The 72089-nt window shown below is 35.6% G+C and overlaps 4 protein-coding genes and 1 pseudogene across 10 annotated transcripts; 1 reads left to right on the top strand and 4 right to left on the bottom strand.

The window, feature by feature from the left end:
* Positions 1 to 1193: 1193 nt before the first annotated feature.
* Positions 1194 to 2894, bottom strand: LOC111996896 (putative F-box protein At1g65770). Its single transcript, XM_024028939.2, has one exon. The coding sequence runs from the start codon at positions 2441 to 2443 to the stop codon at positions 1310 to 1312; it is 1134 nt and encodes a 377-aa protein (XP_023884707.1). The 5' UTR covers positions 2444 to 2894; the 3' UTR covers positions 1194 to 1309.
* Positions 2895 to 7951: 5057 nt separating this feature from the next.
* LOC112024486 (uncharacterized) lies at positions 7952 to 13068 on the bottom strand. Its single transcript, XM_065781394.1, has 7 exons — positions 12314 to 13068; positions 11749 to 11951; positions 11457 to 11654; positions 10816 to 10887; positions 9467 to 9661; positions 9175 to 9286; positions 7952 to 9056 (listed from the first exon to the last, which is right to left on the bottom strand). Exons 1-7 carry the CDS (start codon positions 12795 to 12797, stop codon positions 8305 to 8307), a joined length of 2016 nt encoding a protein of 671 aa, XP_065637466.1. The 5' UTR covers positions 12798 to 13068; the 3' UTR covers positions 7952 to 8304.
* Positions 13069 to 17236: 4168 nt separating this feature from the next.
* Positions 17237 to 26663, bottom strand: LOC112024483 (uncharacterized; annotated as a pseudogene).
* A 13253-nt stretch (positions 26664 to 39916) lies between these two features.
* On the top strand, positions 39917 to 43425 carry LOC111994442 (uncharacterized). Of its 6 annotated transcripts, none has more exons than XR_002881082.2 (5): positions 39919 to 41294; positions 41610 to 42261; positions 42491 to 42582; positions 42873 to 43071; positions 43163 to 43425. XR_002881082.2 is itself a non-coding variant. In XM_024026324.2 (5 exons), exons 1-4 carry the CDS (start codon positions 40837 to 40839, stop codon positions 43003 to 43005), a joined length of 1335 nt encoding a protein of 444 aa, XP_023882092.1. In that variant the 5' UTR covers positions 39919 to 40836; the 3' UTR covers positions 43006 to 43047; positions 43163 to 43425. The 6 variants fall into 6 exon arrangements, 5 of the variants coding, with proteins under 5 accessions (XP_065637452.1, XP_023882093.1, XP_023882092.1 ...); XM_024026324.2 differs by having other exon boundaries at positions 42873 to 43047; XM_024026325.2 differs by having other exon boundaries at positions 39918 to 41294; positions 42491 to 42552; positions 42873 to 43425.
* A 379-nt stretch (positions 43426 to 43804) lies between these two features.
* LOC112014175 (glutathione S-transferase zeta class) lies at positions 43805 to 50681 on the bottom strand. 2 transcript variants are annotated; one of them, XM_065781382.1, is made up of 11 exons: positions 50511 to 50681; positions 50283 to 50397; positions 50140 to 50196; positions 49916 to 49992; positions 49721 to 49795; positions 48043 to 48096; positions 47846 to 47927; positions 46400 to 46461; positions 45368 to 45427; positions 44640 to 44767; positions 43805 to 44112 (listed from the first exon to the last, which is right to left on the bottom strand). In XM_065781382.1, exons 1-10 carry the CDS (start codon positions 50511 to 50513, stop codon positions 44657 to 44659), a joined length of 696 nt encoding a protein of 231 aa, XP_065637454.1. In that variant the 5' UTR covers positions 50514 to 50681; the 3' UTR covers positions 43805 to 44112; positions 44640 to 44656. The 2 variants fall into 2 exon arrangements, with proteins under 2 accessions (XP_065637454.1, XP_065637453.1); XM_065781381.1 differs by having other exon boundaries at positions 49916 to 50001; positions 50511 to 50679.
* Positions 50682 to 72089: the final 21408 nt, after the last annotated feature.

Below are 72089 nucleotides of genomic sequence, written 5' to 3'. Positions count from 1 at the left end.
GAGATTGAATTTCCCCTGTTTTAGGATGTATTTGCTGTTTGTTGGGGTGGGAATTAAAGCTGTGGGTTTCTTTTGTTGCTACTTTATTTTTCTTCTTTGATTTGGGTCTGAAATATAGCTCTTGGTTGTTTGGGTTGATCTGTACTGTTTGCCTTTTGTTTGAATAAAATTTTCTCATTCACCAAAATGAAAAAAAAGACTTAAGAGGTTCTCAGAAGCACAGGAGGATTCAAAATGTTCTTAAAGCTTAATCTTTTATCAGACTCTTGCATCTTATGTATTTCAAACAATATCATGCCTTTGCGTTTGGCCTGCTAGAGGAGCCCTACTGGCTTACCATGTTTGGAGCATGGTTCAGCATCTAAGCCTGAGCATTTGGGTGAGCAACATATGCCATTAACAATGCCAGTTATCAAGTTACAGAGCAGCTATATATTTTTTTTGTTGCCAACAAATTCAGTCATTTATTTCTCACTCAATACCCTAGACCTGATAAAATTGGGTTCCTTCAAAACATTTTGTTTGTTATTAGATTCTGCATTTTTAATTTTAGAAGACATACAAGAGCTTCGGCCTTGCTGTTCCTTAATTCATCAATTTGAACTTTGAACTTCTCCTGGAAAGACAGTTTGCCAAGAAGATGGTCAAATTGTAAAAGGATCCCCCAATTATAACCTCTGCAATTATCACCACTGAAGAAAAAAGATATGCTTATCTGCTCTTCAATTTAGTATTTATACAAAATATTTTAATTCTCCCACTGTACCATACGCATGATCCTCCTAACCATTACAATTAAGCCATTATGAGTTTTAGTGACAATGGATTTCATAAATTGGTAAGTAATAAGTTCTTTTTTCTGTTGGGAGAACCACATAAATATGACCATACTCCTATTGTAATGAACAATTTCTCCAGTTCATCATATATATCTTGAACATTTCCACCACTAATTTGCTGGATCAGTTGGACTACCAAAAACATGAACAAATAAATAAAAAGGCTAGGCCATGAGTAGATTTGTGGGAAAGATCTATTTCTGCACAAGCTTTAATATTTTACAGCCTGCGCGACATCTCCATTGAAATCAAATTTTCAATCAACATGGATTATCCAGTGGCAAGAATCAACCACTATGTCAGGCGGATACCTGATTAATATCACAATCAATAAACAAAGTGACACAGGAGACATCACAAATAAAGCTAAATTCATAAAAGACACACCAACATAGAACAGTTCAAGGGCACTACTATCTCATGCTAAATTAATTTAAAAAGACACCCACCAAGTAAAAATTCACTTAAACTCAACATTTAGATGAAGATTTTGAGCTGAGCCAAGATGGGGGAGGCCAAAATAGATGACACCGGTCTTGGAAATCTACAATCTTGCCAGTCTTCTGATTCTCAAAGTAGAAGACACCAATGTCATTTTCATCAGTGAAGTAAACGCAATTCCCTTTACATCCAGAGAATTCTGTAGCTGAAACAGAGAAGGAACTGTCTTTACCCAAAAAAAAAACTTGATCACCCAAATTCTTGACCATAACCCAACAACCCCACTCTTGGTCCAGCTTATAAACTTCGATATTAACTGTCTTAGGACAAAGACGGTATCTACGGAGACCGTGGTCAAACCTCCTCTCTCTATCAAAGGACCTATCAACAACGTAGAGCTCTCCACATGACTCCACCAAATGCTTCTGGTTTCCCAAACCACAAAGTGGAGGCGAAAATTGTATCAGCTTCATTGATGAATCAATCCATGAAACTGTTCCCAATCTATCAACAACATAGGGTTGTCCCTTGTATACAGTAATGTCATCACAGTAAAAGTTGTGATCATCTACAAAGGTCCAATTCTCGTCTCCATATTTCACATACCCCAACTTTCCTTCATGAAATAGCCCGAAAATCAATTTATCTTCAACACAACTAGTCCACGCAGAGTTAGGAAACAACACAAGTTTATTCACACCCGCAATATCCATGCCATTACTATGTTGAAGTTTATATGCTTTGCCTACCTCGACAACTCGAAAACCCAACAAGTTAATCACTTTTGGAAAAGAGTCTGGGAGAAACCTGATATGGAGGCTTGAAAGTGGATTCAAAAGACGTACTCGACCAGGTTCAAACTCTTCCACCTTGACCAACCAGCTCTTTGATGAACATGTTGAAAGGTTTGGATTATCATCGGGTGGCTCGAGACGGTAGATGGTACTTTGAGAGAGAAAGGATTGGCCTCCAGCTGAGTTGATGGGGTAAGGAAAAGGGAGAAGCAGAGGAGGAGATATCCCACGTAGTGGAGGGATAGAGGATCTCCATGAAGTACAGACGCTGCGAAATCTTACAACATTGATGCGAGCTTGGACGGTTTTTCCGATTAAAGGCAAGAGTTCCATCGGAAGAGCAGACCAGTCGACCTCTCTCTCACCCATATTTTCGTTGCTTGACTTAGAGAATGACTTTGCAGGAAAAAGAGAAAAAAAAGATCAAAAGCAACCTTATCTCTATATATAAAAAGCGCGAATGCGTTAAAGCTACAGTAACAAAAACAGTAATTTGGTTTGTTCAATCGTTGCACTGTTTGGCTGCCTCTTTCTTTTTCTTTTTTATTTAGGGCGGAATTATTTAGGGCGGAAGAGCATTCACAGCAGTGAAGGCAAAATTTTAGCTATTTAGCTACACCAAAAATCACTTTATCTATTATACCTACATACGTACTGCAGCAGTGGATCTATTTTAACTTTTAACACAATAAAATAATATAAACATTACAATAAAATAATATAACTACTCCAATAAAATAATATATCATACTCCCAAAAAAAATCAACAGCACCACCACAACCCACTCTACCATCAGCCACAGCCACAGCCACAGCCATAGCCACAGCCACCACCACCACTACCACCACCACCACCACCACCACCAGTCCACAGCAGGAAAAAAAAAAAAAAAAAAAACCCACCACGAGCGAGCACTCCGATCACCAGCACAGCACAGCACAATCATCTACCACCACCAGTCCACAGCATAAAAAAAGAAAAAAAAAACCCACCACCAGCAGCAGCAGTCCACAGCAGAAGAAAAAAAGAAACCCATCGCCGCCATCTCCTCTTTCATGGAGCCTGACGACTCCATCATTGACGGCGGCAACGAATGGTACCTAAACACCGAGCGCTGTATCGAACAGGCCTCGTCGCAAGGCTTTCTGTATCTCGGCATGGGCGTATCGGGCGGCGAAGAAGGTGCCCGATACGGTCCTTCGTTGATGCCCGGAGATCGGCGATGGGGCTTGGGGACCAGGTCGACTCGGCGATGGGGCTTGGGGTGGGCCGGTGGAACAAATCGGCGATGAGAAAGCTGGCCGGCGAGCTGAGGGATGAGGGAGATGAGTGGACGGCGAGCCAGAGAGAAAAAAAAAATTGAGGAAGAGAAAAGAAAGAACAGAAGCCGGAGAGAGAGAAAGAAAATAGAAAATGATTATTTAATGAGAGAGGAGAGAGAAGCCTAATAAAAAACTATTTTTTTTTTTTAGATGTGAGCTACAGTGCACATCTAAATATAGATGTGCACTGTAGCTGTGGAGCTAAAATTTCTTATATTTTATTTTTACTACTTTTAATCCATAAACTAATTAACGTCTGACATTTAGGTCATACTGTCAACCAACTAATAGGGAAAGCTGAGGCAGCTGATGGAAAGAATTAAAAATCATTTAAAAACATTAAAATAATAATAAAAAGTTTTATTTTGGTATTAAAAAATGCCACATTAACGTATAAATTTTAAAAACAGAATTAAAACCAAAAAATCACAAAAAATTAAGATCTAAAAGATTTTATTGCGTCTATAAACTTTCTATTTTTTATTGTGGCCATTGTTGAAACGAAAAACAGCCATAAAAAATCGAAACCGTATTTGAGGATCATAAGTTTTCTTTCTTGTTTTGGAATTTCCAAACTTTTACGTGCGTTTATTTGTGCGAGGTTCCCGGGCTTCCAGTACGTTTACTTTTCACGAGTACAGACCAGAAATTGAATAAAAGTAATGCCTATTACTGTATTACATACAAACTTGGGTTTGACAGGGTGTGTGCCCAATTTTTTATTTTTTTATTTATTTATTTTTTGAAACTGGACTCAAATTTCATTTAAATCAAAGAAGCATCAAAGTTTACAGTCATACGCAATTGATGGAACCTCTTCCATCCAAAACAAATCAGAACTAACATTTTGTGCAAATCTAGCAAGCACATGTGCCACCTTATTTCTATCTCCCTTAATGCTGCTCACAGATATCCAATCAAATGCTCCCATCAATTGCGAATGTCCCCAACAATATTCCTAAGTGCTGACTGATTGTCCTTGTGTGCCCAATTTTTTTTAGTAAAGCTACTCCACGGTCTTTTTTTTAAGAAGAGAATGTCTATAGTCTTATTATCTTGTTAGGTGATAATCTATTACTAGTTTTAATAAATGGTTATTCTAACCAACAAAACACTAGCACTTATGCAAGTGCGACATCACCTGATGGTGGTTTTTTTTTTTTTTTTGGTGTTGATTACTGAGTCAACTCACATGTTTGCATAGGTAGCAGTGTTTCATTAGTTGAGAGGGCCTCAAAGTTTGGGTTTTATTATTATTTTTATTTGTTATGTTTCCAATTTGGATTATTAAGTACTAATAAGTAGTGAGATTAAGGGTATTTTTGGTTAGAAAAGTGGGATGATAGAAAATAGAGAGGGGATAGAAAAGTGAGAGAATAGAAGGGATTTAGTTTTCTCTCATTTGTGTTTGGTTGGGAGGATGAAAAAGTGGAGAGATGGAAAACTTATTTGCTTAGTTGAGAAAAAAATGAGAGGATGGAAAATGAAGTTGGTATAAATTTACAATTATGTCCTTATTAAATAAAACAAAAAAGTAACACATTTTTTAACAAAAACAATTGTGTATGTGCAAGTAGACGAAGAAAAAAAAACTGGTAAACAAAGAAATTGGACAAAGAAAAAAAGAAGAAGGGAAAAGCAATTGACGTGGATAAAACCCATGTGCAAGTGCACATGAACACTTTTGTCTATTTTAGGGAGAAAACTTTTTGGTGGACTCAGGAAGAAAACAGATCCCACCACATTTTTTTTCCCACTCTCTCTCCCAACCAAACACTCACTAAAACATCTTTCTCTCCACTTTTCTCTCTTAAATTTTTCATCCTCCCTAAAATCCATCCAAACAAACATAGGCTAAGACATTTATTTTTTATTTTTTTTTCATGTTATTCACACTTGATTTGGTATGAATTTAGCTGTTAATCTACACTTTTAGTCTCCAACGCACTAGCTGCATCAAACAGATGTTGAAAAGAGGTCCAATTGGAAACCCTGACCTAAACAATAAATTAACACAACCCCAACTTTTTGCAGTAATTTGAAAGAATAAAACATCATTGAATGGAAAACTTCTGTGCAATGTGCAATCTCATGGATAACTAGATATTCCATGAACCTCATAACAGCAATTGAAGGGTAAAATATAGTTGGTTTTTGCAGTTCTTTGAAAGAATAAAATGTAGTTATACTAGCTGAAAATATTGGAAAACATGGAAATCATTTTTTATTATTATTTAAAATAAACATTTTACAATCTTTGTGATTACGACCTGGGTGTACGTGTGTGAGTGAAGTCTCACATTGATTAATTATGAGAAGAATGAGTAATTGAACTCATACCCATTGGACTTAGATTTTTTTGAGTTAAATGTGTCTTTATATATTATATTAACTAGTATGTAACCCGTGCTAATGCATGGAAACATTCAACAATAGTGATGATAAGGTGATATTACCAAAGCAAGTGAGATAATCATCTTGGCTTTTATGCTGGGTATTATTATCAAGACAATTGATCAAGCTAAAAATAAATAATAATTACATACCTACCTAAATGTCTAATAGTGTACTGCTGAAGTTATTGTAAGCGAATCAAACATTATATAATTTCTAAAAAGTGATTGTTATAAGCTTTGCTTCCTTCTATTCTATCATTTAGTAAGTTAAAATAACATGCCCTTTACCATCCATATAAAAGACATGCAATGTAGATATAAAAGAGTAATGCCAAGGAGGTGGCAAATTGGAATTGTTGTAGTTAAGAATATTTAAGTGAGTGAGGTAGTTATTTCGGTTTTTGTGTTAGTATTATAATAGTCACTTGGCAAAAAAAAAAATGAAATGAAAAAAACTCTTGGTGTAAAATTATATGATTGTATTTTTTATGGTTTATATATATATATATATATATATATATATATTGGACTCCTTGTCTTTTTCATTGGATGACTCACTTGGAATAAAAAATTTAAACTAAAATGAGGCATGTGGTGCAAAATTATACTCTAATTGAAATTATATTTGGATTCTAATTGTAACTGTGGGGCCTATGGGCCTGATAGCCTCGGCCCATCATGAAACGGGTCCAAGGCCCAGGCCGAGGAGCATAGGCTATTTGTTGTTAGGGTAGAGGAAAGTCTCTTTTCCTGATCCACGCCGAGGACAACCTTATCCTCGGCCTGACAAAGGTGATTTTGGGGAAAGACAAACCCCAAAATAGGCTATCGCTCTCACATTTAATGCGCTCAACTAACCCCCCCTGGCCGCATTAATGGGGAGGTAACCCCTTGGCAGGATAACGTTGATCAGAGTGAACCACTTGAGCACCGATAAGGCCTCTGATGGGACAGACGACCAGGAAAAAAGGCCAATAGGTGATCAACAGATGGAAGGAGGAGATAGGAAGATGAAAACTATAAAAGAAAAGCTAGTAAAGTAAGAAAAGAGAGGGGGGGAAAGAGAAAAGGAAAAAGGGAGAACAATAAGGCCTCCTCGGCCACAGGCCGAGGAGCATCCCCCCATTGGTAAAGAAACTCTTAGTATTTTTCTTTTTTATGAGAAAGTTCATGCTTGGTGATCGACGGCCAGCACCTAAACCTCTCAGCCCACTCTCTATAAATGTATTGTTTGGGCTTTTTGGGCTGAAAACCCATCACTCAGGGTCAATCCAAATTGGGTCCCTACAGTAACGATTTTGCAAGATGAAATTTAAGATTAAATTGAACAGTATGAGAATGAACCTTAAAAGAGCAAAATTTAGCAAATTTATTTTTTAAGATGTCTATGAATGTTTTGCTAGTGTAACTTTCACAAAATTTGTAAGAAGATTTAAACAATTCTTTGTCTCTTCTTCTTCTTTGATTGCAAATTAGGATTACAATTTCAAAAATTCCTAACGACTAATGTAAAATATCAATTAAACAAAAATTTTAACATTAGGATTCCATTCCCTAATATATCCTCAATTATCTTCCATGCAAGCTTACTCTTACTCCCTTCTCTTGAACAATATACGTCATCCCTTGTGCCAGTTTCAAAGTTCTAAAGTGCCAGTTTCAAAGTTCTAAACATCAATGACTTACGATGAGAAATATATGCCACCAAAACACAATCAATTAATACTTTTTGTGGTCACGACAGTTTGCTTATGATGAGCACTTTGAGAGACTCACCAAAGGAGCTCTTGATGATCCTTAGTCTGCATCACTCTATTTAACAATATTGCTTAACTTAGAGATCTTTTGTTTGCTGTAATTTCAGTTGACTCAAAAGAAAAGCTAATGGGTTAGCTCATGCCTTGGCAACCCTTTTTCCTTAAACCATGTGATGATGTAACACATAGTTCTTTAGTTATAGTCACCATTTGTAGAAAATGTTAGAGGAAATGAGGAATACCAAATTAGAATGTGAAATAAAAACATTTTCATCAGATTTTAAAAAAGTGCTATTTATCTTGCATATAGACTCACCTACAAATTTTAAAAGTTGCATATAACAGCATGTGTAAAAAGAAAGCAAGTTGAACTACAATAGTTCCACTAAAGCAAGGGTAGCTACAATAGAAACAAAGACAAACTTTGATCAAATTTCCATTGCTATAGTACATAAGTTATAGTTGCACTCATGCATATATTGAAAGAGTAATTAAGCCCATGCAATTAAGTGGTTCTGAAGTAAAACTACACAAGGACACTAGCTTAACATCTTACAATCTCCTTTTCCCAATTACTACTTTCTAGAGATTTTTATCGGACTCCCTACACCAAGACAGGCTCAAAGAGCCTTAAATCAACATTAACTTAGCCCATCTGTGTAATCCAAAGTAATTAAGAAATTTGAAGTAACAGGCAGCAGAAATTTATTGTATAATTGGTTTATCATGAACCTCCATTGCCCTCCCTAAATTATTAAGATTGAATGTTGAAGTAAATAGTATAAGATTCATCTTGAAAGCTCAGTAATGGTGCTAGAAGAAAATTCCTCCTTGCCCCTTTAGCCATAAAGCTGATAGGGTGATATTCACTGATTCCCTTGTTCAACACAAAGCTAGCAGCAGCCTTATCAAAATCAGTATCTGGTGACTCTGATTTGCAACTGAGCTTCGTGCTTGTACCTGAATTATAATCCACACCACTATACACAAAACAATCCTTGATGCTTTCTGACTCCAAGGACACAGTTTCAGCCCTTCCATCCAATCCTGCAACCAACCGGAAAACAGAAAATCCACCACTACCAGAAGAGTCTGCAACTGCAAGGTTTTTATCTTTTCCTTGATGCACTACAACCATCCCTGGAAAATCAAATGGTTCTAGCATGACTGATCTGCCAATAGCATCTTTCATTGTTGAAACTTCTGCAGGGGATGAGTAATTTAAGATGAGTCTGAAAGTGGCATGAACAGCAGAATTGGTGCCAGGTGCAGGAAATTTTTCCATTGTGATCGATTGGTTTGAATTGGTTAAGACAAAAGTTGTGTCCCCAGACTCTTGGGACAAGGAAACCAGAGAAGTTTTATAAGCAGCAGGGATGGGAGTTATCCAGTCAGAAAGAGAATTGGCTGACCCAGTTTTGATGTCCCAGTCACCACTGGTATGACCTGATAGTAGATAGGGACCATAAAGTATTGCCTGAAGAGAGGCAAACTCAGGCCGGTCATCTGAAGTTCATTGGAAAGACTGTCAGTAATATATCATCCATAATAATTCTTTTGCTAATCATTAAAAGTATGCTCAGGTTCAGTATATGTAGAAACTGGTCAAGTGCATTGACAATACCTTTAATAGCTTCTGTTCTCAAACTAATGGGCAGCTGAAGGGTTATTTTGTCGCCGACCCTCCAATCTCTAGTGACTGATAGGAAGTTTCCTACATCGGGATACGAAAAGTGAAGAAATTATATATATATATATATATTTAATTACTTTAAATTTTGTTAAGTAAAGAAACTCTGTAGTTTGCACCAAAGATGCCAGAGAGTAGGGCCAAATGACCTTTTGGCAGAAAGATTAAATTGCATTGACCACTTTTTCATTTGAGAAAATAAAAAAAAAAAAAAAAAAAAAAAAACAGTCAAAACAAAAAAGGGGGAAGGGAAAGGGAAAAAAGTGCATATAATGATTAAGCACAAGTATAAGCAGTGGAAATTATATGAGGCTTTATCAAGTACCTTATGAAGAGGATCACCAGTTACTTCATACCGCATTTGAGATCCAATAACAATTGGGATATGTGTGTTGGAATGAAAGCCACCTATGTCGTCAGCCTACAAGTGAAAGAATAAATTTTCATCAAATAATATCAAGTATGAAAATCAGAATCTAGAATAACATAGAAGCTTGACTAATTCAGAAGAAAAGTATTTAAACTTCTAAGCATAGCTGATGTAACTTCGAGAGAAGCATAAAATCTGTAAGGCATTCTTATGAATGTATTCACTATTCTGTGATTCCTCTGTACATTTACTACTAATGTATTTCAATTTCTAATGAAATAGAATCCACATAAACATAGAGACAGAAAATGGTAGACAATATGATACCAAAGTGATTTATTACAGGACGTATTTTGTTCCAGAAGTAAAATGAACGATAGGCTAGAAGTAAACTGAATATTATCCTAGAGATATAGTTCAACTTGTTCATCAATGGATGGCCAATAACTAAGGAAGAACTAAAATAAAAGCAAGATCAGACAGAAAACCACCAACTTCAAAAATTCACATAATAATCTTCAGTGGATCATTGGATCTACATAAAATTGAATCTCCTTTTTACTGTTGAGAATCCATTGCCAACTCCAACAAATTTGGGACTAAGGCTTGGTTGTTATGGTGGTTTGTTTTTTAAAATTTATTTTTAATATCATAAATACACTATAGACAAGGACACAAGATGAGGTCATCTCCCGTTACAACCTTTAAACAAAAAAAAATTCAGTTCACATCTTCACTTCCTTGAAAGTGTAAGACTTCAAATATTGCTCACATAAATATCACTTCCTACACCACAAAACATTGTTGGTCTTACTCTCACTTTCAAAACGTCCATAATGAAATTTCTTTTGGAAGGCTTTGAATTTTCACATCAAGATAAGGGATCCACATGTGGAATCATGTATGTTTGAAGGGAACCAAAGAGTGCATGCACGCACATAAGCATTCTGGAACACTACCAATAGAGCATATAATAAAAGAAAAGGTCATTTAATTCTGCAACCTTCTACAAAAAGGTGAAGCAACAGTACCCTTAGAAGACAATGCCACTCATTTCAACTTTGAACCTAAAGATAACTGCTTCATAATATTGTATATTTGCAGTGGAGACAGCACTCTCTAAGGTAAAAAAGCCTCAATTTATTGCTGGAACTTTATTATATGCCAAAATGCACTAGACTTAGTCAACAGAAAATAAGGATTACCTGTAGTGCAAGCACTCCTAGAAAGCAGGGTTTGTCAAATAGATGGGCCAATAATAAATGCTTTGGATCATTCTGCGCATAATAAAATGAAAGGCTTATATTAGAACCAAAAGATCTGAATGACAGGTACTATGAAAGGTACAGAATCAACATGCTACCAGGAAGGCAGGAAGGCACTAATGAAAAATCTAATCAAATAAAGAATATTTAAACTTTCCACAATTCAAATCATATTAGGCAAATGTCTGATGTAACAATGGTAACATTTTAAAATGTTTTTCTTTTCATTAGTGGCTATTAGATGATGAAATGAGCTACTGAATATTGACTAGTGGAACACAAATGAGGTAATTTTCATTCAAGGTAACAGTTCTTGCAGTGTGCTGTCATACCATAAAATATCCAAAGCACAAGTTCTGTAATAATTGCAAATTCAATAAATTACAAGGTAGATTAAGAAATTCATAAACGAAAGTCAGGGGATACGGTAGATATGATAAATACAAAACTAATAAGTTCCAAGTGGCTTAGCAATCTTTTATTTCTCCTGAAACATATCTCAACCAAGTACAAAACTAATATCAAGCAATTAAATTTGAAGTATCCATTAGAGGAGCTAATACACAGATGAATTTACCTACCGTAATGCTATATAACCTGTAAAGAACATCATTCATGCCTCCAGATTCTGTATTAAGTGATAGATAGTGCCTTTCTAAACTGAACTGTGTTACCACATTCTGAACACGGTTGTAAAAATAGTCAACCATCCATGTCACCATTTTTAAAGCTTGGGCATTTTCACCAATTGTATATTGATCAAGTAAGCCTGTCAAGATCTGTCAAAGCAGAAAAGTTGAAAGCTAATTGTAAAATATTTTTAAGACCAAATATATCGTTTCCATCATTTAAAGCAACAGAAGTAGATTCTACCTTGTGAATTGTGTAATATGGAGCCCAAACAGGTTTTATAGCTTCAACACGATCAAATTGCTCAGCCGGAAAGGCAGAAAGATATCCGTTGCCAATTTTGTTTTGGCATGCAGCTAAAGCAGACACTAATGCTGTCATTCTCTGTTTAATAGTGTCACTGTGAGTGCTAGCCCACATTCGTGCTGTTGCACTCATGTAATGCCCTTCAAGATAACAAAAACTAGTTATTCATTGTAAACATGAAAGATAAAATGTAAGATATTAAAATTTCCTCTTTCAAAGAGGTATCTATATAATATGGAGGAACAAAGGATCTACTTATCTCAGTTATTCTTTTAATCCCTACTGTCTATTGATTGTTTAAACACTTGAATAATGTGAACCAATATGCCAAATTCCACCCACTAAAGAAAATAAAAAAAGGCTAATTAACTCTAGCTCAAATGGGACTTCTTTTCCATTAAGTAAAGATGAATGTTACTATCTTGGGTTCAAAACAAAAATAGTAGTAGAAATTTGTAACAAGTATGATGCAACAGTCTTGATAACAAGTTTAAAAACCAACCTACAAAATGACCCCGAAGTTCTTCACTTGGGTCTTCCCACCCCCCATATGGCTTCCCAGGTGTTGGCAAACCGGCTGTCTTCCTGAAGTTCCAAACCAAGCTATCCACATCCAACATCAATAGGTACTCCAAGTTCGTTTGCTGTGCTTGCGCATGTATTGAATTTGGACCCAATCTCACATCATGCAATGACACTTCCTGGAGAAAGCCAGTGGACACATTAAACACAGCTTGATTTTTCATTTTATGATACAGCATATCCCAACTGTATCTATCTACGTCACTGGATGCCAAACTTGACCAAGCGGAATTGTCAGTTGGTGTCAAATGGATTTTATGCTTGCTCCCGGAATCAAAGAGCTGGCCTTGAAGTGTGCTTGATAGTTGAGTAGGAATGTTTGTGCACTCCTTAGCCAATACATGACCACAGAAGCAAAGGACAGCAAAAAGGACCAACATGTTAAAGAACAAAAGGCCCTTCATATTTATAAAAGATCCCAGAACGACAAAGCCTTAAACTTGCAAGAATTCAATAGGAACAAAAGGTCAGAACAGCAAAAACTGTTTTACTTAATAATTTCAAATGAAGAGAGTAAAAGTAGTACTTATAACGATAGGTGGAACATGGTGTCAAACACTAAATCCAAGATTCCAAATGCAAAAGTTCAAACCAAAAGACTCACAAGCAAAGCTTGAACAGTGACAAAGCACGTGCTCACCCGAGGCCTTATTTTATACTCGAAAAACACACATAATTAGAAACATACCACTCAAACAAACTAGTTTATAAAGATAGATTAGCTTTTGTTAGATAGAGTGACTAAAAATAGGCCTCATTATCCATATCAGGTGGAGTTTTATGAGCAAGAATAGCCATCTATAAATTTTCACTATAATTTTTGTATGGTCATAACATTTTTACAACATATGTCAACCCATCATAAGTCAAAATAAAATAAGACCCATCACAATGCAAAATTGTCGGGTATTGTTTTAAGATTTTATTGCATCCATAAACTTTCTATTTTTTGTTGTGGCCATTGTTGAAACGAAAAACAGCCACAAAAAATCGAAACCGTATTTGAGGATCATAAGTTTTCTTTCTTGTTTTGGAATTTCCAAACTTTTACGTGCGTTTATTTGTGCGAGGTTCCCGGGCTTCCAGTACGTTTACTTTTCACGAGTACAGACCAGAAATTGAATAAAAGTAATGCCTATTACTGTATTACATACAAACTTGGGTTTGAGAGGGTGTGTGCCCAATTTTTTTATTTTTTATTTATTTATTTTTTGAAACTGGACTCAAATTTCATTTAAATCAAAGAAGCATCAAAGTTTACAGTCATACGCAATTGACGGAACCTCTTCCATCCAAAACAAATCAGAACTAACATTTTGTGCAAATCTAGCAAGCACATGTGCCACCTTATTTCCATCTCTCTTAATGCTGCTCACAGATATCCAATCAAATGCTCCCATCAAATGCGAATGTCCCCAACAATATTCCTAAGTGCTGACTGGTTGTCCTTGTGTGCCCAATTTTTTTTAGTAAAGCTACTCCACGGTCTTTTTCTTAAGAAGAGAATGTCTATAGTCTTATTATCTTGTTAGGTGATAATCTATTACTAGTTTTAATAAATGGTTATTCTAACCAATAAAACACTAGTACTTATGCAAGTGCGACATCACCTGATAGTGTTTTTTTTTTTTTTTGTGTTGATTACTGAGTCAACTCACATGTTTGCATAGGTAGCAGTGTTTCATTAGTTGAGTGGACCTCAAAGTTTGGGTTTTATTATTATTTTTATTTGTTATGTTTCCAATTTGGATTATTAAGTACTAATAAGTAGTGAGATTAAGGGTGTTTTTGGTTAGAAGAGTGGGAGGATAGAAAATAGGGAGGGGATAGAAAAGTGAGAGAATAGAAGGGATTTAGTTTTCTCTCATTTGTGTTTGGTTGGGAGGATGAAAAAGTGGAGAGATAAAAAACTTATTTGCTTGGTTGAGAAAAAAAAAATGAGAGGATGGAAAATGAAGTTGATATAAATTTACAATTATGTCCTTATTAAATAAAACAAAAAAGTAACACATTTTTTAGCAAAAACAATTGTGCATGTGCAAGTAGACGAAGAAAAAAAAAACTGGTAAACAAAGAAATTGGACAAAGAAAAAAAAAAGAAGGGAAAAGCAATTGACGTGGATGAAACCCATGTGCAAGTGCACATGAACATTTTTGTCTATTTTAGGGAGAAAACTTTTTGGTGAACCTAGGAAGAAAACAGATCCCAACACATTTTTTTTTTCCACTCTCTCTCCCAACCAAACACTCACTAAAACATCTTTCTCTCCACTTTTCTCTCTTAAATTTTTCATCCTCCCTAAAATCCATCCAAACAAACAAGCTAAAACATTTATTTATTTATTTTTTTTCATGTTATTCACACTTGATTTGGTATGAATTTAGCTGTTAATCTACACTTTTAGTCTCCAACGCACTAGCTGCATCAAATAGATGTTGACAAGAGGTCCAATTGGAAACCCTGACCTAAACAATAAATTAACACAACCCCAACTTTTTGCAGTAATTTGAAAGAATAAAACATCATTGAATGGAAAACTTCTGTGCAATGTGCAATCTCATGGATAACTAGATATTCCATGAACCTCATAACAGCAATTGAAGGGTAAAATATAGTTGGTTTTTGCAGTTCTTTGAAAGAATAAAATGTAGTTATACTAGCTGAAAATATTGGAAAACATGGAAATCATTTATTATTATTATTTAAAATAAACATTTTACAATCTTTGTGATTACGACCTGGGTGTACGTGTGTGAGTGAAGTCTCACATTGATTAATTATGAGAAGAATGAGTAATTAAACTCATACCCATTGGACTTAGATTTTTTGAGTTAAATGTGTCTTTATATATTATATTAACTAGTATGTAACCCGTGCTAATGCATGGAAACATTCAACAATAGTGATGATAAGGTGGTATTACCAAAGCAAGTGAGATAATGATCTTGGCTTTTATGCTGGGTATTATTATCAAGACAATTGATCAAGCTAAAAATAAATAATAATTACATACCTACCTAAATGTCTAATAGTGTGCTGCTGAAGTTATTGTAAGCGAATCAAACATTATATAATTTCTAAAAAGTGATTGTTATAAGCTTTGCTTCCTTCTATTCTATCATTTAGTAAGTTAAAATAACATGCCCTTTACCATCCATATAAAAGACATGTAATGTAGATATAAAAGAGTAATGCCAAGGAGGTGGCAAATTGGAATTTGTGTAGTTAAGAATATTTAAGTGAGTGAGGCGGTTATTTCGGTTTTTGTGTTAGTATTATAATAGTCACTTGGCAAAAAAAAGAAAAAAAAAAGACTCTTGGTGTAAAATTATATGATTAGATATATGATTGTATTTTTTATGGTTTTTTTATATTGGACTCCTTGTTTTTTGCATTGGATGACTCACTTGGAATAAAAAATTTAAACTAAAATGAGGCACGTGGTGCAATTATACTCTAATTGAAATCATATTTGGATTCTAATTGTAACGATTTTGCAAGATGAAATTTAAGATTAAATTGAACAGTATGAGAATGAACCTTAAAAGAGCAAAATTAGGAAATTTATTTTTTAAGATGTCTATGAATGTTTTGCTAGTGTAACTTTCACAAAATTTGTAAGAAGATTTAAACAATTCTTTGTCTCTTCTTCTTCTTTGATTGCAAATTAGGATTACAATTTCAAAAATTCCTAACAACTAATGTAAAATATCAATTAAACAAAAATTTTAACATTAGGATTCCATTCCCTAATATATCCTCAATTATCTTCCATGCAAGCTTACTCTTACTCCCTTCTCTTGAACAATATACCTCATCCCTTGTGCCAGTTTCAAAGTTCTAAACATCAAAATTAAATATTACGTATGTGCCACCAAAATGCAATTAATTAATACTAACTTAAATATTACATATGAACTATTGGCACAATGACTTACGATGAGAAATATACGCCACCAAAACACAAGCAATTAATACTTTTTGTGGGCATGACAGTTTGCTTATGATGAGAACTTTGAGAGACTCACCAAAGGAGCTTTTGATGATCCTTAGTCTGCATCACTCTATTTAACAATATTGCTTAACTTAGAGATCTTTTGTTTGCTGTAATTTCAGTTGGCTCAAAAGAAAAGCTAATGGGTTAGCTCCTGCCTAGGCAACCCTTTTTCCTTAAACCATGTGATGATGTAACACATAGTTCTTTAGTTATAGTCACCATTTGTAGAAAATGTTAGAGGAAATGAGGAATACCAAATTAGAATGTGAAATAAAAACATTTTCATCAGATTTTAAAAAAGTGCTATTTATCTCGCATACAGACTCACCGACAAATTTTAGAAGTTGCATATAACAGCATGTGTAAAAAGAAAGCAAGTTGAACTACAATAGTTCCACTAGGGCAAGGGTAGCTACAATAGAAACAAAGACAAACTTTGATCAAATTTCCATTGCTATAGTACATAAGTTATAGTTGCACTCATGCATATATTGAAAGAGTAATTAAGCCCATGCAATTAAGTGGTTCTTAAGTAAATAAAACTTTAGTAGAGATATTTGGCACTGCAGTCAAACTTAAGTAAAAAAAATGTTCAAAAGTAGCACAACTATAAAACAATTGCCCATCTCTCTGTGATTAACAACTTAAGATGTGTATCTAAGGTGTTAACTTGAACCCTTTTATTGCTGTCCTGTTCTGGCCAGCATGTGCAACGTATCTCCATATCACATATTAAGAAGTGCACATATTTTTAATCTTCATACCAAGATTGAGGTGCTTATCATAGCAAAAAATTATTCCAAGGAAAGCAAAAAATTTGTACTTTATAACATAAACCAAAAGCATTCAAAACAATTCCAACCAGAATATATTTCCACTGTAGAAATTTTATCATCCTCGTGAATAATAAAAAAACGCAGTTAATATTGTTTTCGATAACAATTACATTGAATGCATTAATGACATGGATACTTATGAAAAGTACTTGATGTAGGAGAGGAATATACAAATGAAGAATGGAAGTAAAACTACACAAGAACACTAACTTAACATCTTACAATCTCCTTTTCCCAATTACTACTTTCTAGAGATTTTTATCAGACTCCCTACACCAAGACAGGCTCAAAGAGCCTTAAATCAACATTAACTTAGCCCATCTGTGTAATCCAAAGTAATTAAGAAATTTGAAGTAACAGGCAGCAGAAATTTATTGTATAATTGGTTTATCATGAACCTCCATTGCCCTCCCTAAATTATTAAGATTGAATGTTAAAGTAAATAGTATAAGATTCATCTTGAAAGCTCAGTAATGGTGCCAGAAGAAAATTCCTCCTTGCCCCTTTAGCCATAAAGCTGATAGGGTGATATTCACTGATTCCCTTGTTCAACACAAAGCTAGCAGCAGCCTTATCAAAATCAGTATCTGGTGACTCTGATTTGCAACTGAGCTTCGTGCTTGTACCTGAATTATAATCCACACCACTATACACAAAACAATCCTTGTTGCTTTCCGACTCCAAGGACACCGTTTCAGCCCTTCCATCCAATCCTGCAACCAACCGGAAAACAGAAGATCCACCACTACCAGAAGAGTCTGCAACTGCAAGGTTTTTATCTTTTCCTTGATGCACTACAACCATCCCTGGAAAATCAAATGGTTCTAGCATGACTGATCTGCCAATAGCATCTTTCATTGTTGAAACTTCTGCAGGGGATGAGTAATTTAAGATGAGTCTGAAAGTGGCATGAACAGCAGAATTGGTGCCAGGTGCAGGTAATTTTTCCATTGTGATCGATTGGTTTGAATTGGTTAAGACAAAATTTGTGTCCCCAGACTCTTGGGACAAGGAAACCAGAGAAGTTTTATAAGCAGCAGGGATTGGAGTTATCCAGTCAGAAAGAGAATTGGCTGACCCAGTTTTGATGTCCCAGTCACCACTGGTATGACCTGATAGTAGATAGGGACCATAAAGTATTGCCTGAAGAGAGGAAAACTCAGGCCGGTCATCTGAAGTTCATTGGAAAGACTGTCAGTAATATATCATCCATAATAATTCTTTTGCTAATCATTAAAAGTATGCTCAGGTTCAGTATATGTAGAAACTGGTCAAGTGCATTGACAATACCTTTAATAGCTTCTGTTCTCAAACTAATGGGCAGCTGAAGGGTTATTTTGTCGCCGACCCTCCAATCTCTAGTGACTGATAGGAAGTTTCCTACATCGGGATACGAAAAGTGAAGAAATTATATATATATATATATATATTTAATTACTTTAAATTACTGTTAAGTAAAGAAACTCTGTAGTTTGCACCAAAGATGCCAGAGAGTAGGGCCAAATGACCTTTTGGCAGAAAGATTAAATTGCATTGACCACTTTTTCATTTGAGAAAATAAAAAAAGTATAAAATGAAATACATGATATAGTTGAAAATAAGAATAGTTAAAAAATATGTATAAGGAAAAAAAAAAAAAAAAAAGGACAACTGTAGAAATTTGTTGTTTCCTTCTTTTGAAGAAGAGCTAATAGAGGAGAAATTCACACCTGGAGCTGGTAGGTTTAAACTCTGGTCATTTAGTGATGCTTTCGCTCCATCTGTATGTGTCCAACTAGGTATCCGCAAGTTCAAATTAGATGCTTGGGCTGCTCCCTGCATATCAGATCCAGTATAAAAGCCAGTTATAGCCTTGGATGTAATGATTCCTTTTGACTGGAGATAAGACTAGAGAAAACAAAAAGAAATATTTAATCTCACATCTATTTTATTTAAAAAAGACTACTTCATGCAACTCTTTGTTATACTCAAAACCAATTGTCACTGGTCAGGCTGAATGTTTGTCTCCAAGGCACAGATGCATAAGTGCTGGGAAACGTGGCTGGGTGTCTGTGTGTGTATACATAAAGTTTGCCAGAACTGTCTTTAGATCTAGGTTTAGGTTTTACTCCCACCAAATCGAGCCTTACCTATGGAGGGCATTTACAAAAAAAAAAAAAAAAACAGATATTGTGTGATATAAAAAGGACTCATGTTTATTCTTGGTAATTAGCAATTTGAGTATTCAATGTCTTAGTAAGTGAAGTCCAAAGAAAATATAGTCAGCAGTGACATATTATTACAATAATAAAAGAGCAAACTAACTTCTATTTGGCTTATGAGAAAATCATAACCATAACAGTACCTCCTTCAAAGTAGGTGTCAATGTCACTCGGAGGTAAGGATCCCATGAACTAACAGCATCAACTTCCTGATTGAGCAAAATTCGTCCAGATTTCCAATCAAGTGAGCTTGTTATATACTGTATGATGTAAAGACTAGGAACTTCTCCTTCCTCTTCAAAATATATGGAATCTCCTAACTTTGAGAATGATTCGATTCCTACGGAAGCAACAGGAAGAAAACACTTGTCAAGTGGATAAAGTGCTAAAGAGATACAACATCAATGGTTACCAGGGAACTTTCACCAAAGAGATAAAAGAGTAGAAAACCAGATCAACTTGCTCAGCAGGAAAACTACCATATGAAAAAGCAAAACCACGGATGAAAGAAGTTAAGATTGACACAAATTGAAGAAAAACTCCTTGGACTTCTATTCTTAAATCAATAAGTTCAAAATTGACAATCAATTCACACCTGTACCATAGCAACACCAAAAGGAATGATTTTTTGTTCCCCATCCATGGTAGCCACTGGCCTTGGAAACACCACGACCTTGTGGAAGCATGTAAATCATCACTCCAGGCTCTGTTCCTTTTTGAATGCTTAGCACACCATTTGTCAAGGCACGCTCGTAATAGTCTGCGTATGCCATTTCCTTGGTCCACGTAAACAGGTGGCGCGAGACCTACCAAATCAATAAGACATGGTAATCCATGCATATTCCCAGTTACCATGGTAATATATATCATAAAATTGAGGGCCACACGCAATCACAAATGTGAAATGAGATGCAATTATTTAGATTCATTGCTGCTCATAAATCAACTTTCAACAGAAAAACCAATGAAAATTTTCATCAAGACCCTAGAGGGGGGAAAAAGCATACCTTCAGCATGTTATAAGTTGTGCATCATTCTTCATTCTCTGTCTGTAGAGTGCTTGCCAATCGCTTTGGGTCTGACCTGCCAGGGGCAAGGGATCAAAGTGAAACACAATCAGAAAAGAGTGAAAAATGTTATAATTATGTGATTAAATGATTAAACTCATCATCTCCTAATAGTTTAAACTTTTGGGAGAGTTGGTAATTTAATATGGTATTAGAGCAGAAGGGCTTGGGTTCGATCCCTATCTCCTCCACTCTACCTCCCATTTAAAATCTCACATGTTGGGTCTCACCTATTAAAAAGAAGTTTAAGCCCATATGTGAGGGGGAGTGTTAGAATTATGTGGTTAAATAATTATCCATCATCTCCTAATAGTTTAAGTTTTTGGAAGAATTGGTGATTTACCCAAAAAGAAAAAAAAAAAAAAACCTAGCAAATATCATGTGAACAAATGGACACAAGGTTTCAACTGTTTGTATTTACTCAGTGTAGCATACAGAGATACTCAGGTAAAGGGAAAGAATTGATATATGAATTACTATTATTACCAGAACTCACTAACTGATGTGCCTCCTGTTGCATAGCTGTGAGAAGAGTTAACAATTTCCATAAAGAACGTCCCTATTGCCTGGAAAACCATATTTTTGAACAAGCATTACAAATATTTGGAGATTAGTTCATGACACATTTGTATCATATAACCGCTCAGATAAACAAAAACTAACCCTATATAGCAGTTAAAAGATGAAAATCTTCCAAAAACAGAGGTGCAACTGAATAGGGAAGGTGAAAAGCATATCATGATTAAGCATAGGAGCATAAATGAAGCCAGGCTTTACTGAGTATTACTGTTCCAATGATTTATAATTTAATAAAGAAGTTACCTTATAAAGTGGATCACCAGTGATTTCATACCGCTTTTGAGATCCTATAACAATTGGGATGTGTGTATTGGCATGAAAACCAGCTATGTCATCAGCCTACAAGAAAAAGAAAAAGAAAAATTGTGAAACAATTGTAAGTATGAAAATCAGAATTGAAAACATGGAAACTTGAAAATGAATTAATTCAAGAAAAAGAAAAACCCTGAAAACTTTATATGTAAAGTTACTGTAAAATCAATACCATATTCTGAGAAAAGAAGAATGTAACCGGTAATGCATTGGTAAATTTACCATCCTTTGGCATTTCTTATCAGATATTAAAAGTACTTTTTACATTACCAAATAGGTATAAAGACACAAAATTGGGCACCATACGTGCTACTGATCCAGAAGGAAAACCAACTGTAGGCAAGAAATCACAAAATATTTCTGATTACTGTTGTTCAGCTGCACAAGCCAGGGATGGTTGACTCTATATTGCTATGAAATAAGGTAGAAGTGGAACCAAGGAAAGCTCAGGCAGAAAACCCTCCAATTTCAGTGACACCCTTGATCCTATTAATTGGATATTTGGAGCATACATAAAATTGAATCTACTTATTTTTTTCTTGTTCCTTTTTTATAACCATTAATAAGCTATTGAAAAGAATAGGCTTTTTCCTGTAATAATTAAGAGTTAATAGACAAGTTTAACGGTTTTACGTTAAAATAGAGTACTAAGAAACCACAAGGCAAGCAACAGTAGTACCATTAGAACACAAGGTCACTGATTACTACTCTTAATCTAAATCCTATATCTAACTATTCTTGCATTATGTAAATGATATTTGTATTAGAGATAGCTTTCTCCAAGGTAAAAAAGTCTCGGCTTCCTGATCAGAAATGTTATATGCCAAAACGTAGTAAGAACAACTCCACTAATGACAAATTCAAAGTTCAGAGTGTTCCTAATAGTGTTTCAGACTTTCAGTCCTTTCGGTACAAAAGCAACAGTTTGAAAGGTAGGGAACACTACTTTGTTTCCTCCAAAGGAAAAGTGATTACTTGTCTGTCTAATGTTTACCACAGAGAGAGAGAGAGAGAGAGAGAGAAATCTTTGAAAATCCAAAAAATCAACCTAGAGTCAGTGAACAGAAAATAAGCTTACCTCTACTGCAAGTATTCCTAGAAAGCATGGTTTGTCAAAAAGGTGAGCCAACACCAAATGCTTTGGATCTCCCTGCACATATTAATATGAAAGGCTTACATCAAAACCCACAGTTCACAATGATACGAGTACCTTGCAGACCTACAGTAACAACATTGTGCCAAAAACTTTAGAAAACATAATCAACTAAAACATGTTACCACTTACCACCTTTCAAAGCATATAAGGCCTGCTTCTCATGTAATGATGCTAAATATCCAAAGGCTCAGGATTGTTTGTAATAAAATAAAATAAAACAAAGGCTCAGATTCTATAACAATTGCAATAACAATTGCAAATTCATATGGTTTCATAGATTTTTTAATTAGTACAGAATAAAGGCATAAGGTACATATGATTGAACAAGACTTCTGGAATAGCACACTTAATATAAGTTTCAATTGCTTACCAATCTGGTCACTTCTGCAGATATATATGTCAACCCAGTTCAGGAAACAATTAGTATCACTAGAGTAAATTGAAGTATCAAGGTGAGGAGCTACAGAACCATTTAGATAAGTTCACATACCGTTATGGCGTATAACTTGTAAAGGACATCATTCATGCCACCAGTTTCTTCATTAAGTGACAGATAGTGCCTTTCTAAACTGTGCTTTGATATCACATTCTGAACACGGTTGTAAAAATAATCGACCATCCATGTCACCATTTTTAAAGCTTGAGGATTACCAGCAAATGTATGTTGATCAAGCAGGCCTGCTAAGATCTGTCAAAGTATAGAAGTTCAAAGCTAATTGCATAGCTTGTTGTGGCCAAATAAATCAAATCCATCTTGTAGAACAATTGAAGTAGGATCTACCTTGTGGATAGTGTAATATGGAGCCCAAACAGGTTTTATAGCTTCAAAACGATCAAATTGCTCAGACGGGAGTAATGTCCTTCAAGAAAACAGAACCTGCTAATCAGTATAACCATAGTGACTAAATTTCAAGCCTAAAATTGACTTAAACATCATTACACTTGGTTGAAAGCAGTTTAGAAGACTGATGCTCATGAACAGGGATATAGAGGAACTAAGAACATAAAAAACAATATTGTCTAAACTGTCGAATGAAATGAACTCATATGTGATATTGTATCAGAAAAAGGAAAAAAAATGAAACTAAACAGGGTGACCTGAGTAAAGTGATTTTCAGTGATTGCACTTTTTAGACTTTTTTGGTTTCTTTCTTGAACTTCCTTGCATTTATGGTCATCTAATTATTTTATTCATACAGGAAAGAAAGAGAATCTAAGAAAGACTCAATGGCTTTGCATAGAAAACAAGAATACAACATGATTAAATAAACAGAACAGGAAGTACAGAAGTCATGATTGACAAGATTAAAAAACTAAACTAACCTACAAAATGGCCCCGAAGCTCACAATCTGGTTTCTCCCAGCCCCCATATGCATTGCCAGGTGTTGGCAATCCAGCTGTCTTCCTAAAGCTCCAAACCAAGCTATCCTCATCCAACAGCAATAGGTATTCCAAATTTGTTTGCTGTGCTCTTCCATGCATTGAATTTGAGTCCAATCTCACATCATGCAACGAAATTTCCTTAAGAAAATCTCCAGAAAACTTAAAGCCACCTTGATTTTTCATTTTCCGATACGTCATTGCCCAACTGTATTCATCTTCTTCCCTCAAAACCTTTCTTGGTAGCAAATTAGACCACGCAGAATCATCGGTTGGTATCAAATGGTAGTGTGAAAACATCTCTTCCTTCCATGTTTCATTATTGGATGAAAGGGGCTCATATCGAAGACCATGTGATGACAGTTGAGTAGGAACGTTTGTACACTCCTTACTCATTGCACAACCACATAGCAAAGAGATTAAAAGTACAACTAACATTTCAAAGAACAGAAACCCCTTCATCTTTTTAAACTCGGACTAAAAATACCTCAAACTTTAGTCCAGAAATGACCAAATAAACAATTCGAGTTCAAATATAACTAACGAGAAGTCAATCATACATTTTATCGAATACCCAGAAAGCAAAAACCTTAAATTTGGATGAATTCAACATTAACAAAGTTCAAAACAGAAAAAACCAGACAGTATGAGTTCAAAACCAACTAAAAAGAATCAAAGCATTCACTTTGGACCAAAACCCAGAATAGAAAACCTCTCAATTCAATGAACCCTGTAAGAAAAAACTACACGCTTTTACTTCAAATCCAGCTAAACAGAATGAAAGCTGTCATTTTTATCAATAATCCATAACACAAAAAAAATCCCTGTGAACCACAGAGCAATACAGTCCAAAACACACGTCAAGCTCAAATTCACTCCATAGAAAAGGAATCACAGGCAAATCTTAAATAGTGAAAAAAAAAAAAACACAAGCACATGTGAAACCGGGTATTATACGTACACGCCCACAAAGTGACCGACTAGCCATCAAGGTGAAGTCCAAAGACTTCACTTCAAACTATACCCACAAAAATACCCATCTCGTGCAAGCTAAGAATTGGTTTCTTGTCAAGTAAAAAAGTGAATATATTAACTGAAGCAATACACAAAACCAACTACCCCCAATAATTCAAGACAACTACAAAAAGTATCAGAAAGAGTTTTTCCTTTTTGTATGTACAAAGAAAAAATAGAGACAGATAAGAATCACGGATATGTGTCATTTTCTGCGGTTGTGTGGCTTTGACTGTAAGTGAGAGAGAGAGAGAGAGAGAGAGAGAGCGCGAGTTCGGGATTTTCTACTTTCGAGGGGTGAGAATTTGAAGAAATCGCTGGCAAATTCTACCTGCTTTGCGAGAAATCGAGCCGTTGGATTCTTTATCCTTTTTTTTTTTTTTTTTTTAGTACAGAAGTCATGATTGACAAGATTAAAAAACTAAACTAACCTACAAAATGGCCCCGAAGCTCACAATCTGGTTTCTCCCAGCCCCCATATGCATTGCCAGGTGTTGGCAATCCAGCTGTCTTCCTAAAGCTCCAAACCAAGCTATCCTCATCCAACAGCAATAGGTATTCCAAATTTGTTTGCTGTGCTCTTCCATGCATTGAATTTGAGTCCAATCTCACATCATGCAACGAAATTTCCTTAAGAAAATCTCCAGAAAACTTAAAGCCACCTTGATTTTTCATTTTCCGATACGTCATTGCCCAACTGTATTCATCTTCTTCCCTCAAAACCTTTCTTGGTAGCAAATTAGACCACGCAGAATCATCGGTTGGTATCAAATGGTAGTGTGAAAACATCTCTTCCTTCCATGTTTCATTATTGGATGAAAGGGGCTCATATCGAAGACCATGTGATGACAGTTGAGTAGGAACGTTTGTACACTCCTTACTCATTGCACAACCACATAGCAAAGAGATTAAAAGTACAACTAACATTTCAAAGAACAGAAACCCCTTCATCTTTTTAAACTCGGACTAAAAATACCTCAAACTTTAGTCCAGAAATGACCAAATAAACAATTCGAGTTCAAATATAACTAACGAGAAGTCAATCATACATTTTATCGAATACCCAGAAAGCAAAAACCTTAAATTTGGATGAATTCAACATTAACAAAGTTCAAAACAGAAAAAACCAGACAGTATGAGTTCAAAACCAACTAAAAAGAATCAAAGCATTCACTTTGGACCAAAACCCAGAATAGAAAACCTCTCAATTCAATGAACCCTGTAAGAAAAAACTACACGCTTTTACTTCAAATCCAGCTAAACAGAATGAAAGCTGTCATTTTTATCAATAATCCATAACACAAAAAAAATCCCTGTGAACCACAGAGCAATACAGTCCAAAACACACGTCAAGCTCAAATTCACTCCATAGAAAAGGAATCACAGGCAAATCTTAAATAGTGAAAAAAAAAAAAACACAAGCACATGTGAAACCGGGTATTATACGTACACGCCCACAAAGTGACCGACTAGCCATCAAGGTGAAGTCCAAAGACTTCACTTCAAACTATACCCACAAAAATACCCATCTCGTGCAAGCTAAGAATTGGTTTCTTGTCAAGTAAAAAAGTGAATATATTAACTGAAGCAATACACAAAACCAACTACCCCCAATAATTCAAGACAACTACAAAAAGTATCAGAAAGAGTTTTTCCTTTTTGTATGTACAAAGAAAAAATAGAGACAGATAAGAATCACGGATATGTGTCATTTTCTGCGGTTGTGTGGCTTTGACTGTAAGTGAGAGAGAGAGAGAGAGAGAGAGAGAGCGCGAGTTCGGGATTTTCTACTTTCGAGGGGTGAGAATTTGAAGAAATCGCTGGCAAATTCTACCTGCTTTGCGAGAAATCGAGCCGTTGGATTCTTTATCCTTTTTTTTTTTTTTTTTTTGGAAAAATACTAAATTACTATTTTCTTTTAATTATTAGAGAGACAGTGAATTTTACCTTATACGGCCTCGTTGAAAATACTAAGAAAAGTGTGACATTTGAGTTACAACACTCTTATTTAATTATGAAATTTAAGAAAGCTTATAACACTGTAAAATATCAACGATATTTTTAGAACGCCCTATTTTGACTTATGATGAGTAGGCATAATCTCTTCTTTCTTTCTTTCTTTCTGTTTTTCATTTTATTTTGACTTGTACTATAGTGTTAGCTAGACATCTTAGTTTGTTGTGGGATATTGTCGTACCTGTATAATAACTTTAAAAATTTTACATATTTTAAAGATGATTATATTTCTTTTAAAAAAAATTTAATTAAGTTATTTTGTCATTTTTTCTCAAAACAAAATCAATAGAGTAATATGTTCAAAAGGATAATAATTATAATGATTGCGCGGTATAATTTTTCCCCCCAAATTTTCTTTTCCAAATTAATTATGATGACATTTTTTTTTAACAAGTTAATTTTTTATTCTAAGGAGAGGGGAGGAGAGACGACACGAATATTTATTTGCTAGGTATTTTACTATCAATCCCAATCAATTATCTCACAACAAATCATATCTTAATTAACAAGATTGACTCAGTTGGCTTTAACCTACCCAAAAAAAATTTGAGATATAAAATTTGTTGGTTGTCTTCAAAGTGACTATTTTATAATAGTGGCATCATGATGGGGATTTTTGTTTCTACCTTGGAAAAAAAAAATTTCACAGTAAGGAAATTCATAACTCACAAGTGATAGTCCACATTCTCATACTTCGATTTCGTAATATAAAATGTCTATGGTGGCTATACCATAGGGATTTTCCATTAAATTTGCAATTGGAAGTGCAATGCCAATAAACCCAAATTTTAAATTTATAAAATACTGAAGTCTATATAAATATAATAATAAAATGTGATGATGCAAAGAGCCATATCCTTCGGTGCGCAAAATAATTGTCATTAAAATATAGAAAGCACTGTGGTGGAAGCAAAAATTAATTAATTAAGTAGTGGCCGAACTAGATATTATATTATATATTGATTAACATTTTCTGTCTTCGATTGTTTCAGATATTGTATGGGATGCTTATACCAAAAAGAATTCGCATAGAAGTTTGTTTTGATCAGAAAAAAACAACTCCAACCTTTGTTTTCTTCTTAATATTAAGCATTTGTTATCGTCTCTTTGGAAAAGAAGTTTTTGTTTTATCTCTTACTAAACTATATATGTGGCTTTCCATGGTGGGATTAATTTACAGGAATATAAATTATAGGAGAGCATTAGATAGAATAGAAATGATGGGTCCTATTTACTGTATGCACAAGTATGGTTGCCATTTGTCTTGGTGAATATTTCAAGGGATATATAGTAGAAGATTATAAAGATTAAAGAAAAATGATATGACTTAATTGCATGATAATTTTTTTTACACCAAGCTTTGTTACTTCGAGTTCATCATCCCTTATTGTAAGCCAAGAAAAAAAAAATAGTTATACAGTAAAATAAAAAAAATAGTTACCTCTTTGAATCTTCATCTTTAGTTATATTGTCCTCTAGGAATGTAACCCCACCAACCCAAAGGCACAATACAATATTCATGTGTCATACAAGTAAATATCAAAAGGTTTTCGGTGCCTATAGTAATTGTAGGGTCGGTTTTTGTTGCCAAAGCCTAAGGGATATGGGTTAAAGGCCCAACGAACCCGGAACAATGAATTTGTAGAGAGTGGATCGAAAGAGCTGGGCTGGATATGAAGCATAGAATAATTAGCTAGGTTACATGCAGTGATGATAACATGAACTGAAACTTAGGTAACTCTATGAATGAATGTCCGAAGAGGCGTTTTATTGAATGAACCGTGATTACAATATTCAGAGTTACAGTAAAGCTTTTCTCTTTCTTTCTCTTTCTTTTTTCCGATCCCTTATTATCAGGGACCCTTCTTCTTTATATAGCATCCCTTCCTATCATCTCCATCGTCCACTTGTTCTTCATCCACGCATCCACTCGAGTGCATGTCACGTCGTGTGTCTACTTTAATTCTTTGTGAGTGGCGATAGCTGAGGTTGCACTGTTCAGGAGTCTTCTCCACATAAATGCGGCCAGAAAAGCTGTTGCAGCGCATTAAATGCGGTAGTACCAGCTTTTCCTTCAGATATTTTTTAGTTCTGATCATTTCCGGATCCACCCAGGATCTATCATTGCCGTTGGGACCGTTGGGAAGATTAGTCGGACCCTCCACACGTTCGTTTGATCAAGGCTCATCATAGCCGAGGAGCAAGACATCCTCGGACCAATGGTGAGCTCTTCGGACGACACTCCCCTTCTGCTTCTGGGCTTCCTGCTTTAGATGGGCCGCCCCAACCACCTATTAATCCTCAGAAATGCAATAGTCTTTAACAGGCGGTTTCGGGCCCGTTAGGTAGCTTTGGGCTTTTTCCCCCCACAGTAATAATCATATGATATGTAGAAATAGTAATAAGGGAAAATGAATTCTAGATGGTTCCAGTTATATTTGGTGTAACTCTAAAGGTAACTCTAAAGAGTTGTACATTTTTTAAATCATTAGATTTAAGTAGATCCAATGGTAAAAAAAATACTCATTAATGCTAAGTAATGTTTTGATTAGGATCTCATTTATTATCATTTATTTATGACATTCTATACTTATCTCTCAACCCAAAAACAGGTATATGTTTCTCACTCCTCTCTCTTTCTCCTCCATCACTCTTCCACCTCCACTGTCATAGAGAAATAATTCAAGAAAAATTGTAATTAGACTTTAGCTTTTGTTATGAACACCATGAGTAGATATATAACCTTTAAAAGAGCTAAATGGAAACAAAGAAGTTCATGTAGCAGATCCAACCAAATGAGATTAAGGCGTAGTTGGATTTGAGTTTCTTTTGTGACGAGATTGTTTAAGTTACATAAGAAGTAGAGGGATGCTACGTCTACAACAATTTTACAACATTTTTACAACAAATCACAGGTGGTTAGTTATTATTGGTTCAAATTTGAAACTAACACTAAGATTACTTTTTTGTCCTAACAATAACAACCAGTAACAACCTACCACTTGGGATTTGTTGTAGAAATGTTGTAAAAATGTTATAGACATAACATTTCTCTAAGAAGTATATAGCTAAACATAACATTTAATTACTTTTCAAAAGAGGCACATAACTTTGTATGCAGCAAAACTGCTGATATTATATAATCATTAGCTTTCCCTAAAAGTTTACATAATTAAGGATATTCCCCTCACTTGTCTCTATCCCTATGTTAATTTATGTTAATTGCTTGCTTCTCTAACATTATGTTTCATGTTAAAGTTGTTCAATAACTGATTCTTCTTTAGGATAAAACTTAAAAATAATATATATCTTCCTGTATGCTGAGCACAAGATATCAAAATATAGTGGTAGGTGTATACTGCTTTCTTTGTTAGAATTGATTGGTAGTCTTGAAGGAATTATATTCTTTTAGGAGCACTATATGGAACACCCAACCACAAGTTTCTTTCAAGTTTGGTATTTTTGTTTGAGAGTGAATAATGCTAAGATAACAATATTTTTTCCAATTTTTTTCACGTTCATTTAAGTTTCCACTTACACTATTTTTATTACGCACCAATTAATAAAAATAATAATAAAAAATGTCACATCCATAGATTTATTGAGCTGAAAAAGAAAAATTATTTAAAAGTGTTCACACTTGGAGAGAGAGAGAGAGATTCTTATTGAACAAACATTGTATATCTTCTTTTTTTTTTTTAAGAAGAACCATTATATATCTTTTGTTTTATAAAATAATAGAGAGGCTTTGTTATCATACCTGGACTCTTCATTCCATCCAATGTGATATTTTCAACCAAACTATTTAAAACCTCCTTTTTTTTTTCTTTTTTTTTTTTTGAGAAATTTTAGTCTCTTATTTGAGATCTCTAAGTCAACATTATACACCTATTTGTTTTGCATTATTATCTATCTCATTTATAGTACACTTATTTGTTTTGCATTATTATCTATCTTATTTATAATACACCTATTTATTTTACATTATTATCTATTTTATTTATAGTTATTGACATAGGACTCTAATTTTAAAACACTATTATTATTTTTATGTGTGTTTTAATAAGTATTAGATTATTAGTGTTTATTTAAAAAAAGAAGACATGTACTCTAATTTAGCTTCTAAATATAGATTTGATTAATAATTTAATTTTATCTTTTTCTTACTTTTATTTTAACTAAATGACAAGAGTGGATACTTTCACTAATACAACTTGTGAGTTGTGATGACCTAGTCGGTTGTAGAGTTAGAGATATGGTCCAGCACAAAGTGACACAGCCTTTTGACTAAGGCAAGTAGTGACAAAATAATGTGCAGGCTTTTCTAACTAGGTACATTGCTCTTGTTGCTATGATTGACAGCAAAACGTCATACTACTTTTTTCCCAATCCGTGAACTATTGTGATGGAACAGTAGAGTTGAAATTTTCTTTCTTGGGTAATGGCCTGTGAACAGATGTATAATGTTGTAGTCACTTTCTAGAGTGTGCCTATTCAGTGAACAATTGTAGAACGAATTGCATGCATCACAAAGAACTGTCTTCTCAGCTAGGTGGTGGAAATTAAATACTGAACCCAGAAAAAATCCAAAGATCACAGAAAGAAAATCTGTATATAGATAATTCTTGAGTTCTTTACGTTTGGTTAGTTCGCTGGGAAAATAGTATGTAACTTGAAAGTAAGGGTGGGGTTGTGTATTTGTAGTAGGGGTGACAATTTGTATTCATGTGTCGGGTTCGTGTCGTGTCGACTCATGAGTATCTGATTATATGGGTCAACACTAACCCGATATGTTTATTAAACGGGTCAAGATTTCTCAACCTTAACACAATCTATTTATTAAACGGATTAGTCGTGTCGACATATTTATCAGATTTTATCAACAAAAAAAAAAAAAAATTAGTACTAACCAAATTGATATGAATTATGAAAAACCAAAAAAATAAATATTTTTAATATAAAATTCAGAACAACGAGTAACTGCATTACAAATAATAATTCAAAACTAAAACATATCTCAATATTACAAATAATCAATCATAATATGTCAAAGAAAATAAACCATAACAACTAATAAGTTTATTTACCTAGGGTTTGAATGGTATATTAGTAAAATGTCATTTAATTAAATGGGTTAGACAAGTCAAACGGGTTTCATGGGTTGGACACTAAGCCAACCGTTTAATTTCAATCGTGTCAACTCAAATATGACACTAATTCATTAAACCTCAACCCATAATCTACTAATTTCGTGTCATGTCATGTTGAGTTCGCGAGTCGTATCTAATTTTGCCACTCCTAATCCGTACTGCATAGAAAGTGGTAGCATATATTGGTGACAATGATATTGAAAAGATGGTGGTACATTAAAGATCAAATTGACTTCTCTTTAGAATGTAATGTAGAGGAATATGATTTGGCTCCATCAAAAAGAGTAATGCTAATTCCTTTACAGTTCACTGTAGTATATACCTCATTAAATAGGTGGTGGTGCAAGAACAGCTTTGTTATTTCATGGGAAGAATGAGAAAAAGTGAAAACTTTTTCATGATTTTCTTTTTCTTCCTTTTTCCAACTATTTTAAGGAACCAAAGGAATGTTAATAATTTAATTTTCCCTCATCTTCAATGCTCTTTTTGAACTTTTTATTAAGTTAAAGAACCTTTGAGCTTTATAGGCACCTCTAGCCCACGAGAAATAGGGTGGTTGAGTATAATTTTTTATCCTATAGTGTTATTATTTTAGACTAGCACGTAAACATGGTTACTGGTGCCGTTTTTACAGAAAGAAAAACAATGATACAGCCTAAATAACTAACAAATCCTATCAATTAGTAATGCATTTCCAAGTCCTAAGTCCCAACCTTTGAAGAGGACGAAATTCATGCGCATAAATGTTCCCTAAAATGATCTAATCTAATATACTAGTATAAAAACAAAAATATTCCTCTTGCCTGTCTCAATTCGAAGTGTGTATATAAAGTATAAACATAACAAACATACACACAAATCGCGGGGCTGCTTTAAAATGTTCGCCATGAAGGGAAAATAGAGCATGTGTGTGCATTTACACATTGAAGTTGCATTTTCAAATTTGAAATTCAATTGTTTTGGGAGTGTGTAAATACACACACAATGTGTGCAACAAACACTTCCCATGTTCGAATACTTTCCTTATACTCATTATATGTTTAGGGAAATCTTAATCTCAAGTTTAAAATTCAATTGTTTTTGGAATGTGTAAACACACAATGTTTGCAACAAACACTGTTCATGTTTAAATACTTTCCTTCTGCTCGTATGTTTAGGGAAATCTCACTTGCACCAAGTAAAAGAATTCAAATAAAGTGAGTAAATAAAACAAGGAAAACCCAATTACTCTATTCTGGTTCAAGCTAATTTGGTCATTGTTGAAATGGAGCATCGTCATGATTTTAATATTTGAAACAAATACATATTTTTCAGAATTTATTTTATTTTTGGGTCTTTTAATAGGTATGTGAAAATGAAATTTGGTCGACTGTAACAGCCTCAAGTATAAACAAACACAATGGACTCTCTCGCGAACTCTCTCGCTCTCTCTCGAGAGGAACAAGAAGAACTCGCGCGCAGTAACAAGAAGGTGAAGGACGTTAACCATTCAGGCTTCCACGAAGGGCAGGTCTCAATGCCATCGTCTCCCAGCCATTGCTATGGTCACTGGAACCGAGCAACATCCTTTAAGGACAGACTCATAGGGGAGATTCCTGGTGCCTTTTCCCAGGCTTTCAACCTTGTGGATCGAATGGAAGATGAATCTGATTCAGATGAAGGAGAGATGAATGCATTGCGAGAAGGGCTTGCGGCGGTGAGTTTCTCCAAGGACTTCAAACGGCAAATCCGGAGACCATGGGAAAGAGCTCTCATAGTAAAAGTTTTTGGTCGCTCTGCTGGATTTACTTTCCTTCATAATAGATTGTTGTCACTCTGGAAACCAGCGGGAAGGCTGGAATGTGTAGACTTGGGGCATGGCTTCTTCCTTACCCGGTTTTCTTTGAAAGAAGACTATGATACCATACTCAAGAAAGGGCCTTGGTTCATCGGTGAGCACTTCCTTTCCATCAGACCTTGGGAGCCGGATTTTAGACCAACGACGGCTAATGTCTCATCTGTAGCTGTATGGATTAGGCTTACTGAGTTACCGATTGAATATTACAATGAGGAGGCTCTCATGCAGATTGGGAAGACTGTTGGTACTGTTTTGCGAATTGATACACACACTGCGTCTGAAACTCGTGGTAGGTTCGCGCGATTGTGTGTTCAAATAGATGTTACTAAACCACTCGTAACTGGCATTTTGATTGGAAAGGTTGAACAGTCGGTCTCATATGAAGGGATTCATAGGCTTTGCTTTGATTGTGGAAGAGTTGGACACCGTAGGGAAAGCTGTCCGTTTACTATCCGGCGAGATTTTTCTCCAAAGCCTACGGTGACAGAGGAAGACCGAGGGGTGATACCAGGCTCATGCAGTGTGCATGTTTCTGACGTGGCTGAAGACAAGGAGGGCCCCACAAGGAGCGTGCTTCATGCAGAGCATGAGAAGGAGCATGAGAAGGAGTCTGAAGGGAATTATGGACCGTGGGTTGTGGTTACTCGCAAGAAGACAAGAAACACCAGAAGTAGTGGAACTTTGCTTCCGCAGGTAACTGTACAGCCACAACAAGCGCATGGGATGCATGGGCTTGATTCCAGGATTATTGAAGGGCCAACTAATTCGAATAATAGCTCTGAAGCCTTGAGGGAGGCCAAAAGGAAGCACTCACCATCAGGATTAATCAATGGGGCCCGAATTGGAAGTGTTATACAAGGTTTGAGAAAGGTGTCCAATTACCAAGCCCAACACGCTTTAAATGGTGGCCCAACACCCACTGGGCTTGATTTATCAGGAAATCGACAAGGGAAAGAAGGAGTTACTCCGAAAGGTGTTACTAAGGCATCTGTAAAGGGCAAAAAGGACTTTGCTCGGGCTAGGTTGCATAAAGTTTGGTCTCCAGGCGCCGTTGAAGGGGGTAGTTCACAACACCCATCTCTCTCAGTTAGTTTGTTTGATTTTGCGCCTAGTGAAGAGACTAATATGTCTAGCGCCGATGGTTCCCAACAGCAAAGAGATGCTTCGAATTTTCATTTCAATGCAAAGTCACGGTCAGGGATGGGTAATCATCCCAGAGGTGCATCTTGTGAAGATCCGAATGAACCCAATTCGGATTTTGGGGTGGGTCAAGTCGAAGTTAAAGATGGTTTGGGAGTGGATATTCCTATTGACAGAGGTGAATGCAAAGGGGTGAAGGCAAGTCTGGTTGAGAACCTCAGTGTGCAAGAAAAAGAAGTTGTGCAAAGCGGAAAGGCAGCCAATCTCAATAATGGGCAGCAGGTAGGCCGTGAAGCTCTCGTAGTCCTTCCTAATGGCAATGGAGATGTGGGTTCATTTGCGTTCTCTAGAGATGGTATTGAGAACAGGGCAGATGAGGGAATGGCAGAAGCGGACCGGATGGAATTTGAGGGTGGAGGCGATGCTAATGCGTCCTAAGTAAGGATTGTTCCAATTTTGATCATACTATTTTTATGAATGTGATAATATGGAATTGTAGGGGGGCGCTTAAGCCCAACTTCCTAAATCATGTCAGAGAGCTGGTCCGTATCCATAATCCAACAATCTTGGTTCTAATGGAGACTCGAGTTGGCGGTGAGAGAGCTAGGGGTATTACTGACAGGCTCCCTTTCGAGAATGCTATTCATACAGACACTATTGGCCTTGCTGGGGGTTTGTGGATGCTCTGGAACTCTGAAAGGGTGGATGTCACGCCTCTGTCTAGCACGGAACAGGAGATTCATGCTATTGTAAAGGTACCAAACTCTGATTATAATTGGTTGTTTTCTGCCATTTATGCTAGTCCTAGGAGTGCTGAACGGCATATTTTATGGAATAATTTAATAAAGGTGGCTGAATTGCATGAATTGCCGTGGGTTCTTGCTGGGAATTTTAATGAGCCGCTTATGGGAGAAGACAAGTCTGGGGGTCGACCTGTGAGTGTGAGTAGATCTTTATTATTTAAAGAATGTTTAGATAAGTGTAGCATGATTGATATTGGGTTCACTGGGGCCCGGTTTACCTGGACAAATAAAAGGCCTCTCCAAGCTCTAATCCAAGAACGGATAGATAGGTTTTTTGTGAATCCTAGCTGGTGTTTGTTGTTTCCTGATGCAAAAGTTGTTCACCTTACTAGATGTCATTCAGATCATTGCCCCGTCCTGCTTGAAATGCTGCCAAGAAGTTTTACAGGGAGGAAAAGGCCTTTTAGATTCCAATCGTGCTGGCTATCTGACCCTTCTTTCCCTCAGGTTGTATCTCGGGCTTGGCATCTTAATCCTGTGTTCTCTGAGGCAGTTAACACTTTCACTGAAGATGCAGCCAATTGGAACCGTTTGCACTTCGGGAATATTTTTGAAAAGAAGAAAAACATTATGGCTAGGTTAAATGGTATCCAGAGGGTAATTTCGGCTAGGCCTTCAAACTTTCTTCTCAATCTGGAGAATGATCTTCATCAGAAGCTTGATATGGTGCTTAGGCAAGAAGAGGAATTATGGGCCTTAAAATCTCGAGTGAATTGGATGGTTCAGGGGGACCGAAATACAGCCTTTTTTCATGTCTCGACGCTGGTCAGAAGGAAAAGAAACCGGATTTTGGCTATCAAAGATTTAACTGGAGAATGGATCCACGAGGAGAATGAAATCAAGGACTTCATTAGAAGAGGTTTTGAGGGAGTGTACACTTCGTCTCTTTTAAGTAGCGCTCGATGTCATCCCTTAGTTTCTCAATGGCAAGCTAAGTTGTCTGAGGAGGAAAAGATGAGTATCAGTGGGGCTGCCTCTGAGGAGGAGATAAAATCAGCCCTTTGGTCGCTCAAACCTTTCAAAGCACCTGGTCCGGATGGGCTGCATGCCGGATTCTTCCAAAGATTCTGGTTGGTTGTGGGCAAGTCGGTCTTGGAGGAAGTGGGAAAAATCTTTGCGGAGAGGAAAATGCCGGAGTACTTGAATAGGACTCACATTGCACTCATTCCTAAAGTGCAAGGTCCTGAAACGTTGGGTAATTATCGGCCTATCAGCTTGTGTAACACTGTTTATAAAGTTGTCACAAAGATAATTGTTGCAAGGCTTAGGCCCTTTTTGGATAAACTTATCTCCCCTCTCCAATCAGCCTTTGTTCCGGGAAGGAAAAGTGTTGATAATGCAATCATAGTGCAAGAAATCATCCATTCTCTTAGCAAAAAAAGAGGAAAAGTGGGGTATATGGCCTTGAAGATTGATTTGGAGAAGGCTTATGACAAGCTTGAGTGGAATTTCATAAGGGATATGATGATTAGAGCTAACTTCCCTGTGGATTTAGTGGACATCATTATGAGCTATGTTTCTACAGTGTCGACAGAAATTTTGTTCAATGGGGAAGCTTTGGATCCAATTTATCCGTCGAGAGGAATAAGGCAGGGTGACCCTTTGTCACCGTACCTATTCATTTTATGTATGGAGTTCCTTGGACAGCTTATCCAAGAAAAATGCAATGCTAAACTTTGGCAGCCGGTTAAAGTATCTCAAAGTGGCCCGGCTTTTTCCCATATGTTTTTTGCGGATGATTTAGTTCTCTTTGCTAGAGCAGATGCCTCCAATTGCTCTATGATAAGAGATGTGTTGGATGAATTTTGCAATATCTCAGGGCAAACTGTGAGTGAAGCCAAGTCAAGAGTTTTCTTTTCGCCTAATGTGGATAGGGACAGTAGGGAGTCCTTTTGTGACATCCTTGGATTCCGCTCTACTCCATCACTTGGAAAATACCTCGGTTTCCCTATTAGACACTCTGGCTCTTCTTCTCAAGACTTCAATTACATTCTTGATAGAGTGAAGAATAAACTAGCGGGGTGGAAAGCGAATTTGCTCTCACTAGCTGGTCGCACGGTGCTCATTCAAGCCTCCTCAGCTGCTATCCCAGCTTATGTCATGCAGTGTACTCAATTGCCGGTTAGAATTCTTGAGGGTATTGACCGGGTAAACCGGAATTTTTTATGGGGTTCGTCTGAAGCTTCTAAGAAAGTTCACTGGGTTGGCTGGCACAAAGTGGTTAAACCTAAGGAGGAAGGGGGCCTTGGTTTGCAGGCTGCAAAGGGTAGAAACAATGCTCTTCTTGCCAAGTTAAATTGGCGTTTTCATACGGAAACAAATGCTTTGTGGTCACAAGTATTAAGGCAGAAATATTGCAACAATAGAAGAGTAAATGCAAGTAATGTGAATAGGCTTCCTTGCTCCCCGATTTGGAGAGCCATGAAGAATGGGATGGGTACCTTTAACAAAGGAGCAATGTGGACGATTGGAAGAGATAGTTCCTTAAATTTTTGGCTTGATAGATGGATGGCTCAAGGTCCTTTGCGCCACCTAATCCAAGGCCCTTTAACCCAAGAAGCCTCTCTTTTAAAGGTGAAAGATGTTTTGACAGATGTGGGGTGGCAATGGGATCAGATTTCTTTTGATCTCCCTTCAGACTTGAAATCCTTGATTCAAGCAACTCCGGTTTCAGCAGTGAGTAGGGGAAGGGATAAGTTGGCTTGGGCAGGCAATCCGAGGGGTGCTTTTGATCTAAAAAGTGCTTACACTATTTCTATAGGTGATGATCATAGGCCGCAAATTAAGTTGGAGTGGGTTTGGAAAATTGAAGCTCTCCCTCGAATCAAGACTTTCTTATGGCAATGTGGCCATAACAGTATAGGGGTGAAAGGGTGTTTGGTGAAAAGGGGTATGGGGGAAGATGATTGTTGTCCCATTTGCCAAATGGAGCCTGAGACTATTTTGCATGCTCTTAGGGACTGTATAAGGGTTAAGGCTGTGTGGGGTCAGCTGGGGATTGGGTTTCAAAATCGAGACTTTTGGAGGTATGATACTCAGGAGTGGTTGAGAGCTAATGGGAAGGACAGTAGTATCCGAGGAGGTTTTCAGTGGAGGATTCTTTTTCCTATTGCTGTGTGGAGTATTTGGAAAAGCAGAAACCAAAGTGTGTTCAATGGTAGAAGTCTTAACCCGGGTTTAGTTACTTACATTCGTGCTCAAGCCTATGAGTTTCTGTGTTGTGCAATTTCTCCGAGACATTCTGTTTGTAGTGTGATAAAGCGGATTCGGTGGGAGAGACCTCCAATTGGGTGGAAGAAGCTTAATACTGATGGGTCTCATATGGCTAGTAATGGTCGGGCTGGATGTGGTGGTGTCGTAAGAGATGAGCATGGGAGGTGGATTTCGGGGTTCACGAAGCACATTGGGTCAGCTAGTAGCTTTGTAGCAGAAATGTGGGGCCTTAGAGATGGCTTAGCCCTTTGCAACAGCCTTAATATTCAATGTTTATTAGTTGAAGTTGATGCTAGAGTTATTGTGGATGCTGTGCTAAACTCCAACTATGTAAACATTGTAGTTTCTCCCTTGTTGGATGACTGCAGGCAATTGTTGAGCTGCTTTCAACAGGTACAGATCAGACATTGTTACCGTCAAGCCAATCATTGTGCTGACATTATGGCAAGGATGGGCTCTGACCAACTAGTAGATGATGTTTATCATAGTCCACCTGAGGGCGTTTTGGAAGCCTTTGAGGCTGATTTTATTGGTTTGTTTTTTGACAGGCGCTGCCCTGTTCTTGCTGTAGGCTCTTAGTTGTTTTGTATTGAATCGTCTTTTTCACCAAAAAAAAAAAAAGAAATTTATATATATATATATATATATGTATACATATATATAACATAAATATAAATATATAATATATATATATATAGAGGGTAAATTTTACAAACCATCCTTAAGGTATCTAATAATACCTACTAAGACCAAAACATTTTAAAACCTGCCAATTTCGTCTTAAAAGACAATTTTGTCCCTGAACTTAAAAAAAAAATGCGGTTATTTATTTATTTTTTTTCTTTTCTCTTCTTCCTCTCTTCTCTCTCTTTCCTCTCCCCCTTTCTTATCTGAGTTCTCCATCTCAGAACCTTAGGCAACAACACCTTAGATTTTTCGGAATTTTCATCATCGTTATCATCAGCCTTGTATTTCTAGATCCCTAATTTGTTCATCTCTTCAACCACACCCTCAATCTCAATTCAATTCTCGATCACTCTAGAATCCGAAAAAGACGTGCAATTTTCGAATTCTTCGTCGAACTCTCTTTTACAAGGGCAGTCCTGGCCGGCCCAGGCAGCGACGGATTGGAAAAATTCGAGTTTAGACCAACTCGGCATCTGCGAGATCTGCTTGTAATAGCAATCGAGAGCGATTTAACGGCGATCTGCGGCTCTAAAGGCAGCGACAAAAGACCAACAGAAGGACGATTGTTAGCGGCGGCGGCAGCGGCAGCGGTGGTGCGGCGAGGAGTGTGGTAAAGCGAGGGCTGAGAGAGGTCAGGGATTTGGATGAGAATCGGCTTTCCGTTGCGGGATTTGGTTTCGGAAGCGTAGAGAGAGAGAAGTGTGGGTTCCGATTTGGGAGAGAAGGGGCGAGCGCTGATGGGGTCAAGGTCAATCTTGCGGTGGGAATCGGGAAGACCTTGCGTGGTGGTGTTGTTGTTGATGCCGGTGACCAAGTCATGGGCTTCGCCGTGGCTAAGGCTCCATTAGAGAGAGAGTTCTGAGATGGAGAACTCAGAGAAGAAAGGGGGAGAGGAAAGAGACAGAAGAGAGGAAGAAGAGAAAAAAATCAGGGACAAAATTGTCTTTTAAGACGAAATTGGTAGTTTGTGAAATTTTACCCACATATATATATATATATATATATATATTTTAAAAAAAGACATTTGGTTGCTTGGTTTGGTAAAACAAAAAGATGAGTAGTGGTGGGGTGGTGGTGTTAGAATTGCCACTGGGGGCAGCGGAGGAGGAGAGTTTTGAACTGGAGAAAGCAGTGTGTAGCCATGGACTGTTCATGATGCCACCTAATCAGTGGGACCCCGTTTCCAAGACACTTCTCCGTCCACTCCGTCTTGGAGATTCAGATTCAGAATCAGTGATGGTCCGTATTTCTCAACACCAGTGGGCCCCTCACTCGCTCTATGTCCGCGTTTACTGCCATAACTCTTCCAGTCTCTCCCGACAACATCGAGAATCAGTGCTGGCTCAGGTGTCACGAATGCTGCGTTTGTCTGAAGATGAGGAGAGAGCTGTGAGAGAGTTCCGAAATATGTACAACAATGAGAAGAAGGAGAGCAGCTTTGTGGGCAGGGTGTTTAGGTCTCCTACCTTGTTTGAAGACATGGTCAAGTGCATGCTTCTCTGCAACTGCCAGTCAGTTTCTCTCTCTCTCTCTTTACTACTTCCATTTTGCTATAGATAAATGTATGCTTTCATTTCCCATACCTGCCAACTGTTTGACGTTATGCCTTCCCATTCGTGTCGATTAATGACCTCTACTATGTAAGTACTAATAAGTAGTAGGACTAACTCATATCTCACACTTTACTACTCCTACTCTGATATAACTTGGACCATAAATACGACTCTTTTGACAAAAAGGGTAAAAACTTCAAAATCACTAGTCTTTTTCCTTTTAGTAACTAGACCACTAGATTAGCTAAGCTAACACCAATAAGACTTCAATAGGTGGTCCAGGACTTTAAGCATGGCTAGAGCACTTTGTGAGCTTCAGTTGGAACTGCAGCCTCAATCATCCAGTCTGTTATTTGTGACTGATTCTGCAGCTGCTGCAAGTAACAACTTTAATACCCCAAAACCCGATAAGGACCACTTCATTCCCAACACACCCATACCACAAGAGTCCAAGGTTTCAACGAATTTTACAGATTCTTGGTCTATCAAAACAGACTGTGTTCCAGCTGATATTGTACACGATGATGATGATGATTATTCATGTCTAAACTGCAAAACTTGTCAGGCTGCGGATGAACCACACAACATTGCTTCTGACTATGATACCTTTGGAAATTTTCCTAGCCCAACAGAATTAGCAAACCTTGATGAAGGCTTTCTGGCTTCAAGATGCAATCTTGGGTATAGAGCAAGTCGCATTTTGAAACTTGCACGGGATATTGTTGAAGGCAGGATTCAACTAACACAACTTGAGGAGGCCAGTAAAGGAGCAAGCTTTGCCAAATCCAGCAACTATGATAAGTTGGCTAAACAGTTGAAAGAAATTGATGGATTTGGTAATTTTACATGTGCCAATGTGCTTATGTGCATGGGATATTACCATGTCATTCCAACAGATTCTGAAACTATTCGACATCTAAGAAAGGTACCTTTTTGGTTCTTCCTCATGCTTTTGTAATTACTACCGTTGAAAAACTAAACATATGAATATGATTGACATTTTCTTAATGCAGGTCCATGCGAGAAATTCCACCACTACTGTTGAAAAACTAAACATATGAATATAATTGACGTTTTCTTAATGCATGGAGAAATTCCACCCCTACCGTTGAAAAACTAAACATATGAATATGATTGATGTTTTCTTAATGCAGGTCCATGCAAGAAATTCCACCGTTCAAACAGTACAGAGAGATATTGAACGTGTATATGGGAAGTATGCGCCATTTCAGTTCTTGGCATACTGGTGTGTATATATATCATACAAATGAATAATTCTTAGGTATTCTCCAAGTACAGAGAATGATGCTCTCTCCTCTCACATTCATAGAGGAGTCCACTCATTAAATTAATTGTGGAGTCTATCATGAATGTAAGAAGAGGGAGCACTATTTCTCCGTACTCCTAAAGTACTTAAAAATTTTCCTATACGAGTAGTATAATTCCGTATCAAATACTATCTTCTTCATATTTTTCTTTTAACATTTTTGTAATTCTCCTCAACTAATTTTGCTACCTAATATCTCCTTTGATTAGGTCAGAACTCTGGCACTTCTACGAAAAGATGTTTGGGAAGCTCAGCGAAATGCCATGCTCTGATTATAAACTAATCACTGCCAGTAATATGGGAAGCACAAGTAGTACAAAAAAGAGGAAGAAAAAATGCTGACCAAAGTCAAGCCTAGCATTATTTTGGATGACCAAAAGATAGGCAAAAAGCCAATTAACCTGCTATGTTGGTTCGCTTATTATGTATCACTGTTTTCAAGCGCGCTGAAATTGCTTACTATTTCAACAATTTCTGATGCATGTTTAATTGTTTATAGGCACTATCTTCCCTCAAAGTTGTCAGCAGTGAAGTAGCAGCCATGGCAGCTTGCCATGCTATGCCTAAGTGCAACCACCAGCCTGTCATGTGTAGGCACCTGCATGGCATTAGAAAGCCATGCCATTGGTCATGCACAAGCAATGTACATGATCCTGTACTTTCATCGGGTTTTACCACCTTGCTTCTTAATGTTGTAACTTGCATCCAGTTTTCTATAAACTCAAGTTTCTGCTTCATAATTCTCTTTTTCATTTTGATATAGATCCTTTTTCAGAAACACACCCCCCCCCCCCCCCCCCCCCAAAAAAAAAAAAAAGGCTTATGCAAGCTTTGAGTTTTTAAACATCTCCTGGAGGGAAAGACTCGCATTATACAAATTGAATGAATGAGGCACTTCAGCTCACTACTCTCTAATCATCGTTTCTCAAATGCAAGTTGATAATTTCCTTCCCAATTGTGGATAGTTAAATAAGCCTCTCTCAAATTATTTATAGAAAATTGAAATAAAAGCTCCACAGTTTTTCTTAATTTACTGGTCTTTCTAGCCAACTGGTATGTCTCATCCTTTCGAAGGACAAGGTCTACATCTAAACTTGTTACTGCAGATTTTTATTTGGTTATTAAATGAACTGTAAAAGAGTTTCTAAGGAAGTCCTACCACATTTTTCTGCTAGAAATATGATATTTTATTGGTATACAATAGGAAGAAAGCACACAGGTAAACAAAACTATAATTTTAGTGGATACAAAAGCAAACTGAACTTCAAGGAACTTCAAACAGGAACCAAACCATTTATTGTATGTATCAGCTCACCATCTATTATTATTCACATTATTCCACTACGGTCCATGAGGTGACAACCTTCATCACAGCACCTTTATCTTTATACAAATATGCCTTGAAAAGCTCTATCTCGAAGCTTGATCATCTAGCAGTGGCACTTTATGCTGTAATTTTGAGATTGGAAGAGTAATCTTAAAACAATTTCAATAAAATTCATGTGTGTGTGTGTGTGTGTGTATAGCCCTCTGTTCTAGGATGTGTGTGGCATTGTTGTGGTTCGAGTTACAAATGGTGTCTCTTCTTGCGATATAACATCACTTCAAAACTTTCAATTAGGTTAATTAATGTTTTCTCAAGTCTAACATTAGATTACATGTCCTCCCTATGCTTATCAAACATTTTTTACCATAATTTTGACCATTTTTTAGATGAGATGGTTCTTAATTTTGATATTTAGCAAGCTCGATGGTCGTGGAGGTCACATCATCCAATGCTGAACCTAACTCATATATACTACAATAACATCAGAACCTTAATCCCAAATTTTGGGATGATATAAATCCTGAATAGATTAGTTAGGGCCGGCCACATCTGCATGTGTGTGTCTATATATATATAACAAACATTCTAGACACACCTAATCAATAAGAAATGTCTAATAATTTCTGATTTCCACGATGTTTCTACGTACCTTTTCAACCCATTGGTTTAACTAGCACTTGCCAGAGGAGCATCTAGCTGCTTTTCTGGCATAGCATCTTGGAAAGCCGGTATCTCATTGTATGCCTCATTCAATCTGGATAAGAGAGGGAATTGAGTCTTCAAAAAAAAAAAAAAAAAAAGGAGAAACCTGTCAGCAGATACAGATACAGAAATGAATTTTAAAGTAGGCCCTAAATTTCAAGATTACTAAATATAGGTGTTATCATGCATATTTCTTTGCATGTGTGTGTGTGTGTGAGAGAGAGAGTTTGTAGCTGTATAATCATTAAACAAGGTAGAAGAAGCAACAAATGGGGCAACCAATGCATAACTAATAAATCCAAAAATATCCATAGCAACAATTCTAGCTTCAGGATGCAAAAATTCATACATCTCAGACCAGAAGCAAGATTTTCACTGACAGAAGAAGACTATACAAGGTCATAAATTTTTTTTTAACTACTGTAATTCCACAAACTCTTGATGGCCGAGGTCAAAGAACAATTTGGCATTAAAGCAGTTTGAAGATAAAGTTAATATATGTAATGAGAACATTGAAAATCAACCCCTAACCTTTATCTTTTGTTAGTGGTTTTTCTGAAGGAAAAATAATTGTTACAAGACTCAAGACTACAACGTTTTTCCTATTAATATAAATTATATATGTTTTCTACAAATCAGATGTAATTGGCACATTAATTATAGAATGAGCACTACCATGTCAACATTGAACCATTTAATTGCTGCATGAATCTGAGGAGCTAGAAACAAATCTGCCTGCAAAAAATTGCAATGCATTACATTACATTAAGAGAAACACCTTAATTCATAAACTAAATCCATGCAAGCTGCTGTTATGTAGTATTTTAGGAAGTGAAATTCTAGCATGTCATGCACTGTGAAACTAATACGTGAAGAGTATAAGACTGATGCAAGAGTCTAATTTAATACATGGAAGATGCGAGTCTAATGCAATACATGGAAGATGTTGACATGGTATGGTGACATGGCACGAGGGAGTGACATGGCACATGGCCAGCTAAGCTTCAGGGCTGTATTTCATATGTCCCATGTGACATAGCATGTGATTAGAATGCAGTCCCAAATTCAATCTAGCCTAAACAGAAGCACATCACATTCCCTGCATCAAAATACTGACTTCTGCACAATTATGTATATTTTTATACTTAAGTCAAAAACTTAGTGCTTAGAGTTGAGTATGGTGCCTTCATGTCTCATAATCCATGGTTTGGGTTTGGGAGAAGAACCATCTTCAAATTGCAATCTTAAAGATTGAGAAGTGGGTTCTGCTATTTTATATTGTGTTCTGCTGTCAGTTGGTCTCAATACTTAAGGTTGTAATAGATTTACAAGCTAGCAAAAGAAAATCTTTGCTTGGTTGTAGAAGATAGACCAACTTCAAGATGGTTGATGACTTCCTCAGCAAAGAAGCCCCTACCAATATTGGAACTTTTTCTAGTAAAATGAAAATTCATAGCGATGGCCATTCTTTTAGTCTTTCTCTATGCAGTGATCAATTTTAAATTTAGTTTCAACAGATTTAGGGTGCATGATTATGTGTTTATGGTTATTCAATGTAGATAGAGAAAAAGGGAAAAGCATTTGTAACAGCTGTAAAACATTGGTAGAAACTTCCAAAACCCTGACTCTTCAAATGTTTGCACACAGTGCAGCATATTGTATATACAAGTTTGCAGGCACAGACACAAATGATGCAGGAAACCAAACCAGGTAAACTTCATCTCCAGTAGCAAATCTTCCAGCATGGTCTTTTAAAAGCCTCTCGAGTGCTGAAACAAATGGAAATAATAATCAAAATAAGCCTAAAGCCATTAAGGAGCAGAAACCATCCCATAGTGGCACAAAAAGTTCACATGTGACTGGAATTTCCAGGGAGAGGAACCCAATTGTTAAAAAGATCAAGATAATCCATGAAAATAAAATTATACAAGCCCTTGTTTTCCCCTAAACTATTTGGAAGATTTTTTTGGGAGATATGAACACTAATCTGATTGTCCAAACAAACAAACATGTATAATCCCTCCACCAGATCAAGAGTCAATTGTCCACTTAACATGTCTTCCTAACTCCAGTTGAGTGTCCATTTGTAGTAAGCTCAATTGAACTGACAAAAGAAATTAGTATCAAGTCTATTGACAATGTGCCAAAGTTATTTGCTAATCTCGTTAACCACGAACCATGGAGGGAGTTTGGAACTGATATAGATAATTAAAATCAGGATCCAATATCATTAGTTAGCTGCATCTCCTAAATAGCTCAGGAAGGACTAATTTCTCAGCTTGTAACTTCATAGTGCACGACCACCGGGTGCGTTGGTCAACTGGTAAGGGGTTGTCCTAGCTTAACCAAGGTCTCGTGTTCGAGCCTTGGGTATGCAGCTGCGTTAAAACTCGGTTGGGAGAGCTTTGCCGCCCTTGTGGTCCTACCCGGCTCGAATCCGGATTTAGTCAGAGCCCCTGTGGTTCCGGATACCGGGTGGTTTAACCAAAAAAAAAAACTTTATAGTGCACGTATGTTTGCAAATACTGTTTATCAGATAACTTCACTTACATCTTGCTAAATTTCTATATGCGTTTTCTCAATTTAAAAGAAAGTGTAACAGGATTTGCGGGATTGGTCTTGTCATCAGCTTTTAAATTAAACCAGCCTTAAACATGCGAGACTGGCATGGTAGAAAAGATATTTTTGAGTTTTCTGCTTTCATGAGCCACAAAAACTTCTTAATTTTAATTCTAGGTATTATGTCTGATAAATTACCAATTGTCCCAAAAGCTTAAACTATTAGAAAATGGTGAATTTAATCTTAATCTAACACTCTCCCGTCACACATGGGCCTAAACTGCCCTTATTAAGTAGGGCCCAACATGTGGGAATTTTATAAATGAGAGGCAAGCTGAAGACATGGTTTGAACCCAGCTCCACCTACTTTTTTACCAAAATAAATTACAAATTGTCCCAAAAGTTTAAGCTATTAGGAAATTGTGAGTTTAATCATTTAATCTAACAATGTCTAAATTTTATAGTGTGTAGCACAATCCAGAACTGATCTGGTATCTACTTATTCTTTCAAGTCTTACATCTTTATTTTTTTCCTACTTTGGGGCCCACCTGCCAGGGAAGGGGGGAGTACTGTGCAGCTTAGTCAAATCTTACCTACAAAGCCTTTTTTGGTATAATGTTGAGGCCAAGCAAGTTTCACATCAGGATCAGAACTAATTTTTTCCTCAATGCACTTCTGTATATAGGAGGAAAAGCAGCAAAACAAAATTTATATCATATAAGTTCTAAAAGTTTCATGAAAATAACAACATAGGGGTATATAACCACAACAGTCTCACTCAGATATATACCAGTGCAGCTAGATTTTGAAAAGGCTGTATGCTTGAGGAAACAATATTGGCAGCCTACATATCCAGTTATAAAAGCAACCCCATTAGTGTCTAAATCTGAAACATACTTGCAAAAACATGTGTGAATATTAGCAAAAATGGATAAGGTACAACAAAGAATTATGCCTGATTAGGTCAGGAAGCTCAAAACATTATACCATATCCTCAAGGCTGGAAAAGAAAGTAAAGCCAAAGAGGGATTTTCAAACATATTATCCAACATGTGAAAAAGACCAATACTAGTGTTATTCACCTTGTGAGACACAATTACTTGTAGGCATGCTTGCAAGGTTGTTTGGAAAATAATACTCCCCATTTGCTTTTGAAATAGAGTGTCCAATTCAAAGTGAAGATCTAGTATTTAACAAATCTAAGAGTGAACATGATGCCACCTCATTTAAAAGTAGTAATCATTCATTATTTGGTGGAATAGAATTTTAAATGATGTTGCACCATATATATACATGTTTAGATTCATGAAAACTATATCTTAAACATGAGATGGAAACTCTCATTTTCAAAGAAATTGGAGAGGATCCTGATCCTAGGCACCAATCCACAAGAAATAATTTAGTTTATTTCAAAATAGCCATAGCTGGCATAGTGGCATAGCCTTCCTTTTCAATGTATACCCCAGTTTGCTTAGCAAGTGAAGTAGGCTTTATATACATTCTTCAATGTAAATTATAGGTGGTTATTTGCATAAGTTTCACCAAGATAGAATTTGAAGCAGAAACAATTTTCAAGTTATTAATGTGGCAATAAAAGCTAGAGGTAGTTCCAAGTGCAATTATATGCCATCAGCTCCTTGCAGCCTCATGTCGTGAGTACTATTTCTCCCTTTACTCAACTCCTGATACTCTTTTTCCTTGGAAACCTGTGTGGCACTCAAAGATCCCTCCCAGGGTTGCTTTCTTCTCGTGGACTGCCACCTTAGGAAGAATTTGACTCTTGATATCTATGGAATAAGGGAGTTACAGTTGTGGATTGTTGCTATATGTGTGAAAGGAGTGGGGAATCAGTGAATCATCATCTTCTTCTTCATTGTCCCATTGACTATGGTGGTCTTCTATGGGTTATGCCACAAAGTGTTTCTGACCTATTTTCAGCTTTGCAAGGTCCTTTTTGGTAAACATCGAAAGATGGATTTGTGGAGGGCTGTGCCACATTGTGTCTTATGGTGTATTTGGAGAGAACAGAGCACAAGATGCTTTGAGGGAATAGAATGGTCTATTCTTGAGCTAAAATATTTCTTTCTCCACTCTTTATGGGATTGGAGTTGTGTTTTTTATTCTTTTCCATGTTCTAATTTTTTAGATATGCTAGATCATTGTAATTTAAGAGATTGATGTACATGGGTATTTTGATTAATAAACTTTCGTTATTTATCAACCAAAAAAAAAACTGTTTCAACCTCAGTTGGCATAGATTGAGTTGAATGTGACTAAAAAGTCTGCCTCAAAACACTGCGCAATACTACTTTGTTGATGCTTTTTATGGTGTCATCAATTAATTGTAGATTATAGTTATGATTAAGAAAAGTGTAAAATCCAAAAAGAAAGGAAAGAAATGGAAAAAAGATGGTTAAAAATGAGATGAGTGTAATTAAGTTAAAGGCAGTATGAGATGCAGTTGATACCTGGAAATTGATGGCTTTTTTGTGAAGATCCTGAGGTAACAATGGATGGTGGTGGGGGTACTTTTCTTCTAAATACTGTGTAAGTTAGTTAGTTAGTTAGTTAAAAATTGTATGAAGAATTGATGATAATAAATAATTATAATAATAGGGAAAGTAGAATGAGAAAAAGAAATAGATAGATAGATAGATACGAACCAGTAAGATGGCAAAAGAGTCGGAAAGCACCAAGTCCCCATCGACAAGCACGGGGACATAACCAATAGGATTGAGCTCTGTAAACTCTTTTTAGTTACACCATACATGCATACACAGATACATACATAATTATTATTATTATTATTACTATTATTATTAATAATAAAAACAATAGTAGAAAGTAAGGTAAAGTAAAGGTCATCCAATACTAATTCTATTCTCACCGGGGCTGAATTGCTCTCCCTTCACCAAGTTAACTGCTTTGTACTCATATTTCAGCCCTAATCAATCATCATCATCATCAAAAATTAAGATTGATTGAAGAATTAATAAATAAATAAATAAAGAGAAATAAGAAAGAAAGTACCTTTCAAGTTGAGGGCAATACGAACGCGGAACGAACAACTGCTCCTCCAGTATGAGTACAGTTTCAGCTTCAGCTTCAGTTCACTTTCTTTCTTATTATCACCGCTTTCGCTTGCCTAACCCATAAAATCATTTCAATTCAATTCAATAATATTACACACTACACTTTTTATACTATATTTTAGAAAACAAACCATATAGATAGATAGATAGATAGATACAGTAGTACCATATTTCAGTAAATTTGATCCGATTTGGTTTTGGTAAAACGAAAGACTTCGAATTCTTAACGAGGGAAAGCCGCCGGCGATTTTGTTGTCATCTGATTCTGATTAATAGATATTATCCACAAAAAATAAGGAGCAAAGATTCCTTTTCGCTTTCTTGTACTCCGTAGGAATAGCCGAATAATAATAAAAAGGGGAATAATGCTCTAACATCACATCACAAATCGCAAAATTTTATTATCTGATTATTTCATTTCATTTAGTATTTTAATTTTTTTTAAATCAATTTTATTATTTTAATTATATATATATATATATATGTATGTATTTTTTATATAAATTTAATATTATTATTATCGCTACATTAATATTAATAACTAGTTGCTATCTCGTACTATACACAAGAACCTACTTATTTGTGAGGTACACTAAAATAATATTACAAAATCTTAAGTTGATTAAGAAACTACATTGTTGTATTATTTGCTCTTGTATGACTTCAATTTGTGTTATAATTTGATGAAAAAGTCATTGCTTGAACATGCAATGGCTTACAAAAAAAATTTCAGACAATTTCAAATACAACAAAAAAATTGCTCAAAAATTCAGATATTAAAACTTCTAAAAGACCAAAAAATATTAAAGAATCAAATAATTCACTATTTAGAAATTATTAAAACAAAACAATATATATATATATATATAACTAAACAATAAAGAAAGATAAGAGAAAGATGGGTAACATTCAAAAGAATAATTCATGGTTATAACTATTAAAAGGAATCAAAAGATTTAGAGCCTACAAATTATAGATAATATGTGTGTGTGTGTGTGAGACTACACAAATTTAGATGTTAAAACTTCCAGAATGCCAAAAAAGATATATAATTAAAGAATAAGTTATTGAAACAATTCAAAAAAGTATATGACAATTCAAAAGAGAAATATAAGAAAAAGAAAAAAGTACACGAACCCATAAAATAATTAGGTTTAAATTTTAACGGGTCTAAATTTCAAACAAACCTTATCAGCATGTGGCCCATGCTATAAATGTTGAGCAGGAGCCCACGTTGAAATAATGAAAGTCATACATCCTTTTAATATATTGTATATAAGCTTTCTATCAAAGAAATTAACATACTTTTCTTTGACAGATCAATGGATTTAAATTTGAGGGACAAATAGTGCACATTTAAAACTTAAAAAATCGATTGTGCTCATAAAGTAAATTTAAGGGACTAAAGTGTAGTTTTGCCTTAAATTTAATAAGGAGGCAAAACTTGATATTTACATGCATACTTATTAATACCCAATTAAAAAAAAAAATCAAAATCAAAATCCAAGAGATGAAAAACCCATCTCCTACCACTCAAGACCCACCAACCTCCAAACCTTCCAGAGATACTACCAAAAGCTAGTGGAGACATTGTGAAGGGTTTGGAAAAGAAGTCAAAGCCACCATGAGTGTGGTGGTTGTGACCTCCCGATGGTCCGCTGTTGCTCAAAATGACAAAGGCTAGATACGAGACATGAATGTAAACTTTTTTTTTTTTTTTGAGAGAGAGTTTCAACATTTGGCATCCACTCCTAATGATAGCTCTTTATCATCAAACTAAAACACCATTCAGTTTTTAGTGTAGGCAGGGATTGAATCCTAGATCTCATATGCAACCATTAAAGACTTTACCAGTTGAGTTAACTGAACCATACAAATGTAAACTTTAATTTAAGTAAAATTGTTAAAATAGTTTCTTTGACTAGTTGTGAAAATTTAAGAAATTTTGTTGAGCTTTTCCCATAAGGTAGCTTTTTGGCTTTTGGGGTTTCTGGACCTCTAATTTTTATTAATAACCAGATGAAATAGTTGTATATTTATTTGTTTATTTTGTAAAAGAAAAATCCCCAGAAGATTGGTTTTAACTTTCCTGCTTCTACGTAGTCATTTCTTAAAAAAATTTGGAGGTTTGGATTCATGAGAGAGACTGAACAATTTCTTTTTGTTTTGTTAAGATTAAAACATAAGATTTTTTTTTGGTTTCCTATAGTGTTTTCTCAAAATTTATGACCAGAGACTAATCAATATTCACGACGGGTGGGCCCATAGCGGGGTAAATCACTAGCCTAGAGAGTTTTTTCAAAGTGCTGGTGCCTTGACTTAAACTAGAGAGCTCTTAGTCAAACCCAACAACCACTTTGAGACCGAGTACCCAATGCAATGCAATCTAAAAAAAATTGAAGGAAGGTCCTTATTCTTGACAAAGGCCAGATTGTTGTTCAAAATGACAAAGGCCAGATCTTAAAAAGTACCATGCTCGTAGCAACTTTAGCTTCTTTTCCAAGCTCCGGTAACGTCTACAGTTGGTTGGAGATAGATGGTTCTTGAGTTGTAGGAGGATGGGTGTTTGATACCAAGAGTTTTGATTATAGTGTATTCATTGTATTGATGAATAAGGGTCTGTTTGGATACCGCTTATTGCAGAAAACTAAAAACACTGTAACAAAATAATTTTTAAATGTGTAAATAGTGTCATGGGACCTATTTTTAATAAAAATTTTGCTGAAAAAAGAGGTTTATAGGTCCCATGAAAAGTGCATAGGACCCACTGACGGACGCATTCTTTAGCCAAACGCAAACGTAAATACAAAACGTTGTATCCAAACGTATTCTAAGTATTGTGTGTTGCCAATTCTATTCATTAAATTGTGATAATGCTGATGTAACATATTGTTATTGGAGGTGTAAATAAGCATAGTTCAAAAGTTAGGTGTAGTACTTGAGTTTGGGAAAAATGACTAAGTGGTATTTTTATAAATTTCTTTTACTTCATTTCCACCTCTCCCCTATTCCTTTCAAGTTGTTCACTACAAAAAGGTCAATATTCTCTCTGTCTCTCTCTCCATTGTCTCTTTTGATGCATTTTTCTTTATATTGTTTCAACCACTTTTTTTCCTGCTAATATTTCTTTTTGTTATTGTTGATTTAATTGTCACTTCACATTTGTTACTCTTTTGGTATTCCAATTCCTGATTATTATTATTTTTTTCCTTTTTATTTTTTATTTTTTTAGTGATCCATTTAGATGTTAAACTATGAAACTTTACTAAGTTTTGTTTATTTTTAAATCATTTTAGTTGAACAAAATCTTAGTTTTTGTAGAGAAAGTAATAATTGTATTAGAAATACTCTATAGTACCACTTATTTAGATAAAAGCAAAGGTTAATCAAATGGAAATAGATTGGATTAGTGTCATATTTTAGCTTTCACAATTGTATTTTCATTATTATTTTTGTTATTGTTGTTGTTATTATTAATTATTATAATGATGCACATAGAAACTTAATTATGAGATTTTGCTAATAATTTTTTATTTTATAATCTTTTTGGGTGGACAAATTTGCAGTTTCTATAGAGAAAATAATCTTAATAGATATATAACAAATTATTTTCCTAATTGATCAAATTAATTATTGTTAAGTGATGATTGATATGACATTTTGCAAAGCAATGATTGATAAGACATTTAGTTTTTTAGCAAAGTATCTTCATATAAGTATGGTTTGATTCTATGTATTTTTATGTATGTATTGAGATAAATAATGTGTTCAAGAAGAAAGACCATGATTATACTTTGTATACTTCAAAAGAGATAGATTGGTTTAGAATTAAAGATAATATTAAAGTAGGATGCTACAAGTTGAAATTTTTTAATAATGGGAAAAAGCTATTTTTGATTATGATTATACTTTGTATACTTTAAAAGAGATAGATTGGTTTCGAATTAAAGATAATATTAAAGTAGTATGCTACAAGTTGAAATTTTTTAATGGTGGGAAAAAGCTATTTTTCTCATTCTTTTCTAAACGTCATAATTGGAAAATTTTAATCCACACTATATACTATCACTACCAAATTGGCTCATAATATGAATAGTTGATGAAAATCTTAATATAATATAAAGTAAAATATATATATATATATAATTTTTTATTTATAGGAAACACAAAATTCATTACTTAAAAAAAAAAAAAAAAAAAAAAACGCTTATCCTTTGTTTGTGAGGTAAAAAATTATATAAAAAAGAAAAAGAAATTTTCTTATGAGAAAATGCTTTGTTATAGATTATTAATCCTAATATAAATTATATATTACATTTCATTTTAAAATAATCAAATATTCTCACGCGATGTGCAGGGTTGTGACTAATTTTTCATAATTATTGACATTTCATGTAATGTTGGAATTGATCATTAAAAAAAATAAAAAATAAAATAAAAAGAGGAGTGAGGGTCTATTTGGGAATATCTTATTTTGCTGAAATTAAAATTTTTTGCTGAAGATAAAGTTAAAAAGTAATTGAAATAGTACAATGAGACCTATAAAAAGTAGCAAAAATAAACTAAATAGTAAAAAAAAAAAAAAAAAAAAAAGCCAGCTTTTTAAGCCTAGGCCAACTTATTTTACTATTCAGTTTATTTTTGCTACTATTCATGGGTCTCACTGCACTTTTTAGTATTATTCATGGCCCCACTGTACTAATTCCGCTAACTTTTACCTTTATCTATAGTACATTCATTCATAATTATTGACATGTATTGTAATGTTGGAATTGATCATAATACTAATAATAAAAAAAAAGTATAAGTGTGCGTTTGGCGTAGATTATTTTTGCCAACTTATTTTACTATTCAGCTTATTTTTGCTTCTATTTATAGATACTATTCATGAGTCTTACTATACTATTTCAGCTAACTTTTACCTTTATCTACAGTACATTCAATAAAAAGTTTTTAGTTTCAGTAAAATAAGCAGATCCCGAACAGACACTTAAATGTAATATCATTGATAAATGTTGTTCAAAATCAATCATCTCTGCGAAAGATTTTATGTACCCTATTATTATAGTTGCATATGTTAATAAGTTATGCATACACATTCCATCTAAAAACACAATTTCAATTTTATATTCCCGATTGATGTCTTTGTTTGACGATAAAGAGCTATCATCATGAGTAAACGCCATAAGTTAAAACCTTCCAAAGAAAAACTCTTTATATCATAGTATAACTATCATCCCTCCTCGTTCAATTAATCAAGAGACCTTTCCGACCAACTAATCCACCCACCTACCCAAAAAGTATGTTACTACTTACGAGTAATTCTTAAGTATTCTCGAAATACGGAGAATGATGCTTTTTCCTCTCACGTTCGTTATAAAGTCTATTCATTAAATTCATGGTAAAGTTTACCTTAAATGTAAGAAGATGGAGCACAATTTTTCTATCTAAGACTACTAAAAATTTTCCTACTACTTACTATGTACTGCACTTTTATGGGTCCAGCTCCCCTTCCGTTCAATTATCTCTCGTTCTCTCTCATTTTAAAATAATTGAATGACATGTGGCACATAAATGATCTAAAGGTAGGAAAAAGGACACGTTAAACCCCATTTATTTCTCAAGTTATCTTTTCTTCTTTGCCCCTCTCTCTTCCCTCTACAACATCACCTCTGTGCCAACCCATTGCCAATGAATTGGGTATGCAAAGTAACACAACACAAAAATTCAAAAAGTTTTTAACAAATTCATCATTGTTTCAAACTACCTGAGCTCTTCAAAGGAATCAATAAAAAGATCATTTTTTTTTATATATATTACATGAATGCAAATATAATACTTTCAAAAATTGAAACTTGTGTAATAATAACAGCTAGAAACTTGTATATAAATTCAACTCACTTTGTGAACTTTTACAATCAAAATTAGGAAATGAGTAATGAAATCAATAACCCATTCCCGCTAGAAAACCCATACCCAAAAAAAAAAAAAAAAAATTCTTCCTTGCATATTGGCTTGACGATAACAATGTCTGCTTTGTACCTGTTGAAAGCAGCTCAACAATTGCCTGCAGTCATCCATCAAGGGAGAAACTACAATGTTCACATAGATGGAGTTAAGCACAGCATCCACAATGACTCTAGCATCAACTTCAACTAATAAACATGGAATATTAAGGCTGTTGCAAAGGGCTAAGCCATCTCTATGGCCCTACATTTCTGCTACAAAGCTACTAGCTGACCCAATGTGCTTCGTGAACCCCGAAATCCACCTCCCATGCTAATCTCTTATGACACCACCACATCCAGCCGACCATTACTACCCATATGAGACCCATCAGTATTAAGCTTCTTCCACCCAATTGGAGGTCTCTCCCACCGAATCCGCTTTATCACACTACAAACAGAATGTCTCAGAGAAATTGCACAACATAGAAACTCATAGGCTTGAGCACGGATGTAAGTAACTAAACCCAGGTTAAGGCTTCTACCATTGAACACACTCTGGTTTCTGCTCTTCCAAATACTCCACACAGCAATAGGAAAAAGAATCCTCTACTGAAAACCTCCACGGATACTACTGTCCTTCCCATTAGCTCTCAACCACTCCTGAGTATCATACATCCAAAAGTCTCGGTTTTGAATCCCAATCCCCAGCTGACCCCACACAGCCTTAACCCTTATATAGTCCTTAAGAGCATGCAAAATAGTCTCAGGCTCCACTTGGCAAATGGGACAACAATCATCTTCCCCTATACCCCTTTCCCCAAACACCCTTTCACCCTATACTGTTATGGCCACATTGCCATAAGAAAGTCTTGATTCTAGGGAGAGCTTCAATTTTCCAAACCCACTCCAACTTAATTTGTGGCCTATGATCATCACCTATAGAAATAGTGTAAGCACTTTTCAGATCAAAAGCACACCTCGGATTGCCTGCCCAAGCCAACTTATCCCTTCCCCTACTCATTGCTGAAACCAGAGTTGCTTGAATTAAGGATTTCAAGTCTGAAAGGAGATCAAAAGAAATCTGATCCCATTGCCACCCCGCATCTGTCAAAACATCTTTCACCTTTAAATGAGAGGCTTCTTGGGTTAAAGGGCCTTGGATTAGGTGGCGCAAAGGACCTTGAGCCATCCATCTATCAAGCCAAAAATTTAAGGAACTATCTCTTCCAATCGTCCACATTGCTCCTTTGTTAAAGGTACCCATCCCATTCTTCACGGCTCTCCAAATCGGGGAGCAAGGAAGCCTATTCACATTACTTGCATTTACTCTTCTATTGTTGCAATATTTCTGCCTTAATACTTGTGACCACAAAGCATTTGTTTCGGTATGAAACCGCCAATTTAACTTGGCAAGAAGAGCATTGTTTCTACCCTTTGTTGCCTGCAAACCAAGGCCCCCTTCCTCCTTAGGTTTAACCACTTTGTGCCAGCCAACCCAGTGAACTTTCATAGTAGCTTTTGACGAACCCCATAAAAAATTCCGGTTTACCCGGTCAATACCCTCAAGAATTCTAACCGGCAATTGAGTACACTGCATGACATAAGCTGGGATAGCAGATGAGGAGGCTTGAATGAGCACCGTGTAGCCAGCTAGTGAAAGCAAATTCGCTTTCCACCTCGCTAGTTTATTCTTCACTCTATCAAGAATGTAATTGAAGTCTTGTGAAAAAGAGCCAAAGTGTCTAATTGGGAAACCGAGGTATTTTCCAAGTGATGGAGTAGAGCGGAATCCAAGGATGTCACAAAAGGACTCCCTACTATCCCTATCCACATTAGGCGAAAAGAATACTCTTGACTTGGCTTCACTCACAGTTTATGTTACTCCTATGGTGGGGAGATTCTTATTTTTTATATATGTGTTGCGTAGAGAAGACAAGTACATATACAACTACATTTAGGACCCATGCCATAAAAGTGGGGTCCGGCTCCCCTCCTATTCAACTATTTCCTACTCTCTCCCATTTTAAAATAGATGAATGACATGTGGCACGTAAATGATCTAAAGATAGGAAAAAGGACAAGTCAAACCCCATTTATTTCTCAAGCTATCTTCTTTCTTCTCTTCTCTGTCCCTTCTCTTTTCCGTCTGCAACATTACATTCGTTCAAACTACCTTCTCTTACATTGAGCACATTGCAAAGTGTCTAACCTAATAGCCTGTTTGGATGTTAAAAAAGGAGAGGGAGTAGAGTAGAGGAAGGAAAAGTAATTTAATTACTTTGTTTGGAAGTTTTTTTAAAGAAGAAGGGAGAGAGGTTTGGAGGGGTTTCAACTACTTCTAGCTCCTCATTTTTAATTCCCTCAAATTGGAGAGATTTGGAAAGAGAGTAGAGTAGATAAATTATTAACCAAATGAATTCTCTAATTTACTCTTTCTAAATTAACAAAATTACAAATCAATTATATAAATATTCTTTGTTTGTTTCTTGAGAAAATTTAAGGTGAATGGAAAAAAAAAATTGAATCTCACTGTTTCACTAACACTGTAGCTAAACAACCCTTTTTCTTACACACTAACCATGTTATTTTTGCTAAAAACCATTGAAAGTTCAAAGCTATCTAGACTCTTCCGTCGGTGACATGCGGTGGCTTCTCAGTATCTTCGACACCGAAACGGCGGTGCCGGCAGCAGTGGCATCAACCTCTCACTCCCTCCAATTGCGAGCAATGATCTGATTCTCTCTTAGGTTTGGTCTTTCGTCGCGCAAGACAGCGATCGGAACAAGGAGATCATTGTCGAATGCGGAGTTCCACCATTGTCTCTCGAGGCGCAAATTGCAACCATGACGGTGATTTATAACTTGGCGAATGACCAAGAGAGAGTGCGAGCGATTGTGAACGAGCTCGGAGTTCAGATTATAGTGCAAGTGCTCTCATACTCGTTGATGGTGGTTCAAATTCAGGCTTGTTTGGATTCTGTCAGTCCTCTGTCGGTGGGTCCATCAGTGCCGCCGTTAAGCTCAACCGTGGCGACGCTGATATCGCTCTCAACTGGGCCGGTGGGCTCCACCATGTGAAGAAGTCTGAGGCTTCTGGGTTTTGCTAAGTCTTTTTTTTTTTTTTTGTAATTGGTTTTGCTATGTCAATGATATCGTGCTTGGCATTCTTGACCAAACAGAGTAATAAGATTCAATTTTAGCATCTCCACAAATTACTCAGACCAATGTTGCAAGTTCATTTTCAAATAGGGGTAAATTTGTCTATTTAAATCATTTCCTCTCATTTTCATCCCAATTTTTAAAATATCCAAATAAGCGGAATGGCTAATTACTCTCTTTCCCCTTACTAATTTTAAAAATATCCAAATAAGGTGGAGAGTAATTACTCTCCTCCCTACTACTCCCTCTCCTTTACTCTCTTCTACTCTCCTCCCTCTCTAAACTTTCAAACAGGCCATAAGATTTTTCTATGGGTTTTTTAGTGGGTATAATAAGAACACANTTTTGTTAGAAAGTGGTGCTTTGTTCTTGTTTGATTTGGAGTCTTGTTTTAGAAGAAGTAGGACTTCCAATGCCAATGCGCGTTTTAGAGGGACTAAGTTGCCTGTATCGTGGGATGCTGATGCTGATTCGGGGAATTGTAAATGGTTGAGCTGTGAATTCAGTTGGCATCCTAGGATTTTGATTTTGCCCGGTCTGATGCTGTTTTCTTGGTCGATTTGAGGTTTGATGGGCGTGCTGTGAGATGTTGAGGATGTATACTTCGGTTCAAAATGAACGGTTCTTACGTTTACAATGGCGGGATCTGATGGTTTCTGTTTGCATTGGCCTCAGATAGTTTGTGGTTCTTTGTGATGTGCGGAAACCAATGATGCCGTTGTTGCAATGGGCTCACGGTCTTGATAATCCGTGCCATATTAATGTATTAGATTGTCGGAATTGAGATCAAACTCGAGGGATGACACATATTGGTGGGCTTCTGAATTGGGTTTTTGTATTATATTGGGATCTTTTCGGAACTGTGAGTTTAATCTATTTTGTTATGGACCTACTTTACCAACCTTGAGAGGATCCATTATTTCTGAAGTTTCGAAAGTTTTGAAAACCCATTATGCATGGGAGCTCCCTTTAGATCTCTTATTGTCGGGTCGTGAGTGTCAATGTGGAAGTTGTCTTGTGAGAAAGGAGATTTTGAAGGATGATCTTCCTGAATGGATTGAATGGTAGCATAAGAAAGAATTGGCTTTGGGTTTTGTCATTTTAAACAAAGATCTATCAGCAATGCTTTCTGAGTCGAATGAATTTGGTGGTTTTACATTGATAAGACTTATGTCATCAGGGAAGCTTGAATCACAAAGCTATTGTGTGTTGTGGAAGTTGAAAGAACTTCACACAGAAGGGTTCCATTTTAAAGATAATTCCTTGTATATTATGGATGATGAGGACTACAAATTTCCTAGAGGATTTAAGTACGTGAAACTTGATAAACTCTCTGCATATTTGAATGGTAGTCTAACTGAAGTCCTGGTTTCAAAATTGAAAAGCCTTGCAAGTGTCTCGAGAAAAGGAATCTTTTAGCTCAGAATCTCATGAAATCTTGTGTGAGAAGTTGAAGGCTTGTGGGTTCGGTCGATTGAGATCGTCTCCTGCAGTTTCTGTTGTTTTTTAATGACATCAGCTTGCCAGCAAGCATACATGAGGTTGCTTTGAGAAGGTTGTGGGCAGGCCTGCCAATGGAACTCTTACAACTGGCCTATTCCATTTACTCAAAGTTCCTTGAGGTACTTTTGGACCAGAAAAAAGTATCTTTGGAATTTCTAGTTGTCCCTGACCTACCTCAATTGCCTCCTTTCTTCCTAAGAAAGCCTTCATGCCATAGCAATAAGTGGTCACACAAAGTGCAGCGAGATGATACTCTAGTGGGTCCAGTACTTCCCCTTCCTATTTTACTTACACTTCATGCGTAACATAATGGCCACTCAGAATCGGGAGAAGAAGCAGGTGTATTTTCATTAGAGAGGGAAATTAGCCTGCAATGTGATGAAATCAAGCAGGTGGCCAGTGAAATGGCCTTGTCATATTCTATTGTGAGCTTATGGACAAGCGATTCCATTGCTGATGAAAGAGAAGATATGTGGGGCAGTTCTCAAAAACCAAAACTTTTGTTTATACCATCTAGTTGCATTTAAGTGCTCTACTATGGATCACGTACAGGAAAATATCTTTAAGGATGAGAAATTTGATAACCTGATTTTTAAAGTGCCTGAGAAGAAGCATGTTCCTAATGGCTTGGTGGAACCGTTGGACCAGAATTGTTTGATGATCTCTGCCCCTGCTGATTTGAGATTTGATACTTCTGCCAAGAACTTCGGGCCAAATGAATTAAAGATATACAAATTTGAAGAAGAAATGGTCTAAATGGCAAGACGGATTAATATATCAGCAATTTTGCACAGAGTCTAAATCCAAATTCAATTGGCATGACATTAGATTTTCAGGTGTTGACTCGTGAGGAAGAACAAAGCACCACTTTCTAACAAAACTACGCTCTCCTCGGGTATATGTGGACTCCAACAAGCATACACAACAGAACTAGTCTTAAAAACCTTAGAACCTAAACAAGAAACCCTGGGAAATTTACCAAAATTATGAATTTCCTGAACAACAAACCAATGCACAAAGCACAATGTAGAAGCCAGCAAAGACCCAACAACAGTGGAATGATTATGATTATTACCCGGTAGTTTCATGTAAAACGGGAAGCTTTGATAGAAAGAAGCAAGAAGCCAAGTCGGTCGGAGTTGGGCCCGATGGGGAAGAAGAGAAGGAGGGAGTCGGAAAGAGGGAGGCGAAGGAAGGAGAGGAGGTTGTGAGTTTGGAGGAAAGGTGGTGGTGGGTTTGGCAGAGATGGAGAGAAGAAGAGAACATAAAGGGTTTTGGGTTTAGGGTTGAAGAAGAAAGGACCCAATATGGGTTTTGATGATGAGTCTGTGAGGAGAAGTGGAGGTTTGAAAACTGATGATATTGGGAAGAGGGATTTCCAGTCCGACAATACTTCCATTTTTCACTCACTTTTTACCCAAAACTATACTTGGGCGAAGAAGCTGGAGCTGATGGAGGAGTGATCTGTATGCTCTCTTGAGTACATTTTTGTTTATAAATTTGAGAGATCTATGGATTGGCGTGTGCAAGCAAATGTTCTTATATTCATATTTTATAATTTTTTTTTTTTTTTGGCATAATATAAGCAATGTGTATATTAACATGCTTAATTAATTAGAAAATGGGGTTTAATTCTCATCGAATGGAGTGGCATTTGTATTTGGAATTATGAATATTCATTTCGATCACAAGCTCCTTCTAACTTAAACCAAAATTATAAATGATATATTAAGAGTAAGTTTAGAAAAATGACACACCAATGACTATAGGTCGTTGGTTTTCAAGTTTGTGAATAATGAGTGTTATTTTTCAAATCCGTCTTATGCCAAAGGAGCTAGAACACTCGAAGTTCTCAACAAGAATTATTTTAATTTCCACTACTATCATGTTAATTATTGAATTTTATGTTATTAGAATTCCTTTTGTTTAAATCGAAATTGAAGATCAAAAATGCAATCCCACTAAATTATTTTATGTCACATGTCATTCATCAATTTTAAAATGGGAGAGAATGGAAGATAGTTGAACGAGCGAGGAGCCAGACCCCACTTTTATGGCAAGTGTAGTTGTACATGTACTGTTGTACTTCTCTTGTCTGCGCAACACATATATAAAAAAACTAAAAATCTTCCCACCATAGGAGTAACATAAATATATATATAGAGGGTAAATTTTACAAACCACCATGAGATTTGTGAAAATACTACTAACTAAGTCGAAAACATTTTAAAACTTGCCAATTTTGTCTTAAAAGACAATTTTGTCCCTGAGCTTTAAAAAAAAAAAAATGCCGTTACTTTTTTTCTTTTCGTCCTCCTCTCTTCTGTTTCCTTCCTCTCCCCCTTTCTTCTCTGAGTTCTCCATCTCAGAACCTTAGGCAACAACCCCTTAGATTTTTCGAAATTTTCATCATCGTTATCATCAGCCTTGTATTTCTAGATCCCTAATTTGTTCATCTCTTCAACCACACCCTCAATCTCAATTCAATTCTCGCTCACTCTAGAATGCGAAAAAGAAGTGCAATTTTCGAATTCTTCGTCGAACTCTCTTTTACAAGGACAGTCCTAGCCGGCCCAGGCAGCGACGGATTGGAAAAATTCAAGTTTAGACCAACTCGGCATCTGCGAGATCTGCTTGTAATAGCAATCGAGAGCGATTTAACGGCGATCTGCGGCTCTAAAGGCAGCGACAAAAGACCAACAGAAGGACGATTGTTAGCGGCGGCGGCAGCGGTGGTGCGGCGAGGAATGCGGTAAAGCGAGGGCTGAGAGAGGTCAGGGATTTGGATGAGAATCGGCTTTCCGTTGCGGGATTTGGTTTCGGAAGCGTAGAGAGCGAGAAGTGTGGGTTCCGATTTGGGAGAGAAGGGGCGAGCGCTGATGGGGTCAAGGTCAATCTTGCGGTGGGAATCGGGAAGACCTTGCGTGGTGGTGTTGTTGTTGATGCCGGTGACCAAGTCATGGGCTTCGCCATGGCTAAGGCTCCATTAGAGAGAGAGTTCTGAGATGGAGAACTCAGAGAAGAAAGGGAGAGAGGAAAGACACAGAAGAGAGGAAGAAGAGAAAAAAATCAGGGACAAAATTGTCTTTTAAGACGAAATTGGTATTTTGTGAAATTTTACCCATATATATATATATATATATATTTTAAAGAAAGACATTTGGTTGCTTGGTTTGGTAAAACTAAAAGATGAGTAGTGGTGGGGTGGTGGTGTTAGAGTTGCCACTGGGGGCAGCGGAGGAGTAGAGTTTTGAACTGGAGAAAGCAGTGTGTAGCCATGGACTGTTCATGATGCCACCTAATCAGTGGGACCCCGTTTCCAAGACACTTCTCCGTCCACTCCGTCTTGGAGTTTCAAATTCAGAATCAATGATGGTCTGTATTTCTCAACACCAGTGGGCCCCTCACTCACTCTATGTTCGTGTTTACTGCCATAACTCTCCCAGTCTCTCCCGACAACATCAAGAATCAATGCTGGCTCAGGTGTCACGAATGCTGCGTTTGTCTGAAGATGAGGAGAGAGCTGTGAGAGAGTTCCGAAATATGTACAACAATGAGAAGAAGAAGAAGAAGAAGAAGAAGGAGAGCAGCTTTGTGGGCAGGGTGTTTAGGTCTCCTACCTTGTTTGAAGACATGGTCAACTAACACAACTTGAGGAGGCCAGTAAAGGAGCAAGCTTTGCCAAATCCAGCAACTACGATAAGTTGGCTAAACAGTTGAAAGAAATGGATGGATTTGGTAGTTTCACATGTGCCAATGTGCTTATGTGCATGGGATATTACCATGTCATTCCAACAGATTCTGAAACTATTCGGCATCTAACAAAGGTACCCTTTTGGTTCTTTGTCATGCTTTTGTCATTACTATCGTTGAAAAACTAAACATATGAATATGATTGACGTTTTCTTAATGCAGGTCCCTGCGAGAAATTCCACCACTACCGTTGAAAAACCAAACATGTGAATATGATTGATGTTTTCTTAATGCATGGATAAATTCCACCCCTACCATTGAAAAACTAAACATATGAATATGATTGACATTTTCTTAATGCAGGTCCATGCGAGAAATTCCACTGTTCAAAAGGTACAGAGAGATATTGAATGTGTATATGGGAAGTATGCGCCATTTCAGTTCTTGGTATACTGGTGTGTATATATATCGTACAAATGAATAATTCTTATGTATTCTTCTAGTACGCAGAATGATGCTCTCTCCTTTCACATTCATAGTGGAGTCCACTCATTAAATTCATGATAGAGTCTACCATGAATGTGAGAAGAGGGAGCACTATTTCTCCGTGTTCCGGAAGTACCTAAAAATTTTCCAATATGAATGGTATAATTCTGTATCAAATACTATCTTCTTCATATTTTTCTTTTAACATTTTTGTAATTCTCTTCAACTAATTTTGCTACTTAATATCTCCTTTGATTAGGTCAAAACTCTGGCACTTCTACGAAAAGATGTTTGGGAAGCTAAGCGAAATGCTATGCTCTGATTATAAACTAATCACTGCCAGTAATCTGGGAAGCACAAGTAGTACAAAAAAGAGGAAGAAAAAATGCTGACCAAAGTCAAGCCTAGCATTAGCTTTGTTGACCAAAAAATATGCAAAAGGCCAATTAACCTGCTATGTTGGTTCGCTTATTATGTATCACTGTTTTGAAGCGCGCTGAAATGGCCAAAATGGCCAAATACCACAATTTTTTGAAATTTTTAGCAAAAAACCACTGTTTCGGAAATAAATAGAAATCTACCACTTTTTCAAGTACTCGAGTTTGGTAAACTCGAGTACCCTATTTTATAGTTCCACCGTGGCTGTTGAGCTGGAAATTGGTGATTAAAAAAAATAAAGTGGTACTCGAGCTTGGTAAACTCGAGTACCATGCAACACAATACTCGAGTATACCAAACTCGAGTACCTTTTATAAAAAAAATACAAAAAATAATTTTCTACAGTACTCGAGTTTACCAAACTCGAGTATTGTGTAAATTTTTTTTTTTTGCTTGAGGATAATTGACAAATAAACATAAAAATAAAAATAAGTAGCTTTTCTATGTTTTTATTTATTTAAATAGAAGTATTGTAAGATATAGAGATTTTATTTCGAAATATGAATTTAATTTCTATATTGATAAAATTGTTCATTGTTTTCTCATAAAAATTGTTCACTATTTTCTGTATAAACTATTTCTACGATTTTACATAAAATTATTTTCTGTTTAGCATTATTTAAGAAATTGTTCACTCTCTTTTTTGTATAAATTATTTTCTATTCACTATTTAAAAAATTTCACTGTTTTCTCATAAAACACCTAGTAAAAACGTGTTTTCTAAATTTAAACACCAAATCTGAATGCTTTTTTATGTTTGAATTTCACAATACTCGAATATATTTTCTGCATTGATAAAATTTGTTTCTACTTTTATGAAATTTTTCTTTCTGCACATCATATTTACTGTATATTCAAATCTGCTTATGCATTCATAAAATCTGTTTTTTGCATTAATTAAAACTGTTCACTGTTTTGTCATAAAAATTGTTCACTGTTTGTCATAAGCTTGTTTCTGTGTTTCTTTTTTTTTTGGTGTTTGAAAGTAGTTGTGCCTGTTAAAAGTACTGAATGCTGATGTTATGATCCATAACACTCAAACTGTTTGTAAGATGGATTTTGGCTCAAGTAGGACATGATACACTGTTCACTAATTTCTGCATAAACTATTTCTAGTATTCCGCAAAAAATTATTTTATGTTCAGCATTATTCAAAAAATTGTTCACTCTCTTTTCTGTGTAAATTATTCTCTGTTCATTGTTTAAAAAATGTTTGTTGTTTTCTCATAAAACACCTAGTGAAATCATGTTGTCTAAATTTAAAAGCCAAATCTAAATGCGCTTTCATTTTTGAATTTCAAAATAATCGAATCTATTTTTCTGCATTGATAAAATCTGTTTCTAAATTTAAACGTCAAATCTGAATGCTTTTTCATGTTTAAATTTCACAATAATTGAAAATCCAAATCTATATGTTTTTTCATGTTCGAATTTCACAATAATCGAATATGTTTTCTGCATTGGGCAGTTATTGCACTTAAATGGTTTTTGTGTTTTTTTAAATATGTAACCATATGAATAATAGACAAACTCCATGAAAGAAAAATGAATGATTCGTATAAATCACCTAATGGTAAATCCCTCAAAAAATTCGAATTTGTAAAAAAGTTCGAATTAGTTGAATGTAGAAATTCAAGAAAAATTGATGGAAAAGCAATGAACATACCAAGTCGTGAAAGTGTATATAAGATGTACAGTTAGTCTAGACTTGTTGAGAAATTTGATTTCGTTGAAAGTACAAAATAATGAAAATTCAATGAAAAAGTATGTATGTTAGATGTATAGATTGTATGAATTTGTTTAAATATTTGAATTCGTTGAATGTACAAAACTGTGAAAACTCAAAGGAAAGATTGTGTACATTAGATGTACAGATAGTACGAATTTGTTGAAAAATTCGAATTTGTTGAGTGTGTAAAATCGTGAAAATTCAAATGAAAATTGAGGAACATACCAAATTGAGTAAACTTAATGGAAAATTAATTACATTAGATGTACAGATCATCCAAATTTGTTTCCAAATTTGAAGTCGTCAAATGTACAAAATAGTGAAAATTCAATTTAAAACTATGTACTAATGTACTAATCATCCTGATTTGATGAAAATTTCAAAATTGTCGAACATACAAAATCGTGAAATCTTAATGGAAAATTGAAATTGTTGAACGTACCAAATCGTGAAAATTCTATGGAAAGTTGTGTACATTAGATGTACAAATATTCTAGACTTGTTGAGAAATTTGATTTCGTTGAAAGTACAAAATCATGAAAATTCAAGAGAAAAGTGTGTACATTAAATGTACAGATCGTTCAAATTTGTAAAAATCAAAATTTAGATGTACAAATCGTTCGAATTTGTTGATTGTATAAAATCTTGAAAGTACAATATAAAATTGTGTAAATTAGATGTATAGATAGTCTGAATTTGTTGAAAAGTTTGAATTCATTAAATGTACAAAATCGTGAAAATTAATTGGAAAGCTGTGCACTAATGTATTGATCATCCGAATTTGTTGAAAAATTCTAAATCGTTGAATGAACAAGATCGTATAAACTCGATAATTAATGAACAGTTAATCTTTAGATTTGCAAAAGTTGAATGTACATAATCATCAGTTGTCAGACATTAACAACAACATTTTGTATTGCACAGAATGTGTAGACATTAACAACAACGTCTAATGTTCGTAGGTAGAAATTTTTGGAAATCATCATTACTTGAATCTGATAAGTCTGAAATATTTCTTTCGTCATCTAATGCAGTTACTTCATTAATAGACTTGATGGCTCGCTCTTGTGCCTTTCCCTTTAGTTGCTTCTTAGCCTTTTGGATTGCATGAAAATGGTCTAATCGCCTTTGCATTTGATTGTTCTCTTGTTCAAGACGAGCAAGTATGTTGGCAGGTTCATCTCTAGGTAACTTGGCTAAGCGTGCCTTAGGAACTCGTAACCCATGCCATCGACAATACACCTCCAACTCACACCTCTTCTCGTGTAGGGTTGACCATGGTGGTTCTGCTACGGTGAACTCTATTGCGGTGGTATCTATACTTAGTTTTGTAGGTTTGCCGACCATGATGTGTCCGACGCTTCCAAGACTTTCGTACGTGTATATTGGCATATTAAGGAAATCTCTCTTCTTTCCAACCCATTTCCCTCCATAGTGGTCTGTGTATGTCTGTAGTTGTTGATCTGCTAGAACTTGAGATAATCCATTTGTTGAAGTTGATCCAAAATTGGTTCGCATTGTACGATTTGATGTTGAGGCATTGCAACTCATAGCTTAGTCAATCTACAAAGTTAGTGGGGTAGAAATAAGATCATTAATGGGGTGCATTTATAACCTCAACTCATCTTCCAAGCATTATAATTTTAGTTATTAGGGCTTGTCATGTCAATACAGTGGAAAAACACTACATGAACAGGATTTTAAATATTCCCAATGTCACAGTGAGATTTGAAGATGTCGGCAGTAGTTGCAGTGTTCTTGAACAGAGTATTGTATTTAATTGACACAGTGCTATATCCCTGGCATCAGGGTACAATTATTCATATATTTAAGTATTCATGTGAATATGGATGATATGACTGGACAATGTGTAAAATCATGCCGAGCTGTTGAGTAGCATGTGTGAAACAGTGGCATCTGTTGGCGCATGTGGTTCGTATGATTACAGTTGGTGCTATAGCAGCAAGCTGGTGACATGTCTTCAAAAAACTACTCATGCCACAGTTGGTGCTACATCATGTTTATTGTATATTCAAATCTGCTTGCTGCATTCATAAAATCTATTTTCTGCATTAATTCAAACTGTTTTCTGCATGTGGTTCATATGACTACAGTTGGCGTCTGCCTAAATTATTTCCTGTTCACTATTTAAAAAATTGTTCGATATTTTCTCATAAAACACCTAGTGAAATCGTGTTTTCTAAATTTAAAAGCCAAATCTGAATGCTTTTTCATGTTTAAATTTCACAATAATCGAATTGGTTTTTTTGCATTAATAAAATTTGCTCTCTGTACATCATGTTTACTGTATATTCAAATCTGCTTACTGCATTCATAAAATCTATTTTCTGCATTAATTAAACTGTTCACTATTTTCTCATAAAAATTTTTTACTGTTTTCTGCAGAAACTATTTTTAGCATTCTGCATAAAAGTATTTTCTTTTTAGCATTATTAGAAAAATTGTTCACTGTTTTTTCTGCATAAATTATTTAATGTTTATTAGGTGTTTTATGATCCGGATGCTCTAATACCAATGACTACCCAAGAGAAAGTACAACAGTAATATGGAAGCATAAACAATGATAAAATAGATAATAAAGAAGTAAATAGCAAAATAGATATATTCAAAATAAGGTTAAAATGGAGTATGGAATATGAAAATTGAAACTAGTAAAATCTTACTCGAATAAAAACTTTAGTCTTTGATAAACTTGAAAACAAATTGCTGTCCTTGATAAAAGCCTGAAAATAAAGCTGTCTGAAGAGAAAGGTTACAAGATTACAAGAGGGGAGAGAGTACAAAAGTCTTTCTGAGGGAGAGGGACGGCTATTACAAAAGGCTTTCTAAAAATTTGAACTTAAAAGCTTAGAATCTTAGAAACTTAGAAACTTGTCTTCTGTCTTCGTAGTCTATCTCTTTTATAGGTGAAATGAATCATGGTAAAGTAACCTGAGTAGGTAAATTTAACTCAAGTTAATCTGTCGGTGGTATGGAAATTAGTACTGATGAGTAATAGTCTGTCTACTTCTGTCTGGGAATCTTTCAAATCTCAGGAATCTACCAGATCTCTTTTTACGCATGCTAGTAAATAGTAGTAACTTTTGAACATCTGTTTGTATTTGTTTGGACTGTCTTAATTTGTCTGGACAGTTTTACTTAATGCAAAAAACAGATTTTATGAATGCAGTAAACAGATTCAAATATACGGTAAACATGATGTCCAGAGAGCAAATTATATTAATGTAGAAAAACCAATTCGATTATTGTGAAATTTAAACATGAAAAAGCATTCAGATCTGGCTTTTAAATTTCGAAAACACGATTTCACTAGGTGTTTTATGAGAAAAATGCAAACAATATTTTAAATAGTGAATAGAAAATAATTTACACAAACACCAACTGTAGTCATACGAACCACATGTAGAAAAAAATTTCAATTAATGCAGAAAACAGATTGTATGAACAGCTCGGCACAATTTCACACGTGCTGCTCAATAGCTCGGCAATACTCTATTATTTGAGAGCATAAATATCAGAGTATTGCAAGCTTTTAAATGTAGAAACAGATTTTATCAATGCAGAAAAATAGATTCGATTATTGTGAAATTCAAAAATGAAAACGCATTTAGATTTGGCATTTAAATTTAGAAAACATGATTTCACTAGGTGTTTTATGAGAAAACATCAAACAATTTTTTAAACAGTGAACAGAGAATAATTTACGCAGAAAAGAGAGTGAACAATTTTTTAAATAATGCTAAATAGAAAATAATTTTTTGCGGAATACTAGAAATAGTTTATGCAGAAATTAGTGAACAGTATATCATATCCTACTTGAGCCAAAATCCATCTTACAAACAGTTTTGATTGTTATGGATCATAACATCAGCATTCAGTACTTTTAGCAAGCACAACTACTTTCAAACACAAAAAAAAAAACACAGAAACAAGTTCAAAATCACACACATAAATGGACACTCAAAACATACTCTGAGGTAAAAGTCATAATAGAAAATTAATTATTGAGCTACATTTTATTTTATTTTTCAGGCACGATTGCAGCCATTAAACCAACATAGATTCTATTACAAACATTTTTTTTTACCAGACATATAGATTCTATTCTCTCTCAGCCCCTAGACAGAGGGAAAGTATATAACAAATCTGATATTGAAAGGCTTTAAAGAAACAAAATATTTGGTCAAGAACCTGCTTCAAAGTTGTATGTAAAAACTGAAAACCCAACCTACCACCTTTATTTGATCAGGTGGATGTAGTTTCTGTTTTTTTTTTAATTTTTAATTTTTTTTAGTTGGTTGATAATTTATGCTGCTTATGACAACTTATTTAAGTACAGCAACAATGCTGCTCAATTTTTTATTTTGGCAATTCTTTGGTCTAGATTTCCCGCAATGTATTTCGTGGCATAGATTTTTGGATAAACCCAAAAATGTTTAACTTTTTAGATAAACTAAATAAGGAGTAATAATAATAATAATAATATGTAATAAAGGGAAATTTTCATTACATTACGATTCATTGTATTCAAATCATCTCTAATTTCTACTTATTTTGTCACACTTGTTCTATACTTCTACATGGTAGACTGTAGGTGAAGTAGAAAAAATAGTGAGTTTATTAGAAAGTGATAAACAACCAATCACAATCTATCATTGTTGGATAATTTTGACAAAGTGTGTATCAAAATAGATTCGATTATTGTGAAATTCGAACATGAAAAAACATACAGATTTGGATTTTCAATTATTGTGAAATTTAAACATGGA

Source organism: Quercus suber, unplaced genomic scaffold (assembly GCF_002906115.3).
Source record: "Quercus suber isolate HL8 unplaced genomic scaffold, Cork oak 2.0 scaffold_265, whole genome shotgun sequence".
Lineage (NCBI taxonomy): Eukaryota > Viridiplantae > Streptophyta > Magnoliopsida > Fagales > Fagaceae > Quercus > Quercus suber.
This window is presented reverse-complemented; position numbering and strand designations above follow the sequence as displayed.

What these genes read in the sequence shown, in the direction of transcription:
- LOC111996896 (XM_024028939.2), bottom strand. Translation starts at nt 2,443, where the DNA reads ATGGGTGAGAGAGAGGTCGACTGGTCTGCTCTTCCGATGGAACTCTTG.
- LOC111994442 (XM_024026324.2), top strand. Translation starts at nt 40,837, where the DNA reads ATGAGTAGTGGTGGGGTGGTGGTGTTAGAATTGCCACTGGGGGCAGCG. An exon ending in CTATTCGACATCTAAGAAAG is followed by an intron (nt 42,262 to 42,490) that starts GTACCTTTTTGG and finishes TTCTTAATGCAG; the next exon opens with GTCCATGCAAGAAATTCCAC. An exon ending in TTTCAGTTCTTGGCATACTG is followed by an intron (nt 42,583 to 42,872) that starts GTGTGTATATAT and finishes TCCTTTGATTAG; the next exon opens with GTCAGAACTCTGGCACTTCT.
- LOC112024486 (XM_065781394.1), bottom strand. Translation starts at nt 12,797, where the DNA reads ATGAAGGGCCTTTTGTTCTTTAACATGTTGGTCCTTTTTGCTGTCCTT. An exon ending in CATATTACACAATTCACAAG is followed by an intron (nt 11,655 to 11,748) that starts GTAGAATCTACT and finishes CTGCTTTGACAG; the next exon opens with ATCTTGACAGGCTTACTTGA. An exon ending in ACAGGTTATATAGCATTACG is followed by an intron (nt 10,888 to 11,456) that starts GTAGGTAAATTC and finishes TATTATGCGCAG; the next exon opens with AATGATCCAAAGCATTTATT.
- LOC112014175 (XM_065781381.1), bottom strand. An exon ending in GGGAGAGCAATTCAGCCCCG is followed by an intron (nt 50,002 to 50,139) that starts GTGAGAATAGAA and finishes GTAACTAAAAAG; the next exon opens with AGTTTACAGAGCTCAATCCT. An exon ending in TACCAAAAAAGGCTTTGTAG is followed by an intron (nt 46,462 to 47,845) that starts GTAAGATTTGAC and finishes CATTTGTTTCAG; the next exon opens with CACTCGAGAGGCTTTTAAAA.